We start from the raw sequence: 72,089 nt of genomic DNA on the forward strand, positions 1-72,089 counted from the left end.
ACCTGACACGAAAAGATGAGACTGAACTTATTAGCTAGTCCATCCACATAGTCCAAAATAAAACCATATCCTAACAATGACATCTATAGAACCAAATCCTAACATTGGTCCTCAAGCAAATCCCAACACACACACATATATATATATGTTATGTGTCAAGGTTATAAAATACAGATATGCAATTGATTATAATCATATCATATCATATCATAACAGCATATAACATAATACTATGTTATCAAATTACATGAATGACTTATAATTTATTTAAGCTTCCTACATCATGTATCTCACATAAACTGAATCTTAATGGTGGTGTGATTCGTCGTCGCTACACCACAAGCTTAGAGAGTGTGCATTAAGGCGAGAGCCAAGTTTTACATTTATAAAAGCCACTACTACCTTCGCTAAAAATATAGTTAGGGTGAGTAGGGATCGTCCCAAGGGATTGGAGTCGAATTTGGTTGTGGAATCACTATTAGGGTTAGTAGGTCGAGTGATCAAACAAATAGTTAGTTGGTTGATTAAACTAGAGAGCAAATTAAACTAAATAATTGAATGCAATAACGAGTAAGTAAGAGAGTGAGATCTTGGGGTTTAGAGGTCACCACTAAACAATACTTTTCTACACCCTTAACAAGTGACTAATGAGGGAAATGTGTGTTGCAATATTGATGTGTGTGTGTGTTTGGTTGATTCAACTAGCAAGGATGACCAATTAAGTATATATTATCTAAGCAACATGTGAAAAGCACAATATATCTAACAATTAAGTATATATTGTCTAAATAGCATGTGAAAAGCACAATATATCTAGCAAGTCATTAATCCTTTCATTAAGCTCACAAGCCAAATACACCACAAGGTTAGAGACATATGCTACTTGCATTCAAAAGTATGGAACATCAAACAACAAGCATGGATTGTCCTCCCATCTAACAACTATGCTACCACTACACTACAATTAAGCTAATGACGTGAAATTGAATTAATTAAACTAAGGGAGAGGCACAATCCATCAAGAAATGAGCATGAACCATTAAGAAAATTACAAGAGTATTCCATTAAGCACAATGTTTTCACAATCTCTAGATCTATGGCATTAATACACATAGACATGCATCAATAACACAAGAAATAGAGGCAAACACATGAACATCTGTTCTACCATACATAGATATATGGATATAATGAAATGATCAATTAGAAGATTTAAACCACATAAATCATTGAATAAACAAGATCTATATATATATAAGTGCCAAAACATATATTACAACACTAATACCTCAATAATACACAAAATCAAGATGTAGATAGCATGCTTGGGGCTAACTCTAGCCCCAAGAGGATGTCTAGCCACTCATGGTAGTGCTTCTCCAACCCTCAAGGGCAAACTCCATGGAAGTAATTGACTCCTTGGTTGATGAAGAGCTCCCAAGCTTGTGTCTCTAGCCTTCTCCTCCTTTCTTCCTCCCTAAGAATAGCCTTTATTATGATAAATCAACCTAAGTGTCTCCTAGCATCTCCTCTCAAAAAGTGTATTATATTCTATATATAGGTAGGTCAAGTGACACACAAAATGAGCTAAGTCGTGCACAAAATATTCCCCAATGATTGGATAAGGACAGCTTTCAATGAGCTGGAAATTTAACTTTTTCACACTGGAGGAAGTTCGATCGATCGAACCTTGGACTTAGATCGATCGAACATGGCTGAGATCTATCGAACTGAAGTTGGATTGATCCTCAATGGCGGCGCTTTTTGGATAAAAACAAATCTAAGATATTTCGAAGATATTTTTGGGAAAAGGACAAAAGTGGTTGGTATGGTGGTATAACTAGATAAGATCAATCATTTGGATAAGGACAAGGTAGTTCGATCGATCGAAGAATGATGTTGGATCTGTCGAACTTTTGAGATCTCTGAAAATGTCATCATGGCTCTGATCCATCTTGAAGTGCTGAGATCGGTCCTATTGGATCAATCGAACCTTGATCTGAGATCGATCGAAGATATTGAATTCCACCTTTTTCTTCATTTTGCTTCCACTTGGCTCCTTTCTTTGATTCATCCCAGAATTGCTTCATTTCTGTTCTTATTTGGCTGAGTTAGCTTATTTTCGGGATAAGTGCCTGAAAATGGAAATAACACGAAATCAATCTAAGATGGTAAAATAAGATAGATAAAGGTACTAGAATGCCTAAGCTTAAGGGGTTTAAATACGCACTTTTCAGCGCTCATCACTTAAGCATGCTGATATTTTACATTTACAGCCAAGTAAGCATTCTCAAAACACATCTCATGCTAAATATTTAATCTCCATTGTTAGAACAAATTAATAGATTAAATTCATCAATTCTTTAAATAATTCAAATTGCATGCATCGTTGTGTTTAAGCCTATTTAAAATTCATTTAAAATCAATCCTAGTCCCTATTTAATGTTCGGGACCTTAAACAATCAATTTGGAGTCAAAATGGGCTTTTTCCCAAAAACTTCCTAGAGGGTGCTCAATCACCCTTTCCTAGAAAGGGGTGCTCAATCACCCTCCAAGGGCCGAGAAACTCCATTTTAAGCCCTATTCTCCATTGTTAAGGGTCCTAAAGTATGTTACTAAGTCCCATTAACACACAAGCATGAAAATATATCATTATAACATGTAGAAATCTATTAAAAATCAGATCTAAGCCATGAATTTATCAATTTATACAACAGGAATAACTATGAACATAAACTCATAAAAACCTATGTTCTAGATTTATTTTAACATGGATTCCAATTTTAATAATTTTTTAAACATCCCTAAAATTATAATAGAGACATACAGATCACAGATCTAAGGGAGAACTGTAGAATAGAGAACTTGCCTTAAACTTTCGGATTGAAAGTTAAACTCCTTCTTCCTTGTTCTTCTTCTCTAATGGTCCTTCTTCTTCTTCTTCTTCTTCTTCTTCTTCTTCTTCCTTCACTCTCTTCCTCTTTATCTCTCTAGCTCTCTCTTTTTCTCTTTCTAGATCTACTCTCTACGTATATATATATAGAATAATATATACTACATATTCTAAACCTAACATACGTCTGAAAAACTCTATAACTAATTTAATAAAATATTAATTTTTTTATGAAAATAATAAAGATATATATATACACCTCATTATATATATATATAACTACTAATCCCCATGGGTCATTATTCAACCCATTTAGGTCCCACTCAAATAGTTCAAGATCCATCTAGTTGGTCCATGAGCAACAACCCAAATCCATTGATAAGCGCCGAATACTGTATATTCAAGCGCCCTAAATTACATTAACAAAGTCCATTAATTGATTATTTTACGTAGATTATCTCCATTTGCATGTTTTTGTACATTTTCAGGTTAAATTGCAAAAATGATGCCTTGTGGAATTTTGAACAAAAAGGGTGCCAATTCTGAAATTCTGGCAGCAGTAGAACCTGACTTTTGTTGCCATTTTCGACCTAGTAAACTCAAGAACTGGACTTCCATCATAGCATAAAAGATTTAGAGCTCTGAATCAGCTTTCCAAATCTTTAATCGGTTCATCATTCGGAGTTTGGAGCAGAGAGTTATGATCTTCTTACCAGAGGTGCGCAGAACTGCCTGGCAGCACTGAAGTGCTGCCTTTCTCCCCATTTTTGACCAACCAGACTTGAGAATTGGATCTTCATCAAAACTTTAAGTTTTTAAAGCTCTGAGTCAGCTCTCCAAATATTCAAACAGATCGTCATTCGGAGTTCGGAGCACAAAGTTATAGCCGTTTTACCAAAGTAGGTCAGTGCTAAGCAAGAAGAGCATGTTGCACATTACACTAATTTCGAGTGCTCGAGGCCACCCTTCGAGTGCTCGAAAATTGACCAGAATGCAGCTCGGGACTCCTCATTTTCAGCCACTTGCTTCATTGGTTTCCTCAATTTGAATCTCCCTCTTTTATGAAGTGGTTGGGAATATTTTTGGAGGAGAGAGAGGACTTTGTTGAAGGATATTAGGCAACTAAAGGCCACACATATGCTATCCTTCATTCTACAAGATTAGAGGAAAGAGAAGAGAGCAAAAAAGGTGTTCCTGAAGCCTAAAGAAGGGAGCTCGAAAATGGCTTGTCCATCCATGCTTCTTCCTTCTTCTAGCTCACTCATGGGTAACTAAACTCCATCTAGGGAGGTGATGAAGCCTCCCCTTTTATTCATGTTCTAGATTAGGTTCTATTTTGGGGATTATAATGTATAAACTTTGGTATTTTCATAATTTAAGAGCTTATTACTTCTTGTAATGAATATTCATGTTTAAATGATTGATGTGAGTTCTTTAACTTGTCTTGATGATTCTTACATTAGTCTTATTGCTTTTATTTTCATAGTGACAATGAAGATATTAACTATGAATGGCTTTCAAGGCATGTTGATTTTGAAACTTGATATTCCATTGCTTAGGTACCTCCTTTGATGGACTATGCTTGATTCTTACCTTCATGTGCTTCATCATTTGATTGAATTCTTGATGGTCTTTTGCTTAAGTTAATGTATTTGATACTACACCCTAGTCTAGGTAGTCCAAATGTGTTGTCTTTTGATAGACCATTCTTGTTTTAATCTCATGAACTTTTTCTTGGTTATGAAGCAACTATGTGTTGCTACATAATTCTTGATCATTACTTATATAGTATTTATCCCCAATTTAGTCTTGATTTAGCATGTATTTAGGGCGTAGGTGGATTCACTTCCCTAGTTTCCCCTTTTATTACCTCTAACTCTCATTTACTAGCATTCTTGTTTTATGCACACTTCAATTACTAGCTTAGTGACAAACCAATCAACAACTCCTTATTACACCTTATCATTCTAAAATGACTCTAGATACTTAGGTTGTCTTAAGACTAGCGCAGTCCCAGTGGCTCGACTTACCCGACCAATAGCCCTATTTTACAATGATTCGTGCTATTGCGAAGGTTGATGTATGATTGACCAACCGATCAATTTTTGGCGCCGTTGCCGGGGACTGCAAACGGTTTAGCAACCAAAGTTTAGGGTTAAATTTAGTTTGATTATGCATATTGTGTTTTGTGCATATTTTTCATGTGGTTTAACCATTTTCGTGTTGTAAGATTCTAGGGACTCGAATCTCGCCGTGGGAACGCTAGCAAAGCATAAGTCTAGAGGACCCCAGGTAAGTTTCTTGACCTTTTAGTTTCACATTGTAAGATATCGTGCATGTGTTAAGCTTAGAAGTAGTTAATTTATTTGCAAGCCCTTGTTGAGGCTATATTATTGTTTTAATTCTGTGTATAAGCATCGGTCCTGGTCGTGGCCATTTATTTTCTGTCTTGATAATTGAGGAGAAAGGGAACATCGTATGTGGAGTTGTGGATAATGAATTGCTTTGTGGATTATATGCTGTGCTGTTGATGTTCGGTCGTAGGTCACTCTCTCTACCCACAATCGATTCGCCCATTGATATCAATTCTCTTGAAAGAACTCTTAGAAGAAACCTTAGGGAATGTACTCTTACAAGGGATCTTGAAACTGAATTTAATATAATGGGAGATAATATAGGAAATCCAGGGAATGAAAGGGCTGAAATTCCTAATATCGAGCCAATGACTCTTAGAGATCATTTCATCCCTACCACCTATGCTTCTCCTTCTTGCATAGTAATGCCAAACATCGATGCAGCTCAATATGAGATCAAATCAAGCACCATCCAAATGCTTCCATCATTTCATGGCTTTGATAATAAAGATCCATATAAGCATCTTGATGAGTTCCTTGAAATCTGTTCGACCATCTGGTTGAGAGGATTTCTGGACAATGCACTCCATCTCCATCTTTTCCCATTCTCCCTAAAGGATAGGGCAAAATATTGGTTGAACTCCCTCGCTCCCAATTCCATTACTTCTTGGGCTCAATTGCAACAATAATTCCTTAAGAAGTATTATCCGGTGAGTAAAACCAACCAAATGAGGCGTTCCATTCTAAGCTTTTCTCAAGTTGATGGAGAACAACTCTATGAGACTTGGGAAAGGCTACAAGATCTTCTTCGGAAATGTCCTCATCATTTGATCCCAAAATGGCAATTAGTGCAAGCTTTCTATGCCGGCTTAACCGAAACCCATAGATTCATGGTTGATTCTTCTTGTGGTGGGATGTTTACGTCCAAGAATGCGGATGAGGCTTGGACCCTACTTGAGAATTTAAGCGAAAATTCACTTCAACATAATTCTCGTAGGGTTCTGACCACAACCATTGCAAAGAACACCAACCCTTGTCAACCAAAATCAATATGGGAGGAATCATCTTAAGTGGATGCCATCGCTCATAAATTCTACCAATTGATGGCACCACATCTTCCTCCTTCATTGTCTCAAAATTCGGTAAGTTCAGTTTGTGCTTCATGTACTAGTCCATTCCATCTCTCGGAAGATTGCCCCACACCGGAGCAATTTCCCAATCCCAACCAAGATCAAGCTAATGCCATGTTCTCACGGCCCGGGAACAATCCATATTCCAACACCTACAATCCGGGTTGGAGGGACCATCCGAATTTTTCGTGGAGGCAACAAGCCCCACAAAATTCCCAATTTCAAAATCAAGGGCCTTAAAATCAGCCCTCTTCTCAATATCAAGGTAGGCCTTTCCAAGCCTCTTCAAGCTACCGTCCTCCTTACAATCCAAATGTTTCCAATCAACCTCCTGTGTGTCCAACTGACGAGATAGTAGCTGCAAACAAGCAAATGATGGAATCATTGAACAAGCAAATCATGGATTCCAACAAGTAACTCTTGACATCTTTGCAGCCTACTCTCCAAATGGTTCACTCTCATACTCAATCCATAGCTAAGCTCGAAAATCAAGTGGGCCAAATAGCTAACTCGGTGAATCAATTGCTTCAAAAGGACAAGGGCAAGCTTCCCTCTCAACCTTTTGAAAATCTTAGAGGAATGCATGTGATTGATGAAACCCCTCCTCCGAGTGGGCCGACTCATGAACAAGTTCAAGCTATCACCACCCTTCGGAGTGGTAGAGTGGTTGACAACAAGGTTGATGGAGACACAAGTGAGAAAAACCCTCCTTTGAAAAATCTAAATTCAAGCTCTTTTAATCCAAATTCAAGCTCTTATAATCCAAATTCTTGTCCAAAACCATTCACGGAAATCCCACACATGTCACCCCAAATGTGGAAACTACTTATGAGCCAAAAGCTCCGTTTCCTCAACGTCTTCAAGAGTCAACACATTTTGGGAACAAGAATTGTAAAATTCAAGACATGTGGGAAGTTTTCAAGCAAGTGAAGATTAACTTGCCCCTCTTGGATGCTATCAAGCAAATCCCTCCCTATGTAAAATTTCTCAAAGATTTGTGCACTCAAAAGCGCACTTCTAAAAATCATTTGCCAAAAATGGTGAGGTTGACTGAAAATGTTAGTGCTATCATTCAGCACAGCACTCCTCCGAAGTATAAGGATCCGGGTGCCCCCACAATCTCTTGCGTCATTGGTGACAGAAAAATCGAGAGGGCCCTCCTTGACTTAGGAGCTAGTGTGAATTTAATTCCATATTCAGTCTACCTGTAACTTGGTTTGGGAGATCTTAAGCCGACTTCCGTGGTTTTGCAACTTGCTGATAGATCGGTCAAGTATCCACGAGGCATTCTTGAGGATGTTATCATCAAAGTGGACAAATTCTACTTCCCAGTAAACTTTGTGGTTCTTGATACGGAACCGGTCCATGACCCAAAAAAGCACATTCCCGTGATCCTTGGTAGGCCATTTTTAGCCACGGCTAATGCATCAATTAATTGCCGAACCGAGGTGATGGACATTGCTTTTGGAAACATGCAAGTCAAACTCCACATCTTTCATGCAACTCAACATCCCTCCAATGAGGATGATTGTTTTCTTGTGGATGTCATTGATGAAGTGGTCGAAGAATCTCTCCCCTTCATTCTAAGCAAAGATCCTCTTGAAACTTACATGTCCCATTTTGACTTCTCAAACTTTGATGTTGATCAAGCCATTCAATAAGTCAATTCTTTACTTGATATTAATGCTATCATGGATATACCTCCTTGAAAAATTCCAAAAGAACCACTTCCCCAACTTTCCACTACTCCTCCGGTCCCATTATTGCTATCTCCGCCACAACTTGAGCTTAAGTCGCTCCCGGCCCATCTCAAGTATGTGTTCCTTGGTCTAAAGCAAACCCTTCCGGTCATCATTGCCTCGGACCTTCAAAAAGACCAAGAGACCAACCTTTTAGTGGTGCTCCAAGAGCATAAAGAAGCTATTGGTTGGACAGTGGCAAATTTGAAAGGAATTGACCCCTCCATTTGTATGCACCGCATTCATATGGAGGATGACGCAAAGCCTACTAGAGAGGTCCAGCGCCGGTTAAATCCAAATATGAAGGAAGTGGTCATGAAAGAGGTGATCAAATTGCTAGATGCGGGAATCATCTACCCTATCTCTGATAGCAAGTGGGTGAGCCCCACACAAGTTGTCCCCAAGAAATCCAGTCTCACCGTTGTTGAAAATTTAGCGGGTGAGCTCATGCCACAACGAACCACCACCGGGTGGCGTGTGTGCATTGACTACCGAAAACTCAATTCATCAACTAGAAAGGATCATTTCCCACTCCCATTTATTGATCAAATCCTAGAAAGGTTAGCCGGCCAAAGCTTCTATTGTTTTCTTGATGGTTATTCTGGCTATAACCAAATGGCAATCGCCCCCCAAGATCAAGAGAAAACAACATTCACATGTCCCTTTGGTACTTTTGCCTATCAATGCATGCCTTTTGGTCTATGCAATGCGCCAGCAACATTCCAAAGGTGTATGATGTCTATATTCTCGGATATGGTTGAAAAGTTCTTGGAAGTTTTCATGGACGATTTTTTCGTATTTGGCTCCTCCTTTGACTCGTGTCTCAAAAATTTGTCTCTGGTGCTCCAAAGATGCAAAGAGACGAATCTCATTCTAAGTTGGGAGAAAAGCCACTTCATGGTCCAAGAAGGCATTGTTTTAGGACATGTCATTTCTAAATGGGGAATCGAGGTAGACAAGGCAAAAGTTGAGTTGATCTCTAATCTTCCTCCTCCGAATTCCGTCCGTCAAATCCGTTCTTTTCTTGGCCATGCCGGATTCTATCGTCGCTTCATCAAAGATTTTAGCAAAATCTCACGGCCCTTGTGTAATCTCTTAGCCAAGGATGTTCCGTTCCATTTTGATGACGCTTACATGGAAGCTTTCATTAAACTTCGCACTCTTCTCTCATCCGCCCCAATCATGAAACCGCCTAATTAGTCTTTTCCCTTTGTGATCATGTGTGATGCATCCGACTATGCATTAGGGGCGGTTTTGGGCCAACGTGTGGATAAACTTCTGCATGTCATTTATTATGCCAGCAAGACTCTCTGCGATGCCCAATTGAACTACACCACCACTGAAAAAGAATTGCTAGCTGTGGTGTACGCCTTGGATAAATTTCATTCCTATCTCCTAGATTCCAAGGTCATCGTCTTCTCGGATCATACCGCTCTTAGGCACTTGTTAGCGAAAAAAGAGATAAAACCCCGTTTAATTCGATGGATCCTCTTACTTCAAGAGTTTGACATTGAAATCCGGGACAAAAAAGGGACCGACAATGTTGTCGCCGATCATCTCTCTCGCTTGCTTATTGAAAAATCTTCCGAATTCGCAGCCATCCGTGATTCCTTTCCGGATGAGCAACTTCTTCAAGTTTCACTTTCCAATCTTCCATGGTTTGCGGATATTGTCAACTATCTTGCGGTTGGCAAAATTTTAACTCATTGGTCCAAACAAGAGAAGGACCGGTTTTTCTCCCAAGTCAAGCACTTCTTTAAGGATGATCCAGAATTATTCAAGTATTGCCCGGACCAAATCATCCGGCGATACATTCCTGAAACCGAGACCACAAGCATTCTAAATTTTTGTCATACTCTCGCTTGTGGAGGCCATTTCAGTGCTAGAAAGACCGCTGACAAAATTCTTCAAAGCGGATTCTTTTGGCCTACCTTGTTTCGGGATGCATACAATTTTTGCAAATCGTTTGAACGATGTCAAAAACTTGGATCCATGTCCCGAAGAGACATGATGCCCCTCACCAACATTTTAATTGTTGAAATTTTTTATGTGTGGGGGATTGACTTCATGGGACCATTTCCATCTTCTTATGGCTATGAGTACATCCTTGTAGCGGTGGATTATGTGTCTAAATGGGTTGAAGCCGAGGCTACCAAAACCGATGATCATAAAGTCGTGATCCAATTCATTCAGTCTCACATCTTTAGTCGTTTTGGTACGCCCCGAGCAATCATTAGTGATAGCGGATCTCATTTTTGAAATCATTATCTCAAATACATCCTTGTTAAGTATTCCGTCATTCATAAGGTTGCTACACCTTACCATCCTCAAACGAGTGGTCAATTAGAGATTTTTAACCGGGAAATTAAGCACATTTTGGAAAAAACGGTTAGACCGGACCGCAAAGATTGGTCATTAAGGCTAAACGATGCGCTTTAGGCTTACCGGACAGCTTATAAGACACCCATTGGCATGTCGCCATATCGACTTGTCTTTGGCAAAGCATGTCATCTCTCGGTAGAATTAGAGCACTGTGCTTATTGGGCCATAAAAAGGTTCAATTTTGATCTCAAACAAGCCTGCTCTAATCGTGCGTTGTAATTAAATGAACTTGAGGAATTGCGTAATGACGCGTATGAAAGTGCAAAAATCTACAAGGCAAAGACTAAAGCTTTTCATGACAAACACATCGTCAAGAAGTGTTTTGCCCCTAGACAAAAGGTTTGGCTTTTCAATTCCCGCTTGAAACTCTTTCCCGGTAAACTCCGGTCAAGATGGGATGGTCCATACATTGTCACTACTGTCTTTCCTCATGGAGCAATCGAACTTCATGATCCTGCAAGTGGATCACTCTTCAAGGTTAATGGCCAACGGCTTAAGCCTTGCATTGATGGCACAATCCCAACCCGAAAAGTTGAGGAAGTCCTCTTGACGGACCCAATTTATGAGGATTAGTGCCAACTCTAACTTCGTCTAGCTATCGACATTAAATTTAGCAAAGCAAGGGAAGCAATTCTTCCAATTTCCAAGCTTTCCCCCCCCCCCTCTTCTTAAATTGCTCGTGCCTTGAAATTTTCTGGGAAATGGTTTCGATAAGCCAAAAATTTGATTTTTCTGAAATGGTCTTCAGTTGTGTTTCGCAATTTTAGACTGGCCTCTTAGACCTTCTCAGCTCTAATTTTCATTCCCGGAAATTTCCATCGCTTTCGAGCAATTTCATAGGATCTTTGGCATGCAACTCATGTGCACAACCTCTCCTTTTCAATGCATTGTTGAATCATGGTTCCTCAAAAATTTTTATGCATTGGGGATGAAGTGCAAGGTTTAAAAAAAAAAAAAAAAAAAAAAAATTTCCTACATTCATCCATGCATTTGAAGAGACCAAATCCCATCCATGCATTAAAGAGATGTTCCAAAGCTTGAAAATTTCCGCAAAATCATCCATGCATTATTTCTGGTTGCAAAAGGTTGAAAATTTTCTTAAACTCATCCATGCATTGTGTGAAGTGCAAAGTTTGAAAAATTTTCCAATTTGATCAATGCATTAGCAAGATGTTGCAAAGTTTAACAAATTATCCATCCATGCATTGGATTGGAATAATGTGCCAAGTTTCAAATTTTCCATGCATGGCTTGAATTTAGGACTGACATGCAAATTTTCAAAAATTCTCTATGCTTGAAATATTCATTTTTGAGAATTCCATCCATTTTGCATCATGTTGCAATGTTTTAAGCTTCAAAATTTCTTTTTTGAAAAATTCCATCCATTTTGCATCATGTTGCAATGTATCAAGCTTGAAAAATTTTCCATTGGCATATAAAATAAAAAAAAAATAAAAAAAGGGGGAATTTCATTCATTGAAAATTTTTATTCCATTTTCATGCATAGGAATTTCATTGCAGCCATGAGCTCATAGTTTTTCATGCATGCATGCAGCCATGATAGTTTATCTTTCATTCCATTATCATGCATGCATAAGAATGACAAATTTTAAAATTTTGCTTCCATGCATGCATGCATTCAGCTCTCAAAGAGGCATTCCAATTTGGCTGAAAAATTCACTTCCATAAGCCTACTAGCTTCATTTAGAGCACTCTAGCTCCCATTTGGAGTGCTCTAAATGTGAACCATCAATCCCAAGCTCACTGCCTTCATTTAGAGCACTCTAGCTTCCCATATAGATTGCTCCAAATTTTCAGCCCAACATCTCGCAGCTACTGCCATGATTTCGAGCACTCGAAGACTGGATTTCGAGTGCTCGAAGCTGAAACCCAAAGCTGCTTAGTGTTCGCAACTACCACTCCTCGGCACACCATGAACCTACTCACCTCCAACCTTTCTCTCCCTCCTCTAACCTCAACCTTACACATTTCTCTCGGCATCTTCTCACCAACACATCCATCTCACAACCTTCCCTCATCTTCTTCATCCCTCCATCAACCCACTCTCAATGCAACCCACAACCTTGCAACCCATAAACCATACACCATGAATCAACCCAACCAACCCATAAACCCATAAACCCATGCACATCCATGCAACCACAACCTCATGCATCTCTCACATCTTGACATCAATCCTAAACCCACCAACACCATCACCACCCCCATTTCCACTCAACTCAACCCCATCAACCAAACCAACCCACAACCAACACCATCACCACCCCCATTTCCACCAACTCAACCACAACACCAACCCACTCCCTCTCGGCATCTTGCCTTCACCACCAACAAGCCCCATGTAAACCACACCCCATGCAACCTCCATGCATGCACTCAACCCACCTCACTTTCCCATGCCACCCTCTCGGCACAATCACAACAAACCACCTCTCCCATTCCCCACCACCTTCTCTCACCATCAACCACATCACCCTCACTCCCTCTCAGTTTCACCATCCATCAACCTCTTCACCTCACCACTTCCCTCTTGGCACTACACCATCCCCACCTTCTCTCCATCCAAACCAAACAAAACCAATCCAACTCTCACTCACACAACCCAACCTTCCTCTCTCATCCACCACAAGCCAACCAACATTGCCACCACCCATGCATGTCTGCATTTCCCCATTTCCCATTCTTTCCCAAGGTATGTGAGCTTCCTATTATTCTCATTTCCTTGTCTTTATTTTCATCATAAGGAGGATGGGATTGCATGTTTGCGATTTTGTTGATGCTTGTGTTGCTTGTTGTTGATGATAGCTCTATGCTAGAGCTTGTTTTCTTGCCAAAATTTTTGGGTTTGCTCCTCCATCCCACTCACTTTCACCTTCTCCTTTTTGTGGTGCACGCCAGGTGTTCGCTGAAATTCCTTAACCAAGTCCACCTCTCTAAATGTCTCATGCCGGTCCTTCTCGCCCACCTAGACCCTCTGCGGGTACCCGTGCTGTCAATCGTGAGCGACCACGTGATCCTTGGGATCGCAAACAACTCAACTACGAGCTTTCTTTTCCGCTCACGGATGCCTTTGACATTCTACCCACTACTTCGTGGGCTATAGCCGAATTGACTAACCGGCGTCTGCAGCACATTTGCCCGCCCCTTGCCAGGGTTGCCTACCCCCGTGTAGTGCGCCTCTTCTACCAGAATCACCAATGCCCTGAAGAACCACCCATTTCTCTCACTACATCCATTGATGGCACCACCTATGCTTTCACTATGACTGACATCATTCAGGTTTCTGGGTGCCCCATTGAGTGCCCCGATGACATTGTCAATCGTGAGAATCTCCCTTTATATGAGGAGCCGGATACATTAACTGTGGAGCAGGTTGTCGCTGCCATTGGCAATGTTGACGATCCTAATAGGCCCCGGTCTTTTATCCGCAAAACCAATCTTTCAGAACGCCTCTGGTTCATTGACACTGTTTTCAAGCACAATGTCTGCCCTTTGGTGCATAGCACCGAGCGTAGGGGCCTCCTTTTGCAAGCCTTGTATGCCATGGACCAAGGCCAATGGTTCTCCATCCCGGAGCTCATTTGGACAACATTTATGAAGTTTTGGCATGACGCTCATAATGCACGGGTTCCGCGAGTTAAAAATCGGAAATTGCCTTTGCCATTTTTCATCACTCGGCTCCTAAAGCACAAGGGTTTCATTATTCCTCCCCATGAACCAAAAGGCGAAAAGATTAAAATTTTTACCAAGCGCCGGTGGATCAATGTTCTTAGCCATTCTAGTACCCCTCAGCCTGCTGCCCCCCTGTTCATCCAAGCTCCACCTCCTCCTCCTTCCGAGGATGCTTCCACGGCAGCAGCCGTTGCAAGGGTAGAGCCTCCGGTCGACTCTCAGCAGGACCAGGCTTTCATCCGGGCTAGCATTGCTGGTATTCATGAGCGGATGGATCATTTTGAGAATTCTTTGTCCGCGTACACTTGGACTATGTGTGAGACTTCTTCACGTGCCGAAGAAGATCGTCGTCTTGCTGCTGAAGACCGCCGTGTCGCAGCTGAGGAACGTCGTTTGGCTTCTGCCGAACAGCGTAAGACTCAATCTCTCCTCCATTCCATCCTCGCCCGTTTACCCTCTGGCCCGTAGCTTGTTGCGAGTGTTGGACCTTATCTTTTTGTTTCATATATACATATTTCTCTTATATCTGTTGTTTTACTTTTGCACTGTAAGAATTTGCTATGTATAGGTTGCTCTAGTAGACATGATCTATGTATAGCTCTTTTGTAATCATGTAAACTTCCTTTTGAATGCAAATTCCCTCTTTTCTGTTAACTTTTTGTTCATTATTTTTTTTCTGTATATGTGCTTGTGCTATTAATGCCCTTTGTGGTTGTTTCTTTTTGTTCTTCGTCATACTATCCAGGTGGCGCAGTTCATTTCAAGTTTGGGGGTTTTGTTTCACCATGCCGTTTCCTCCCCCTGGGTATTTTTGTTCCTTTTTATTCTCTGTCATTTTTGTCATCAATTTACTCCATATCCCACATTGAGGACACTGTGTATTTTAAGTTTGGGGGTGCAATATTGCATTTTTGGCATAGTTTTGGTATCACTATTTTGTAAAGCAATGATAGTATAGCTTGAAACTTGTCGGAGACAAAGCATATGTTTAATACCTTGTGTATAGAAGCAATTGAGAATTTTTGAAAATAAAGAAATTTGAATTTGAAGTAATCATGCAAAATACAATGTAGTCTGTATAAATTCCTTAATTAGATTCTTACTGGATTTACACTCTTATAAGCTTCACAATGCACAGATGGACATTGGAAACTTAACTGTGAGGCATGCAACTTGATTGACCTTGACCTTGGCCTAGTTAATCTGATTTGATGAACCTGATAGATGAATATCTTTGGCATGATATAAGTTGTCCAAAAAAAAAAAAAAAAAAAATGAAGATGAGAAAGAAAGAAAATAATGACCAGTTGAAGTTCGTAGCCTTTCCAACTCGAGCTATTAAGCCCTATGGAGTGTCTCTACACTTAACATCCTAAAGCCGTCTGGTTTGGGAGTTGTTGGCCTAACGCTTGCTACATGGGTTGGTTAGAAAGCTTAAAGGACTTAAACATTGCACGGTCATTCAAAAAAATGTGTGTAATAAATATGGTTTGTTGGAATTCGTAGCCTTTCCAACTTGAGCTATTAAGCCCTAGGAGTGTCTTTACACTTAGCACCCTAAAGCCGTCTGGTTTGGGAGTTGTTGGCCTAACGCTCGCTACATAGGTTGGTTAGAAAGCTTAAAGGATTTCAACACTGCACAACCATTTTATGTTTCACTTTTGAGTTATAATAAATTCTTAACAGGCAACAAAAGTTGTCTTGAAAATAAAATCATGCCTTAGGGACTTCATGTAAAGGGGAATTCATTGATTTGAAAACTTGTGCCTTGGAATTGGAAAAGAATGTAAAAGCCGCATGTTGAGAATTCAATTCACTTTCACTGGAGTTTGAGTTATTTCCATTTAAGAGATGACAATTGAGTTATTTATATGGACGATGATGTTGATGCGCGCATGTTGAAATGGTTTTTGTCAATTTTTGTATCAATGCTTCATATATGCATGGTAGTTTTCCCAATGACCCCGTCTCCAGCTCTTTGTCTGTTTCAAGTTGTATTTGAGGTATGTATATATTTATTTTTGTCATGGTGGATATTTTTGTAATAGCATTCCCATGTTTTTCATTCCATTGAGCTTTGCATTTTGGTTTTGCTAAGGGACTAGCAAAATGTAAGTTTGGGGGTGTGATAAGCGCCGAATACTGTATATTCAAGCGCCCTAAATTACATTAACAAAGTCCATTAATTGATTATTTTATGTAGATTATCTCCATTTGCATGTTTTTGTACATTTTCAGGTTAAATTGCAAAAAGAAAGCAAAAATGATGCCTTGTGGAATTTTGAACAAAAAGGGTGCCAATTCTGAAATTCTGGCAGCAGTAGAACCTGACTTTTGTCGCCATTTTCGACCTAGGAAACTCAAGAAATGGACTTCCATCATAACATAAAAGATTTAGAGCTCTGAATCAGCTTTCCAAATCTTCAAGCGGTTCGTCATTCGGAGTTCGGAGCAGAGAGTTCTGATCTTATTACCAGAGGTGCGCAGAACTGCCTGGCAGCACTGAAGTGCTGCCTTTCTCCCCATTTTCGACCAACCAGACTTGAGAATTGGGTCTTCATCAAAACATGAAGTTTTTAAAGCTCTGAATCAGCTCTCCAAATCTTGAAACCGATCGTCATTCAGAGTTCTTAGTACAAAGTTATAGCCATTTTACCAAAGTAGGTCAGTGTTGAGCAAGAAGAGCATGTTGCACATTACACTAATTTTGAGTGCTCAAGGCCACCCTTCGAGTGCTCGAAAATTGACCAGAATGCAGCTCGGGACTCCTCATTTTCAGCCACTTGCTTCATTGGTTTCCTCAATTTGAATCTCCCTCTTTTATGAAGTGGTTGGGAATGTTTTTGGAGGAGAGAGAGGACTTTGTTGAAGGATATTAGGCAACCAATGGCCACACATATGCTATCCTTCATTCTACAAGATTAGAGGAGAGAGAAGAGAGCAAAAAAGGTGTTCTTGAAGCCTAAAGAAGGGAGCTCGAAAATGGCTTGTCCATCCATGCTTCTTCCTTCTTCTAGCTCACTCATGGGTAACTAAACTCCATCTAGGGAGGTGATGAAGCCTCCCCTTTTGTTCATGTTCTACATTAGGTTCTATTTTGGGGATTATAATGTATAAACTTTGGTCTTTTCATAGTTTAAGAGCTTATTACTTCTTGTAATGAATATTCATGTTTAAATGATTGATGTGAGTTCTTTAGCTTGTCTTGATAATTCTTACATTAGGCTTATTGCTTTTATTTTCATAGTGACAATGAAGATATTAACTATGAATGGTTTTCAAGGCATGTTGATTTTGAAACTTGATATTCCATTGCTTAGGTACCTCCTTTGATGGACTATGCTTGACTCTTACCTTCATGTGCTTCATCATTTGATTGAATTCTTGATGGTCTTTTGCTTAAGTTAATGTATTTGATACTACACCCTAGTCTAGGTAGTCCAAATGTGTTGTCTTTTGATAGACCATTCTTGTTTTAATCTCATGAACTTTTTCTTGGTTATGAAGCAACTATGTGTTGCTACATAATTCTTGATCATTACTTATATAGTATTTATCCCCAATTTAGTCTTGATTTAGCATGTATTTAGGGCGTAGGTGGATTCACTTCCCTAGTTTCCCCTTTTATTATCTCTAACTCTCATTTACTAGCATTCTTGTTTTATGCACACTTCAATTACTAGCTTAGTGACAAACCAATCAACAACTCCTTATTACACCTTATCATTCTAAAATGACTCTAGATACTTAGGTTGTCTTAAGACTAGCGCAGTCCCAGTGGTTCGACTTACCCGACCAATAGCCCTACTTTACAATGATTCGTGCTATTGCGAAGGTTGATGTATGATTGACCAACCGATCATCCATCATCCTTTAAATAAAATAAAACTAAAAATCAACAAATCATTTAACTAAATAATTAATCATTTAAAACAATTCAAATTACACAAACACATCACATGACAAACAAATAAAAAAGCATATATAATTGACCAACATAAATTAAATTAAATCAAACCAATTATAAATTAAATAAAGCAAATAATCAAATAAACACACAAACAAATAATCAAATAGTCACATAATTAAATAAAAATGCAATTAAAATAATTAAATCACATATTTAAATAAAAATGCAATCAAAATAATTAAATAAATTTCCAAAAATTAGGGATAAATGACACTAGCTGAGATTTCTTTGGAAAAAGAATTCAATAGCCATGATTTCACCAGATTGTTGTAAATAATTAAATAAATTTTCAAAATTTAGGGGTAAATGACACTAGCTAAGATTTCTTTGGAAAAAGAATTCAATAGCCATGATTTCACTAGATTGTTGCATTGGTCCCATTGTGATAATTCGGAGACTGCGGCTCTGTTTGTTTTCTTGATGGATCCATCAATGAATCCAATTTTGTTCTTGGCAGTTAACGCCATGATCATAGTACGACTCCAAGTGCTGTAGTTATCTTCACTCAGCAGTTGATATACGAGGATCACACCGGGTTGATTTGAGTGATAGAATGGGTGATTGGGGTTTTCATATTTGGTTCCTTTCGACATGTTTGACTGTTTGTCGTCTCCCATGGAAGAATAGCTAGGGTTTTGTGTTTGGGTATAGTTTCTAGCTAGGTCACCAAGAGCTTAAAGCTCTGATACCATGTAAAGAAACCAAATACGTGAATTGCATTTTTGATATATTCCTTAATGAATTGTACAAGCTTTTTATACAAGAAGACAGAATACACGCTAATTACCTAATCTATGTATCACAAATATGGAAAATAAAATCACTAGAGTTAACTATATACGATCCTATAATTGATTACAGAGATTGCTGAAATTAAGTCGTTTGAATTTTGCTTCCTTTAACAACAGGAAAATTGATATTTCCACGTTTTACATTTGCTTACCAATAGAAAATTAGAAATACATAACTGATTTTCGAAGTCTTGTTATTAAATGTAGAGAGTTCATACATCTTTCAATTCTGTACTAAATGTGAAGAGTTCATACATCTTTCAATTATGTATTAAATGTGAAGAGTTTATGTCTCTTATCATGCAGAGCTCTCTTAATGATATTACTCTATTTTAATTGAAAATAAAAAATGCTTTTGTCAAACCAAGATAAGAACATAAACCTTATTCAGAATGATTATTTTGGTACATTGGGTGAATAAGGCAAATTAAATATAGATAATATGGTATATAACTCTTTTGTTGGCAAAGTAATTGCCCTCAAAACTTTTATTGGTAAAGACCCAAAAGACTATGGGACAATTTATTCAAAACTCCAATATGTCCACTTATAAAAACCTATAAACTTTAGCCTATAAACTCATAAAAACCTATGTTCTTGATCAATTTAAATATGGATTACAATTTTAATAATTCTTTAAACATCCTTAAAGTTATACTAGAGACATATAGATCACAGACCTAAGGGAGAAGTGTAGAACAAAAAACTTGCCTTAAACATTCAGATCAAAAGCTAAACCCCTTCTTCCTTGTTCTTCTTCTCTAATGGTCCTTCTTCTTATTCTTTCTTCACTCTCTTCCTTTTTCTCTCTCTAGCTTTCTCCTTTTCTCTTTCTAGATCTACTCTCATTGTATATATATAGATAAATATATACTACATATTCTAAACCTAACATATATCTGACAAACTCTAACTTAGTAACTAATTTAATAAAATATTATTTTTTTATGAAAATAATAAAGATATATATATATATATATATATATATATATATATGTACACCTCATATTATATATATAATTACTAATCAGGGGCGGAGGGAGAGGGGGGCCAGCAGGGGCCATGGCCCCCCAAAAAAAAAAAAAAAAGTTATTAGTATATATAAAAAAATAAAAATATATTAGTTTATTAGTGTACGGCCCCCCCAATTCATTCAGCAATTAGCATATTAGGGCACACTGCACATGCCGATGAGAGGGAGCGCCAATAAACTAACTTCTATATCCAGATGCCGAACATCTCTAAGCGAACGGAATTGATGGTGAGAAGAACCTGCAATCCCAAGGACGGCCAGAGAGGATTTTGACAACGACGCAGCAACAGGGAGTAGCGTGACTGACCTGCGAGCTGCGACCCACGAGCAAGGATTTACAATTCCACCAAGGCGCCAACAATCAGTGATGCGCGACGAAATAGTGTTAATGGTGACCCAATTCCAACGAAGTTGAAGGCACGGTGGTGGCGAAGAGCTATTCCACATTCTGACATTCGGTAACCCTTCTCAATTCTCTCTCTCTTACCCATTAATTTAATTTCCCCTTTTCCATTATTATGTATGTATATTTGCTTGTTTAGTTTATTCTGTGCTATATCTATTCTATAACCCTGCTCTTTTCAGTTTTCTTTTTGCATAGAATCATAGAGATTAGAGTATATATAATATATCTATAGTCTATAGACTATAGCCCTGTTCTTTTCAGTTTACTTTTTCATAGTTGGAATATCAATTATTTTTTTATTAATTTATTCTTGTGTTAGACGCACATATCTATGTACAGTGTTATGTGTGATTGAAAATTTAATTGTAACCGAAATGAATTTCTTCTCTAAACCTAAATCAATGAAATTTTAATACACAATTAATTTTGTATATTTTAAATTAATTGTTTTATATGCAATGAAGGCGTAATATTATTTTTACTCAATTATGCTTATTAGAATTTAGGATCGATAAATTAAATTACAATGTAAAACCCTAGGTTTTAAAAGTTTATATTTGAATTACCTTCTTTAGGTACGGTGTTATACGATGGTGAAGCCAAAAAGAACTATTGACATTTTTTTTAAAAAAAAAGATGTTCCTTCCGCGGCTTCTGCCTCTAATGTTGATGTTTCGGTTCATGATAACCAGTGTCCTCCAAATCTCCAAGAGTTGAACATACAAAAGTTGATCCTACCTTTTTAGAACGTGATCCAGGATTACGTCGTCAAATATGGGATTATCCTGTTGACAAACGTGATGAAGTTCGACGAGCTTACATCAAAGCGAAAGCATACCAAATTCCGCTTTCAGAATATCCACTTTCTGGATCGGAAAAGCATCCTCGTCGGTTTCAATCATCTTGGTTTAAATTATTCCCTACCTGGTTAGAGTATTCTCCTTCAAAGGATGCTGCATTTTGCTTACCTTGCTTTCTTTTTGGAGCAAAACCAACGGGGTGTCCCAGAACCAATGCATTCACTAGTGAAGGATTTCGAAGTTGGAAGAAAGTTAATGATGGCAATAAGTGTGCTTTCTTAAATCATATGGGAGGAAATCCATGTTCTGCTCATAACATTGCTGAGAGAGCATGTAAGGACTTAATGAATCAACCTTGTTATATTGATATAGTGATGGATAGACAAACTTCCGAACAAATTTCAAATAACCGATTGAGATTGAAGGTCACAATTGATGCGGTCCGTTGGCTTACTTATCAAGCTTGTGCTTTTAGAGGGCATGATGAATCCCTTCAATCAAGTAATCGAGGCAATTTCATTGAAATGGTAAAGGCTTTTGCGTCATATAATGATGATGTCGCTAAAATTGTTCTTGAAAATGCTCCAAAGAATGCCAAGTATACCTCACCACAAATTCAAAAGGAGATTTTGCATATTCTTTCTATAAAAGTGAGAAATAAGATTCGTGAAGATATCGGCGATGCCAAGGTTTGTATTCTTGTTGATGAAGCTCGTGATGAATCTAAAAAAGAGCAAATGGCTCTTGTTTTAAGATACGTTGATAAGGATGGTTTTTTACAAGAACGTTTGTTTGATCTTGTGCATGTCAAAGATACAACTTCATTGAATTTAAAAAAGGATCTTTGTGCGGTTCTTTCTCTCTATAATCTTGATGTTCACAATCTCTGAGGTCAAGGTTATGATGGTGCTAGCAATATGCGTGGTGAATGGAATGGTTTGCAAGCATTATTTCTTAATGATTGTCCTTATGCATATGATGTGCATTGCTTAGCTCACCAACTACAACTAGCATTAATTGCCGCATCTAGAGAAGTAATTGTCGTCCAACAATTCTTTTCAAATTTGAACTTCATTATCAATAGTATCGGAGCTTCTTGTAAACGAACTGATGAATTACATTCTGCTCAAGTTATGGAAATTGCCCATTTGATAGATCTTGATGAACTTGAAACCGGCCGAGGAGCTAATCAGATTGGTATCTTGCAACGACCTGGAGATACTCGTTGGAGCTCCCATTTTGAATCTGTTTGTAGTTTGATAAGGTTATTTGGTCCAACATGTTCAGTTCTTGAAAACATCATTGAAGATGGAAGTAATTACAAGAGCCGGGGAGATGCTGATACTGCTTTTAATACTCTTATATCATTTCAGTTTGTGTTTATTTTGCATTTGATAAAGATATCATGGGAATAACTAATATCCTTTGTCAAGCTTTGCAACAAAAATCTCAAGACATCGTAAATGCTATGCAATTGGTTTCGAGTACAAAACAAATCATTCTGAAATTGAGAGAAAATGGTTGGAACAACTTACTTGATATTGTTAAATCATTTTGTGAGCGCCACAACATTGATGTGCCTGATTTGAGTGTTCCTTATACCAAAAAAATTAAGGGCCAGTCACGTCACCCACAAGAGAAAATTACACTTAAGCACCACTATCGGATTGATATATTTTATGGCACAATTGATTCGCAATTGCAGGAGTTGAATAACAGGTTTAGTGAAAAGATAATGAAACTTGGTACCCTCAGCTCAGCTTTGGATCCTAGAGATGGTTACAAGTTGTTTAACGTTGAAGACATTTGCACACTTGTAGATGAATTGTATCCTCAAGATTTCACAGACCAAGAGAGAATTATGTTGACATTCCAATTGCAACATTATAAGGTTGAAGTGGTTGCTCATTCACATTTGAAAAATATGTCGACAATTTCTGAGCTATGTAGAGGATTAGTGGAAACAGAGAAGTCAAAAATCTACTTTTTGATTGATAGGTTGATTCGTCTTGTCTTGACTCATCCCGTTTCCACGGCAACTACAGAAAGGGCATTTTCAACTATGAAACTTGTCAAAACACAACTACGCAACAGGATGGAGGATGAGTTTCTTGCAGATTTCTTGAGCATCAGTATTGAAAAAGAAATTGCTCAGACTTTTAGTACAGATTCAATTATAGATGATTTTTCTTCTCTAAAAGATTGTCGAGCTCAGCTTTTGTAGTAGTTGTTTGGTCTTTCAGGCATTTTTTTTTTTTTTTTTTTTTTTTTTTTTTTTTTTTTTTGTATATATATCTATGTCATATTTGACTAGATATAGGCCAATTATTATTTTATAAATAAATTAGCCAGATTTTGGTTAGATATATTTTTGTATGCATCTAATCGATCATGAAGTACTTTTCACTTAAAATATTATTATATTATATTGGTAAAACTGTTAATACTACGGCCCCCCCATATATTGAATCCTGGCTCTGCCCTTGCTACTAATCTCCATTGGTCACTATCCAACCCATTTAAGATCCCACTCAAATAATTCAAGACTCAACTAGTTAGTCCATGGGCTACAACCCAAATCCATAATTCTTTAAAATAAAATAAAACTAAAAATCAACAAATCATTTAACTAAATAATTAATCATTTAAAATAATTTAAATTACATAAAAAAATCACATAACAAACAAATAAAAATGCACATATAATTAACAAACATAAATTAAATTAAATGAAACCAATTATCAATTAAATAAAACAAATAATCAAATAAATAAACAAACAAATAATCAAATAACCACATAATTAAATAAAAATGCAATGCAATTCAAATAATTAAATAAATCTCCAAAAATTAGGGGTAGATAACACTAGCTGAGATTTCTTCTGAAAAAGAATTCAATAGCCATGATTTCACCAGATTGTTGCATCAGTCCCATTGTGATAATTTGTAGACTGCAGTTCTGTCTGGTTTCTTGATGGATCCATCAATGAATCCAATTTTGTTCTTGGCACTTAACGCCATGATCATAGCATGACTCCAAGTGTTATAGTTGTCTTCACTCAGCGACTGAGATACGGGGATCACACCGGGTTGATCTGGGTGATGTAGATAGAGTGGGTGATTGGGGTTTTCATATTTGGTTCCTTCTGACATGTTTGACTGTTGGTCATCTACCATGGAAGAACAACTAGGGTTTTGTGTTTGGGTATAGTTTCTAGGCCACCAAGAGCTTAAGGCTCTAATACCATAAGAAACCAAATACGTTAATTGTATTTTTACTATATTCCTCAATGAATTGTATAAGCTTTTATACAAGAAGACAAAAAACAAGATCCCATAGTAATGTCTACAATTAAGCTAATTGCCTAATCTACGTATCACAAATATGGAAAATAAAATCACTAAAGTTGACTATATACAATCCTATAATTGATTACAGAGATTGCTGAAATTAAGTTGTTTGAATTTTGTTTCTTTCAACAACAGGAAACTGAAATTTCCATGTTTTTGCATTCACTTATGTAGAGAAAATTAGAAATACATAACTGATTCTATAAGTCTTGTTATTAAATTTAGAGAGTTCATACATCTCTCTTAATGATATTACTCTATTTTAATTGGAAATAAAAAAATAAAAAATAAAAATTGCTTTTCTCAAAGCCAAGATAAGAACATAAACCTTTATTCAGAACGATTGTTTTGGTACATTGGGTGAGTAAGGCAAATTAAATCTAGATAATACGGCATACAACTCTTTTGATAGCAGAGTAATTGCCCTCAAAACTTTCATTCATAAAGACCCAGAAGACTATGGGACAATTTATTCAGAACTTCAATATGTCCACTTAGATTGACGAGGTTTTTCCAACAATTTGTTGAAATGTTGAAAGCTCGCAATCCAAAATAATATAAAAGACATTTATTCGAATTTATGATTACCGCTAAAAACTTCAGCCTATAAATTTTTTTAATTGATTTTGTCAAACAACAGACTAGGTCGTCATGGTACTGAAAAAGTGGACTTCAACTCTCATGTCTGAATGCCAAATGAATTGGTTGTTAAAATGAAGAAAAAGATCTTCAGAAAATTGACATTGACGAAAAATATATGCGTATATAGTTTACTAAGAGAGTTTGGTATTCCAAATAAAATAAGAACTCTTCAATAAGATGTTACAGTACAAACAAGTGGATGATTACAATCTTAGTGAAGTTTTTTCCCGCTTTTTAAAAAGCCAAAGGTAATTTAAGCAAGAAATCGAGAAAGAATAAAACGCCACACATATAAGTAATAATACAAAGGCACACTCATGAAACCATATATTATGCAGTATTTAATTAGTTGTAGGCATTCGGATTTGCCAAGAGGTAGGCCTCAACAGCCTTGAACATTCCCAAGGCCTTCTCTTTGCCACCCTTGATTTGGTCCTCTGTGATCCCAACTTCGCCTGTGGTGTGGTATTTGCTACTGTTCTTGCATACGGATCCTCCATCAGAGGAAGCTTCGATCTTGATCTCGTAGGAGATTTTCTCAAGCACACCCATCAAAGCATCACCTTCAATAATGCTATAACTATAGACAAAGTTCTCTTTGTCAAGCCCGTCAACTTGGTGTTTCACGCTCTTGAATTGGCTGCCTTCGCCGAAAGAGATGACCTTGACAGTTCCAACTCCACCATCTCCTTGGATGATTTCGACACTCTTAATTGCTTGTGGCAAGATCTTGGGGATGAGGTTGTTAGCATCGAGGACAAAGGCCTTGAACATCTTGGCAGCAGAGATTGAGGAGGTAACCTCCATATCAGAACTGATCACAGCCATGATGCCTTAGGAGTTTGAATGTGATTAAAGAGGTGGAAGAAGATGGGGAATGAAAAGGATAGATTTGGTTTGTAAGAATGTTTTGGTGAGGGAAATGTAAGGGCTTGAGGTGGTATTTATAGAGAAAGGATACAGGTTGGGAAGTGTGAAGAGAAACTAAATACACCCACTCGTTCCAAAATGGTGTCCTAGTTAATTTCCACGTTTTACATTGGCTTACCTATAGAAAATTAGGAATACATAACTGATTCTAGAAGTCTTTTAATTAAGTGAGAAAGCCTTGGATGGTACGAATACGTAGAAATACAAAACTGACTCTAGAAGTCTTATTGTTGAGTGAGAAAACGTTGAATGATGGTATGAATTGGCTGGCATTACTTGTAAATAGAAAATTAAAATTCAACAATCTTTGAATTTTCACCCACAAGTCAGCATCAAAAAAACATAACTGTTTTCAGTCTCAACCATTGTCCAAAATTGATTGTGAGATTTTTAAGATTGTAACAAAAAAGTATGTCCTAATATATAAGTAAAATAAATTTAAAAAAAAAAAAAAAAATTCGTAGAGGTCTCAGGCACTCATGACTCTTGATAGATTCATCCGTGACTGTAATCAAACCATATCTCCTATCTTTTTAAAGCAAAATAAAAGAGATGCGTGAAGTTTTGATAAGAGTAAAGATGATGTTATATTTGTCCCCAAAAATAAAACCCACCAAATTAATTGACCCATTAATTAAAAAACTTATATGCCTTTGCCCCAATAATATCTGTATAAATAATTGTATATACATATGATGGCTACTTATTTGTTAGTTAAGCTTGGCTCTGAGCTTAGTAAAAAGCTATCTCAGTAAGTTAATTTGATTGGTTGATTTTAAACCATCACAGGAAAACTGATACTGTTCATGCCATTTCTGAGGTCCCCTAAAACAAATTGACGATAATAATTAATGCTGATTATGTTAATGTGACAGTCCACTAAAACAAATTTCTTTTGCCAAACTACCATAAATTCTCGGCCAACCACTAATATATAACCAGAAATTAATAGGCCAAATATTGTACGGTTTAGATATTAAAATTGGGATGCACCCCATATATGTTGTTAGATGGGAATTATTTATTTGCAAGCCATGTGCTAGCACCCAAGTTTGAAATTTCAACCATCGTTACTCTATAAATACCAGTTTGGGTACTCCCATTTCCTCACACCAAGACCTCTCTGCAAGCTAATAAATCCTTCACTTTTATTTCTTCTTCTTCCTTCCAGCAAATTTCATTATCATGGGTTTGATCAGTTATGAAATGGAGATTACCTCCTCAGTCCCTGCAGCCAAGTTGTTCAAGGCCTTCGTCCTTGATGCCGACAACCTCATCCCCAAGATCTTGCCCCAAGCCATTAAGAGCGTTGAAATCATCCAAGGGGATGGAGGAGTTGGAACCATCAAGGTGATCTCTTTTGGCGAAGGCAGCCAATACAAGAGCGTCAAACACCAAGTTGATGGGCTTGACAAAGACAAATTTGTCTATAATTATAGCATCATCGAAGGTGATGCTTTAATGGGTGTACTTGAAAAAATCTCTTACGAGACCAAGATCGAAGCTTCATCAGATGGAGGATCCATATGCAAGAATAGTAGCATATACCATACCAAAGGTGATGCTGGGATCACAGAGGATCAAATCAAGGGTGGCAAAGAAAAGGCCCTGGGAATGTTCAAGGCTGTTGAGACCTACCTCTTGGCAAATCCTGATGCCTACAACTAAATACGGTTTAATATGTACACTCTAATATGTGGTTTGATGAGTGTGCCTTTCTATTTTTACTTATACGTACTATTAATGCCTTCGTCTTTAATAAGGGGAAAAAACTCCATTAAAATTGTGATCATCCAGTTGTATGTATTGTTTTATATGATTGAAGAGTTCATGTTTACAATTTAAGTTCAAGTAAACAAAGCAGTTATTTGTTAATGATGATTTCAGGTTCTTTCGATTCTAAGTTTCCGTACTCAATTTTCAGATGACTTTTTCTTAATTTACCTGCTAATTCATTTTGCATTCAGACACACCATGGAGAATATTAGATTTGGTAATAAAGAGACTAGTAGTGTGTGAATACTAAAATCATGAACGTGTGGGCCACTTTTTATCAGGACCTAGTCTGAGTCAAAGACAATTTAATTGTTTGATATTTCAATTGACTAACCAGACCGAAAAACATGACTAGTTCGAAAATAACTTGTCGGCCTTACCTCTCTCACATACTCTTTCAAACTAAAATGAAAATAGCAAAAAGGTGAGTTCCCTCTGGCTAAATTCATATTCAGTATCTTGCTAAATTTATATTTTTTGATGATTTGGATCCGTGTCTTGTAAGTTCAATTGAAAGATTACAAAAATCACTACTTTTTTTCTCATGATATTTATCTTAATTCACCACACGGATTCAAATCATCGAAAAATATAAATGTAGCTGGATACTCGATCAATATGAATTTAGCTAGAGGGAACTAACCTTTTTGGTATTTTCATTTTAGTTTGAAAGAATGTGTGAGAGGTAAGGTCGACAAGTTATTTTCTAATTAGTCCAGTTTTTCTCCTCTGGTTGGTCAATTGAAATATCAAACAATTAATTAAATTTTCGTCTATCTCTCATATTGTCTTGGACTAGCTAGGTCCTGATAGAAAGTGGTCCTCGCATTCATGATTTTAATAATCATACAGTAGTCTCATTAGACTCTAATATTCTCCATGGTGTGTCTGAATGCAAAATGAATTAGCAGGTAAATTAAGAAAAAGTCATCTGAAAATTGAGTATGGAAACTCGGAATCGAAAGAACATGAAATCATCATTTACAAAAAATTGCTTTGTTTACTTGAACTTAAACTGTAAACATGAACTCTTCAATCATATAAAACAATACATACAACTGGATGATCACAATTTCAATGGAGTTTTTTCCCCTTATTAAAGACGAAGGCATTAATAGTACCTATAAGTAAAAATAGAAAGGCATACTCATCAAACCACATATTAGAGTGTACATATTAAACCGTATTTAGTTGTAGGCATCAGGATTTGCCAAGAGGTAGGCCTCAACAGCCTTGAACATTCCCAAGGCCTTTTCTTTGCCACCCTTGATTTGATCCTCTGTGATCCCAACATCACCTTTGGTGTGGTATATGCTACTATTCTTGCATATGGATCCTCCATCAGATGAAGCTTCGATCTTGGTCTCGTAAGAGATTTTTTCAAGTACACCCATTAAAGCATCACCTTCGATGATGCTATAATTATAGACAAAGTTGTCTTTGTCAAGCCCATCAACTTGGTGTTTGACGCTCTTGTATTGGCTGCCTTCGCCAAAAGAGATCACCTTGATGGTTCCAACTCCTCCATCCCCTTGGATGATTTCAACGCTCTTAATGGCTTGGGGCAAGATCTTGGGGATGAGGTTGTCGGCATCAAGGACGAAGGCCTTGAACAACTTGGCTGCAGGGACTGAGGAGGTAATCTCCATTTCATAACTGATCAAACCCATGATAATGAAATTTGATGGAAGGAAGAAGAAGAAGAAATAAAATTGAGGGATTTATTAGCTTGTAGAGAGGTTTTGGTGTGAAGAAATGGGAGTACTGAAACTGGTATTTATAGAGTAACAATGGTTGAATTTTCAAACTTGGGTGCTAGCACATGGCTTGGAAATAAAGAATTCCCATCTAACAACATATATGGGGTCCATCCCAATTTTAATATCTAAACCGTACAATATTTGGACTATTAATTTATAAGTCGTTGGCCGAGAAGTTCTAGTAGCTTGGCAAAAGAAATTTGTTTTAGTGGACTGTCACATTAACATAATTAGCATTAATTATTATAGTCAACTAAGCTCAGAGCCAAGCTTGGCCAGCAAAACTGTGATTCATTTACTCAATTACAAGATAATAAAGTCATCCAATCATGGAGTCCAAATAAGTAGCCATATAAACATGTATATACAATTATTTATACAAATATTATGGGGGCAAAGACAACTAAGTTTTTTAATTAATGGGTCAATTAATTTGATGGGTTTTATTTTTGGTGACAAATATAACTGTTTGGCCTTGAAAAAGCTGCAGGTCGGTTCTGATGGAACCGAGTGGGTGTGTCAGGAATTGCACTAGTTCCAAAAAGAGATCCAAACAATATTCCAGAAGAAAGACTGCTGGACCAGGTGATTGTGTTGAGGTCTGGAATGAACACCTCAGGGTTCTTTTTGCCTTTGATAAAAGACTTCGGGATTGGTAACTGGTTAGGAAGAACTGAGAAAGTAATTGGAAAGACTATAAAATTATGTAATGAAAAATAAAGTGCAGGACTGAAACTAATCAGCATTGCAATGAAAAGTGAAGTTATGTTGAAATGCTGTGTTTGGCGTTGAGCAAGCCTATTACATTATACATAATGACCTATTTATAGAATGAAAATATAACAGTTAATAATAGCAGTTTCATTGATGCCACTAAAAGCTGCCAAGTGTCCCAAAACATGTAATTGTACCCTTCTTGATCTTTCTAGAACTTCCACGCCCCAAACAAAGAAACGTGCAAACGTGGTTCTAGAGCTCCAATGTTCCAAACATCCAATCATGTTTGATTTTTCTGGAACTTCCATGTTCTTCTTCCTACATTCTTTTCCCACGTTCTTATCATATCTGGAGCTCCCATGCAATTGTGCAATCATGTGATCGTGTTTTAATGCTTCTAAAGTTCCAACGTTCCAAACATGCCAACAATCATGTGATCGTGGTTTGATTCCTAAATAAATTGCATGACTTCCTCTGTCTGAGCAAATGGCCACCACTCCTATTTTCCCGGATGGGGGTAGTAGTGGCCCCAAACATGCAATTTGGTTATGGCTATAGTTGTTTTTTTTAGGAAAACCGACCTCCATATTTTTAGGAACTCCAATCTCTCCACGTTTAATAATAGACACGTTCCTTTGACCAAGTCATCTTGTTCCTACGTGACTTCTCCTGTATTAGACTTCCATATCAATTTAACTGTCAAATAAATCGATACCCATGCCCCATGTGTCTTATTTCAACTGGAGAAGTTGTTTTAAAACAAAAACCATCAACCACTTCTAATTAAAATTCCTTGAGTTTAGCCTTGACCCAAACTCCTTCATATATCATGAACTAGCTCAGCCCATAACTCCTTCCACGTGTGTATTTTTCATTGGGCGAAAATAAGGGTCCAAACAATAACTAGATCTGTATTCTTATCAAAACTTCATCTCCTTTATTTTGCTTTAAAAAAATAGGAGATATCATTTTATTACAGTCAGATATGAATCTACCAAGAGTCATGGGTGTTTGAGGCCTCCACTGATTTTTTTTATATTTATTTCACTTATATATTAGGACTTATATTTTTTTGTTACAAACTTAAAAATCTCACAATCAATTTTAGACAATGATTCAAATTAAAACCAGTTATGTTTCCTGATGCTGACCTGTGGTTGAAAATTCAAAGATGGTTGAATTTAATTTTCTATTTACAAGTCATGCCAGCAAATTCATACCATCATCTAACATTTTCTCACTCAATAATAAGACTTCTAGAGTCAGTTTTGTATTTCTACGTATTCGTACCATCCAAGGCTTTCTCACTTAATTAAAAGACTTCTAGAATCAGTTATGTATTCCTAATTTTCTATAGGTAAGCGAATGTAAAATGCGGAAATTAACTAGGACACCATTTTGAAACGAGTGGGTGTATTTAGTTTCTCTTCACACTTCCCAACCTGTATCCTTTCTCTATAAATACCACCTCAAGCCCTTACATTTCCCTCACCAAAATATTCTTACAAACCAAATCTATCCTTCTCATTCCCCATCTTCTTCCACCTCTTTAATCACATTCAAACTCCCAAGGCATCATGGCTGTGATCAGTTATGATATGGAGGTTACCTCCTCAATCTCTGCTGCCAAGATGTTCAAGGCCTTTGTCCTTGATGCCGACAACCTCATCCCCAATATCTTGCCACAAGCAATTAAGAGTGTTGAAATCATTCGAGGAGATGGTGGAGTTGGAACTGTCAAGGTCATCTCTTTCGGCGAAGGCAGCCAATTCAAGAGCGTGAAACACTAAGTTGACGGGCTTGACAAAGAGAACTTTGTCTATAGTTATAGCATTATCGAAGGTGATGCTTTGATGGGTGTGCTTGAGAAAATCTCCTACGAGATCAAGATCGAAGCGTCATCTGATGGAGGATCCATATGCAAGAACACTAGCAAATACCTGATAAGCGCCGAATATTGTATATTCAAGCGCCCTAAATTACATTAACAAAGTCCAGTTATTAATTATTTTATGTAGATTAACTCCATTTGCATGTTTTTATGCATTTTCAGGTTAAAGTGCAAAAAGGAAGCAAAAATGATGCCTTGTGGAATTTTGAGCAAAAAGGATGCCATTTCTGAATTTCTGGCAGCAGTGATCCTGACTTTTGTCGCCATTTTCGACCTAGCAAACTCAAGAACTAGACTTCCATCATAACATGAAAGATTTAGATCTCTGAATCAGCTTTCCAAATCTTTAAGTGGTTCATCATTCGGAGTTCGGAGCAGAGAGTTATGATCTTCGTAACAGAGGTGCGTAGAACTGCCTGGCAGCACTGAAGTACTGCCTTTCTCCCCATTTTCGACCAACCAGACTTGAGATTTGGGTCTTCATCAAAACATGAAGTTTTTAAAACACTGAATCGGCTCTCCAAATCTTCAAACAGATCATCATTCGGAGTTTGGGGCACAAAGTTATAGCAGTTTTCCCAAAATAGGTCAGCGCTGAGCAAGAGGAACATGTTGCACATTGCACTAAGTTAGAGTGCTCGAGATCACTTTTCGAGTGCACGAAAATCAGGCAGATTGCACTCAGAAATGGCTCAATTTCAGCCACTTGCATATTGGTTTCCTCAATGCCATCTTCCTTCTTTATGAAGTGGTTGGAGGTGTTCCTAGGAGGAGAGAGAGGGTGTGTTGGAGAATAAAAAGCTACCCAAGGGCCACACATTATCTATCTTTGATCTTTCACAAGATAGAGGAGAGAGAAGAGAGCAAGAAAGGAAGGTGTTCTTGAAGCTAACAAGGGGGAGCTCGAAAATTGGAGATGGAGTTCAAGCTTCTTCTTCATTCTAAGGCTCCAATGGGTAACTAACTCTTCTTCTAGGGAGGTGATGAAACCCCTCCCTTGTAAGCATGTGTTAGTATAGTTTATTTTTGGGGATTACAATGTATTTTTGATAGTCTTTCCATGGTCAAGAGCCTCATTTTTGTTCTAATGAATGTTGAATGTTTATAAATGATTATTGTGAGTTATTCATCTTGTCTTGGATGGTTACTTTTCGTAATCATATTGCTTGCACTTCCATGGTGACAATGGAAGTTAGATCATGGAATGGTTTCAATGGCATGGAGTTGGAGAACCTAGATAGTTCATGGCTTAGGGTTTCCCTTTGATGGTCTATAGTTGATTCTTTGCTTTATGTGCATTCACCATTTAAATTAGGGCTTGATAATCCTTGACTTAGTAAGCATGTTCTAAGCTACATTTTAGTTTAGGTAGTTGATCATGTGAACCTTTGATGGTTTTTTCTTGCCTTCCTATTTAAATGAACTTCTTGAGGATATTATAGCAACCTAGTATTGTTATGTATCATGACTATCATATATGTTGTTTTTCCCTTAAATTATTCTTAACCTAGCATGTGTATAGGGATGGAGGTGGATTCATTTCCCTAGCCTTCTTTACTTGTACTTCACTCCCTTGAATTCTTGCAATTTATTGTTTTATGCACTTTTAATTTCCTAGCTTAAGTGACATCCAACAAACCTCTATAAACCCCTTATCATTCTAAGAACAATTCTAGACACTTAGGTTGCCATAGACTAGCGCAGTCCCAGTGGTTCGACTTACCCGACCAATAGCCCTATTTTACAATGATTCGTGCTATTGCGAAGGTTGATGTATAGTTGATCAACCGATCAATTTTTGGCGCCGTTGCCGGGGACTGCAAATGGTTTAGCGACCAAAGTTCTAAGGTTAAATTTAGTTTGATTGTGCATATTGTGTCTTGTGAATATTCCTTGTGTGTTTTGATCATCTTCGTGTTGTAAGATTCTAGGGACTCGAAGCTCGCCGTGGGATAGCTAGCAAATTGTAAGTCTAGAGGACCCCAGGTAAGTCTCGTGACTTCTAGTTTCAAATTGTGAATATCGTGCATGTGTTAAGCTTAGAAGTAGATAAATTGCAAGCCCTTGTCAAGGCTTTTTCAATTGTGTATTTTCAATTCCAAGCATCGGTCCTTGTTGTGGCCATTTATTTTCTGTCTTGATAATTGAGGAGAAAGGGAACATCGTATGTGGAGTTGATGATAAAGATTTGTTGCGATGATGTTGTTGTGAATTGTTGATGTTTGGCCGTAGGTCACTCTCTCTTCCTACACTTGACTCGCCTATTGATATAAATTCACTTGAAAGAACTCTTAGACGGAACCTTAGGGAACCCACTCTTACAAGGGACCTTGAAACTAAATTCAATATAATGGGGGATAACGTAGGAAATCCGGGGAATGAAAGGGCTGAAATTCCTAATGTAGAACCAATGACTCTTAGAGATCATTTCATTCCTACCACCTATGCTTCTCCTTCTTGTATAGTGATGCCAAACATCGTTGCAGCTCAATATGAGATCAAGTCTAGTACCATTCAAATGCTTCCATCATTTCATGGCTTTGATAATGAAGATCCATATAAGCATCTTGATGAGTTCCTTGAAATCTGTTCGACCATCCGGTTGAGAGGTTTTCCGGACAATGCACTTCATCTCCATCTTTTCCCATTCTCCCTAAAGGATAGGGCAAAATATTGGTTGAACTCCCTCTCTCCCAACTCTATTACTTCTTGGGCTCAATTGCAACAAGAATTTCTTAAGAAGTACTATCCGGTGAGTAAAACCAACCAAATGAGGTGTTCCATTCTAAGCTTTTCTCAAGTTGATGGAAAACAACTCCACGAGACTTGGGAAAGGCTACAAGATCTTCTTCGAAAATGTCCTCATCATTTGATCCCAAAATGGCAATTAGTGCAAGCTTTCTATGTTGGCTTGACCGAAACCCATAGATTCATGGTTGATTCTTCTTGTGGTGGGATGTTCATGTCCAAGAATGCGGATGAGGCTTGGACCTTACTTGAGAATTTGAGTGAAAATTCACTTCAACACAATTCCCGTAGGGCTCCGACCGCAACCACTCCAAACAACACCAACCCTTGTCAACCAAAGTCAATAAGGGAGGAATCATCTCAAGTGGATGCCATCGCTCATAAATTCTACCAATTGATGGCACCACATCTTCCTCCTTCATTGTCTCAAAATTCAGCAAGTTCGGTTTGTGCTTCATGTACTAGTCCATTCCATCTCTCGGAAGATTGCCCCACATCGGAGCAATTTCCCAATCCCAACCAAGAGCAAGCTAATGCCATGTTCTCGCGGCCCGGGAACAATCCATATTCCAACACCTACAATCCGGGTTGGCGAGATCATCCGAATTTCTCGTGGCGGCAACAAGCCCCACAGAATTCCCAATTCCAAAACCAAGGGCGGCAAAATCAGCCCTCTTCTCAATATCAAGGTAGACCTTTCCAAGCCTCTTCAAGCTACCGTCCTCCTTACAATCCAAATGTCTCCAATCAACCTCCTGTGTGTCCAACTGACGAGATAGTAGCTGCAAACAAGCAAATGATGGAATCATTAAATAAGCAAATAATGGATGCCAACAAGCAACTCTTGACATCCTTGCAGCCTACTCTCCAAATGGTTCACTCTCATACTCAATCCATAGCTAATCTCAAAAATCAAGTGGGTCAAATAGCTAACTCGGTGAATCAATTGCTTCAAAAGGACAAGGGCAAGCTTCCCTCTCAACCTTTTGAAAATCCTAGAGGAATGCATGTGATTGACGAAACCCCTCCTCCGAGTGGGCCGACTCATGAACAAGTTCAAGCTATCACCACCCTTCGGAGTGGTAGAGTGGTTGACAACAAGGTCGATGGAGACAAAAGTGAGGAAGTTTCTCCTTTGAAAAATCCAAATTCAAGCTCTTCTAATCCAAATTCTTGTCCAAATACCATTCACGGAAATCCCACACATGTCTCCCCAAATGTGGAAACTACTTATGAGCCAAAAGCTCCGTTTCCTCAATGTCTTCAAGAGTCGACACATTTTGGGAACAAGAATTGTAAAATTCAAGACATGTGGGAAGTTTTCAAGCAAGTGAAGATTAACTTGCCCCTCTTGGATGCTATCAAGCAAATCCCTCCCTATGCAAAATTTCTCAAAGATTTGTGCACTCCAAAGCGCACTTCTAGAAATCATTTGCCAAAAAAAGTGAGGTTGACTGAAAATGTTAGTGCTATCATTCAGCACAGCACTCCCCCGAAGTATAAGGATCCGGGTGCCCCCACAATCTCGTGCGTCATTGGTGACAGCAAAATTGAGAGGGCCATCCTTGACTTAGGAGCTAGTGTGAATTTAATTCCATACTCGGTCTACCTACAACTTGGTTTGGGAGATCTTAAGCCGACTTCCGTGGTTTTGCAACTTGCCGATAGATCGGTCAAGCATCCACGAGGTATTCTCGAGGACGTTATCATCAAAGTGGACAAATTCTACTTCCCGGTAGATTTTGTGGTTCTTGATACGGAACCGGTCCATGACCCAAAAAAGCACATTCCCGTGATCCTTGGTTGGCCATTTTTAGCCACGGCTAATGCATCAATTAATTGCCGAACCGGGGTGATGCACATTGCTTTTGGAAACATGCAAGTCAAACTCCACATCTTTCATGCAACTCAACATCCCTCCAATGAGGATGATTGTTTTCTTGTGGATGTCATCGATGAAGTGGTCGAAGAATCTCTCCCCTTCATCCTAAGCAAAGATCCCCTTGAAACTTGCATGTCCCATTTTGACTTCTCAAACTTTGATGTTGATCAAGCCATTCAAGAAGTCAATTCCTTGCTTGATATTAATGCTATCATGGATGTACCTCCTTGGAAAATTCCAAAAGAACCACTTCCCCAACTTTCCACCACTCCTCCGGTCCCATCATTGTTATCTCCGCCACAACTTGAGCTTAAGCCGCTCCCGGCCCATCTCAAGTATGTGTTCCTTGGTCCAAAGCAAACCCTTCCGGTCATTATTGCCTCGGACCTTCGAAAAGACCAAGAGACCAACCTTTTAGCGGTGCTCCAAGAGCATAAAGAAGCTATTGGTTGGACAGTGGCAGATTTGAAAGGAACTGACCCCTCCATTTGTATGCACCGCATTCATATGGAGGATGACGCAAAGCCTACTAGAGAGGTCCAGCGCCGGTTAAATCCAAACATGAAGGAAGTGGTCATGAAAGAGGTGATCAAATTGCTAGATGTGGGAATCATCTATCCTATCTCTGATAGCAAGTGGGTGAGCCCCACACAAGTTGTCCCCAAGAAATCTGGGCTCACCGTTGTTGAAAATTCAGCGGGCGAGCTCGTGCCACAACGAACCACCACCGGGTGGCGTGTGTGCATTGACTATCGTAAACTCAACTCATCAACTAGGAAGGATCATTTCCCACTCCCATTTATTGATCAAATCCTAGAAAGGTTAGCCGGCCAAAGCTTCTATTGTTTTCTTGATGGTTATTCCGGCTATAACCAAGTGGCCATCGCCCCCCAAGATCAAGAGAAAACAACATTCACATGTCCCTTTGGTACTTTTGCCTATCGACGCATGCCTTTTGGTCTATGCAATGCACCGGCAATGTTCCAAAGGTGCATGATGTCCATATTCTCCGATATGGTTGAAAGGTTCTTGGAAGTTTTCATGGATGATTTTTCCGTATTTGGCTCCTCCTTTGACTCGTGTCTCAAAAATTTATCTCTTGTGCTCCAAAGATGCAAAGAGACGAATCTCATTCTAAGTTGGGAGAAAAGCCACTTTATGGTCCAAGAAGGCATTGTTTTAGGACATGTCATTTCTAAGCGGGGAATCGAGGTAGACAAGGCAAAAGTTGAGTTAATCTCTAATCTTCCTCCTCCAAATTCCGTCCGTCAAATCCGTTCTTTTCTTGGCCATGCCGGATTCTATCGTCGCTTCATCAAAGATTTTAGCAAAATCTCACGGCCCTTGTGTAATCTCTTAGCCAAGGATGTTCCGTTCAATTTTGATGACGCTTGCATGGAAGCTTTCATCAAACTTCGCATTCTCCTCTCCTCTGCCCCGATCATGAAACCCCTAATTGGTCTCTTCCCTTTGAGATCATATGTGATGCATCCGACTATGCATTATGGGCGGTTTTGGGCCAACGTGTGGATAAACTTCCGCATGTCATTTATTATGCTAGCAAAACTCTCTGCGATGCCCAATTGAACTACACCACCACTGAAAAAGAATTGCTAGCTGTGGTGTACGCCTTGGATAAATTTCGCTCTTATCTTCTTGGCTCCAAGGTCATCGTCTTTTCAGATCATGCCGCTCATAGGCATTTGTTAGCGAAAAAAGAGACAAAACCCCGCTTAATTCGATGGATCCTCTTACTTCAAGAGTTTGACATTGACATCCGGGACAAAAAAGGGACCGACAATGTTGTCGCCGATCATCTCTCTCCCTTACTTATTGAGAAATCTTCAGAATTTGCAGCCATCCGTGATTCCTTTCCGGATGAGCAACTTCTTCAAGTTTCACATTCTACTCTTCCATGGTTTGCGGATATTGTCAATTATCTTGCGGTTGGCAAAATTCCAACTCATTGGTCCAAACAAGAGAGGGACCGGTTTTTCTCCCAAGTCAAGCATTTCTTTTGGGAAGATCCGGAACTATTCAAGTATTGCCCGGACCAAATCATCCGGCGATGTATTCCTGAAACCGAGGCCACAAGCATTTTAAATTTTTGCCATACTCTTGCTTGTGGAGGCCATTTCAGTGCTAAAAAGACCGCTAACAAAGTCCTTCAAAACGGATTCTTTTGGCCTACCTTGTTCCGGGATGCATACAATTTTTGCAAATCGTGTGAACGATGTTAAAAACTTGGATTCATGTCCCAAAGAGACATGATGCCCCTCACCAACATTTTAATTGTTGAAATTTTTGATGTGTGGGGGATTGACTTCATGGGATCATTCCCATCTTCTTATGGCTATGAGTACATCCTTGTAGCGGTGGATTATGTGTCTAAATGGGTTGAAGCCGAGGCTACCAAAACCAATGATCATAAAGTCGTGATCCATTTCATTCAGTCTCACATCTTTAGTCGTTTTGGTACGCCCCGAGCAATCATTAATGATGGCGGATCTCATTTCCGAAATCGTTATCTAAAATCCGTCCTTGCTAGGTATTCCGTCATTCATAAGGTTGCTACACCTTACCACCCTCAAACGAGTGGTCAAGTAGAGATTTCTAACCGGGAGATTAAGCACATTTTGGAAAAAACGGTTACACCGGACCGCAAAGATTGGTCCGTAAGGCTAAACGATGCGCTTTGGGCTTACCGGACAGCTTATAAGACACCCATTGGCATGTCACCATATCGACTTGTCTTTGGCAAAGCATGTCATCTCCCGGTAGAATTAGAGCACCGTGCTTATTGGGCCATAAAAAGGTTCAATTTTGATCTCAAACAAGCCGGCTCTAATCGTGCGTTGCAATTAAATGAACTTGAGGAATTGCGTAATGACGCGTATGAAAGCGCAAAAATTTACAAGGCAAAGACTAAAGCTTTTCATGACAAACATATCGTCAAAAAGTCTTTTGCCCTGGGACAAAAGGTCTGGCTTTTCAATTCCCGCTTGAAACTCTTTCCCGGTAAACTCCGGTCAAGATGGGATGGTCCATACATTGTCACTACCGTCTTTCCTCATGGAGCAATCGAACTTCATGATCCTGCAAGTGGATCACTCTTTAAGGTAAATGGCCAAAGGCTTAAGCCTTGCATTGACGGCACAATTCTAACCCGAAAAGTTGAGGAAGTCCTCTTGACGGATCCAATTTATGAGGATTAGTGCCTGCTCTAGCTTGGTCTAGCTGTCGACATTAAATTTAGCAAAGCAAGGGAATAAATTCTTTCGATGTTCCAAGCTTCCTTCTCTTTGAAATTGCTCGTGCCTTAAAAAAATTTTTTGGGAAACGGTTTAGAAAAGCCAAAAATTTGATTTTTCTTAGACCTTCTCAACTCTAATTTTCATTCCCGGAAGTCTCCATCGCTTTCTAGCAATTTCATTAGATTTTTCAAATGCGACTCATGTGCATATTTTCTCATTTTTACTAAAAAGTTTGAAAATTTTCTCAAAATTCTTCATGCATTTGAGATGTTTAAAAAGTTGAAAAATTGCAAGGTTTCAAAACAAAACTTTCAAAATTTCCCATGCATTGGAATGGAATGAATTTGCAACTTTAAAAATTTTCTCCAGAAATTTCATTCATGCATTGTGTGATGTTGCAAAGGTTTAAAAATTTTCTTACATCCACCCATGCTTTGTGTGATGTTCTGAAAGTTGGCAATTTTTCCATGCATTAGAAATTGCAAAGTTTGAAAAAAAAAAAAAAAAAAAAAAGAAAAAAAAAGAAAAAAAAAAGAGAGAGAGATTGTTCTTTTTAAATTTTCCATCCATTTGAATGAGAGGATGTTGCACCGTTTAAATTTTTCCCATACATTGGCTTGAATCCATCAACATTGCATGCATAGGAATTTCATGCTTCTCAAAAATTTTATCATGATCCGCAAAGTTCCTTGCTTGCATGCATTTCTATATTTCATGCATTGTTGCATGCATTTCTCTGATGCATTCATTCCTTCCTATCCGAGCCCACTGCTCAAATTCTTTATGCTTCCATATATTAATGATCTCATTCCTTGAACCATCCATGCAAGCTCATGCATGGCCATGCAACAGCATTCAAGCTCCATGCCGAGTGCTTTAGTTTTCAAGCTTCACTTTAATTTGGCTGCAATTTGGCTGCCTCAATTTAGAGCAATCCAATTTCCATGTGAAGTGCTCGAAATTCCTTGCAGCTGCATTCAAGGTTCAACACCAAAATCACGAGCCTACTGCCTTCATTTAGAGCACTCTAGCTCCCATTTGGAGTGCTCTAAACTTTTTAGCCCAACTTCCGCAGCTACTGCCTCAGAATCGAGCACTCGTAGGCCAAGCTTTGAGTGCTCGAAGCTTCACCATTTGCTTAGCCTGCTCACTGCCTAATTGTCGAGCACTCTAGATCCCCTGTGGAGTGCTCGAAAATTTCCATTCCTCTTATCTCCAACCAAAGCTCCCACAACCAAAACCACCCTCTCATCAACCCAACTTTCTTTCTCATTTCTCTCAACCCAAGCAACCCCACACATCATGCATGCACACCCCATGCATGCATGCCACCCACAACCCACCTAAACCTAACACACAACCACTCTCGGCAAAATAACCCCAACCAGCCACCCCATGCCTATTGCTCGAACCATCCTCATCCCTCCATGCAACCCACAAACCAACAACTATCCAACCACATCACGAGCCAACTTCCCAACATCACCAACCCACACCACCCCACCATTCCAAACCAACCAACCACCCTCCACTCTCACCCCCTCTCCAAACCATCTTCTTCTTTCCCCCACCCCCAAGCTCACCACCCTCTCAGCACTTCCACAAACCCACCACCAACCTTCAATCACCCCCACCTAGCGAGCAACAACCCATGCAACACCAACGCACCACCACACTCTCTCTATCTCTCTCTTCAATTTCACACACCATACACCATCCCCACAATCACCTTCCTGCATGCATCAACCTCAACTCACCCTCAACCCCATCAACCATGCATGCATGCATGCCAGCCACCCACAAACCAACTAACCAACCTCCCAACCTCACCCCACCATGCCACCTCACCTCTCAGCCACCATGGAGATGCATGCATGCATGCAAGCCCCATGCATGCATCCACCACCTTTCTTCCTCCAGCAACCAACCTCCTCTCAACCCCAACCCACGCCAACCCACCTCCTCAATGCACACCCACGAAGCCCTCCCAACTCACCACCTCCCCCACCTCACACACCATGCAAAACACACCCACACACCATGCAGCCTTGTCTGCACCCAAAACCACCACCTTCCTTCCTCCACACTTCACCACCCCACCATGCAACCCACACCAACTACAAAACCCACACCAACCCACACCCAACCCTCTCTGCCAAATTTTTGAGTACTCGAACCCAAGCTTCGAGTGCTCGCTGCTGATTGAGTCCTCTCACCCCTCGGCTCCCAACTCTCTGCCCCATTCTAGAGCACTCGAAGTCCAACTTCGAGTGCTCAAACCAAGCCCCCCTCTTTTAAACACCACCTCTCGCCCCAACCACAAACCAATCCCCACCCCACCACCTTCCCCCTCTCGGCTGCCAGCCAAACCAAGCCCCCACTCTCCTTCCCCACCTCTTCCACCACCCTCAGCCACACAACCCATACCACCTTAACCCACCCTCACCACCACCCCACCCACCTAGGATAGAGTCCTTCTTGCTCTCGGCTACCCTCTCCCTCAAGGTATGCCTCTGCTACCTTTTCTTTTCCCTTTCTTAGTTAAGTTGTTGTGATCATATTGAGGAGTATGGGAAATACTTTTAAGGAGGTTTTGTGGTGCTGTTGATGTTGCTCTGTGCTAGAGCCTTGTTGTGTACAAAAATTTTTGGGTTTCCTCCTCCACCCCACTCATTTTCACCTTCTCCTTTTTCTGGTGCACGCCAGGTGTTCGCTGAAATTCCTCAACCAAGTCCACCTCTCTAAATGTCTCGTGCCGGTCCTTTTCGCCCTCCTCGACCCTCCTCGGGTGCCCGTGCTGTCACTCGTGAGCGACCACGTGATCCTTGGGATCGCAAACAACTCAACTACGAACTCTCATTTCCGCTCACGGATGCCTTTGACATTCTACCCACAACTTCGTGGGCTGTCGCCGAATTGACTAACCGACGTCTGCAGCACATTTGCGCTCCCCTTGCCCGGGTTGCCTACCCCCGTGTAGTGCGCCTCTTCTACCAGAATCTCTAATGCCCTGAAGAGCCACCCATTTCTCTCACTACATCCATTGATGGCACCGCCTATGCTTTCACTATGACCGACATCATTCAGGTTTCTGGTTGCCCCATTGAGTGCCCCGATGACATTGTCAATCGTTAGAATCTCCCTTTATATGAGGAGCCGGATACATTACCTGTGGCGCAGATTGCCGCTGCCATTTGCACTATTGACGATCCTACTAGGCCCCGGTCTTTTATCCGCAAAACCAATCTTCCGGAACGCCTATGGTTCATTGACACTGTCTTCAAGCACAATGTCTGCCCTTTGGTGCATAGCACCGAGCGTCGGGGCCTCCTTCTGCAAGCCTTATATGCCATGGACCAAGGTCAATGGTTCTCCATCCCAGAGCTCATTTGGACCACATTTATGAAGTTTTGGCATGATGCTCATAATACACGGGCTCCGCGAGTTGAAATCGGAAATTGCCTTTGCCGTTTTTCATCACTCGGCTCCTTCAGCACAAGGGTTTCGTTGTTCCTCCCCATGAACCAAAAGGCGACAAAATTAAAATTTTTACCCAGCGCTGGTGGATCAATGTTCTGAGCCATTCTAGTACCCCTCCGCCTCCTGCCCCCCTGTTCATCCACGCTCCACCTCCTCCTCCTTCTAAGGCGGTTTCCACAGCCGCAGCCGCTGCAAGGGTAGAGCCTCCGGTCGACTCTCACCAGGACCAGGCTTTCATCTGGGCTTCCATTGCCGGTATTCATGAGCAACTAGATCGTTTTGAGAATTCTTTGTCCGCGTGCACTCAGACTCTGTGTGAGACTTCTTCACGTGCTGAAGAAGATCGTCGTCTTACTGCTGAAGACCGCCGTGTCGCTGCTGAGGACCGTCGTTTGGCTTCCGCTGAACGGCGTAAGACTCAATCTCTCCTCCATTCCATCCTCGCCCGTTTACCTTCTGGACAGTAGCTTGTTGCGAGTGTGGACCTTCTCTTTTTGTCATCATGTAAACTCTTTTTGCAATGCAAATTCTTTCTGTTCTGTTAACTTTCGCTACATTCTTTTTCTGTATTTATGCTTGTGCTATTAATGCTGTTTGTGGTTGTTTCTTTTTGTTCTTCATGTTGCTCTCCAGGTTGCGCAGTCCAATTCAAGTTTGGGGGTTTTTGTCTCAAAATGCCGTTCCCTCCCCCTGGGTATTGTTGTTCCTTTTATACTCTTTGTCATTTTTGTCTCTAACTTGCATCCATGTCCCACATTGAGGACACTGTGTAGTTTAAGTTTGGGGGTGCATCAAAGCATTCTTGGCATATTTTTGGTTTCATAATTTTTGCTAAGCAATGATAGTATAACTTGACACTTGTCGGAGATGAAACATATGTTTAATACCTTGTGTATAGAAGCAATTGAAATTTTTGAAAATAAAGAAAAATTTGAGTTGAAATGATCATGTAGATTCAAACTAGTCTGTATAAATGTTTCAATTAGATTCTTGCTGGATTTACACTCTTATAAGCTTCACAATGCACAGATGCACATTGGAAACTTAACTGTGAGGCATGCAGCTGATTAACCTTGACCTTGGCCTAGTTAATCTGATTTGATGGACCTGATAGATGAATATCTTTGGCATGATTTAAGTCTTAAAAAAAAAAAAAAATAAAAAATAAAAAAAATAAAAAAATGAATGAAAAATGACCAGTTGACGTTCGTAGCCTTTCCAACTCGAGCTATTAAGCCCTTTGGAGTGTCTCTACACTTAACACCCTAAAGCCGTCTGGTTTGGGAGTTGTTGGCCTAACGCTTGCTACAAGGGTTGGTTAGAAAGCTTAAAGGACTTAAACATTGCACGGTCATTCAAAAAAAAAATTGTAATAAACATGGTTAGCTGAAGTTCGTAGCCTTTCCAACTTGAGCTATTAAGTCCTTTGGAGTGTCTCTACACTTAACACCCTAAAGCCGTCTGGTTTGGGAGTTGTTGGCCTAACGCTTGCTACATAGGTTGGTTAGAAAGCTTAAGGGACTTTAGCATTGCACAACCATTCTATGTTTCGCTTATGTGTTGAAATAAATTGTTAACAAGCAACAAAAGTTGTCTTGAAAATAAAATCATGCCTTAGGGATTTCATGTAAAAGGGAATTCATTGATTTGAAAACTTGTGCCTTGGAATTGGAAAAGAAAGTAAAGCCGCATGTTGAGAATCCAATTCACTTTCACTGGAGTTTGAGTTATTTCCATTTAAGAGATGACAATTGAATTATTTATATGGACTATGATGTTGATGCATGCATGTTGAAATGGTTTTTCCCATTTTTTTGTATCAATGCTTCATATATGCAAGGTAGTTTTCCCAATGACCCCATCTCCAGTTTTTGTCTGTTTCAAGTTGTATTTGAGCTATGTATCTATCTCATTTTACCATGGATGATATTTTTGTAGTAGCATGCCCATGGTTGTCTTTTCATTATGTTTTTCATTGTAGTTTTGCTAAGGGACTAGCAAAATGTAAGTTTGGGGGTGTGATAAGCGCCGAATATTGTATATTCAAGCGCCCTAAATTACATTAACAAAGTCCAGTTATTAATTATTTTATGTAGATTAACTCCATTTGCATGTTTTTATGCATTTTTAGGTTAAAGTGCAAAAAGGAAGCAAAAATGATGCCTTGTGGAATTTTGAGCAAAAAGGATGCCATTTCTGAATTTCTGGCAGCAGTGATCCTGACTTTTGTCGCCATTTTCGACCTAGTAAACTCAAGAACTAGACTTCCATAATAACATGAAAGATTTAGATCTCTGACTCAGCTTTCCAAATCTTCAAGTGGTTCATCATTCGGAGTTCGGAGCAGAGAGTTATGATCTTCGTAACAGAGGTGCGCAGAACTGCCTGGCAGCACTGAAGTACTGCATTTCTCCCCATTTTTGACCAACCAGACTTGAGATTTGGGTCTTCATCAAAACATGAAATTTTTAAAACACTGAATCAGCTCTCCAAATCTTCAAACATATCATCATTCGGAGTTCGGGGCACAAATTTATAGCAGTTTTCCCAAAATAGGTCAGCGCTGAGCAAGAGGAACATGTTGCACATTGCACTAAGTTAGAGTGCTCGAGATCACTTTTCGAGTGCACGAAAATCAGGCAGATTGCACTCGAAAATGGCTCAATTTCAGCCACTTGCACATTGGTTTCCTCAATGCCATCTTCCTTCTTTATGAAGTGGTTTGAGGTGTTCCTAGGAGGAGAGAGAGGGTGTGTTGGAGAATAAAAAGCTACCCAAGGGCCACACATTATCTATCTTTGATCTTTAGCAAGATAGAGGAGAGAGAAGAGAGCAAGAAAGGAAGGTGTTCTTGAAGCTAACAAGGGGGAGCTCGAAAATTGGAGATGGAGTTCAAGCTTCTTCTTCATTCTAAGGCTCTAATGGGTAACTAACTCTTCTTCTAGGGAGGTGATAAAACCCCTCCCTTGTAAGCATGTGTTAGTATAGTTTATTTTTGGGGATTACAATGTATTTTTGATAGTCTTTCCATGGTCAAGAGCCTCATTTTTGTTCTAATGAATGTTGAATGTTTATAAATGATTATTGTGAGTTATTCATCTTGTCTTGGATGGTTGCTTTTCGTAATCATATTGCTTGCACTTCCATGGTGACAATGGAAGTTAGATCATGGAATGGTTTCAATGGCATGGAGTTGGAGAACCTAGATAGTTCATGGCTTAGGGTTTCCCTTTAATGGTCTATACTTGATTCTTTGCTTTATGTGCATTCACCATTTAAATTAGGGCTTGATAATCCTTGACTTAGTAAGCATGTTCTAAACTACATTTTAGTTTAGGTAGTTGATCATGTGAACCTTTGATGGTTTATTCTTGCCTTCCTATTTAAATGAACTTCTTGAGGATATTATAGCAACCTAGTATTGTTATGTATCATGACTATCATATATGTTGTTTTTCCCTTAAATTATTCTTAACCTAGCATGTGTATAGGGATGGAGGTGGATTCATTTCCCTAGCCTTCTTTACTTGTACTTCACTCCCTTGAATTCTTGTAATTTATTGTTTTATGCACTTTTAATTTCCTAGCTTAAGTGACATCCAACAAACCTCTATAAACCCCTTATCATTCTAAGAACAATTCTAGACACTTAGGTTGCCATAGACTAGCGCAGTCCCAATGGTTCGACTTACCCGACCAATAGCCCTATTTTACAATGATTCGTGCTATTGCGAAGGTTGATGTATAGTTGATCAACCGATCAATACCACACCAAAGGCGATGTTGGGATCACAGAGGACCAAATCAAGGGTGGCAAAGAAAAGGCCTTGGGAATGTTCAGGGCTGTTGAGGCCTACCTCTTGGCAAATCCGGATGCCTACAACTAATTAAATACTGCATAATATATGGTTTCATGAGTGTGCCTTTGTTTTATTACTTATATGTGTGGCGTTTTATTCTTTCTCGATTTCTTGCTTAAACTACCTTTAGCTTTTTAAAAAGCGGGAAAAAACTTCACTAAGATTGTAATCATCCACTTGTTTGTACTGTTACATCTTATTGAAGAGTTCTTATTTTAGCGGTAATGATAAATTCGAATTAATGTCTTTTATATTATTTAGGATTGCGAGCTTTCAACATTTCAACAAACTGTTTGAAAAACCTTGTCAATCTAAGTGAACATATTGGAGTTCTGAATAAATTGTCCCATAGTCTTTTGCGTCTTTATCAATGAAAGTTTTGAGGTCAATTACTCTGCCAACAAAAGAGTTATATACCATATTATCTAGATTTAATTTGCCTTACTCACCCAATGTACCAAAACAATCGTTCTAAATAAGGTTTATGTTCTTATCTTGGCTTTGAGAAAAGCAATTTTTATTTTTTATTTTTTTATTTCCAATTAAAATAGAGTAATATCATTAAGAGAGCTCTAGCATGATAAGAGACGTGAACTCTTCATATTTAATACATAATTGAAAGATGTATGAACTCTCTACATTTAATAACAAGACTTCTAGAATCAGTTATGTATTTCTAATTTTCTCTAGATAAGTGAATGGAAAAACATGGAAATTTCAGTTTCCTGTTGTTAAAAGAAACAAAATTCAAACAACTTAATTTCAGCAATCTCTATAATCAATTATAGGATCGTATATAGTCAACTTTAGTGATTTTATTTTCCATATTTGTGATACGTAGATTAGGCGATTAGCTTAATTGTAGACATTACTGTAGGATATTGTTTTTTGTCTTCTTATATAAAAAGCTTGTACAATTCATTGAGGAATATATCAAAAATACAATTAAGGTATTTGGTTTCTTTACATGGTATCAGAGCCTTGAGCTCTTGGTGACCTAGAAACTATACCCAAACACAAAACCCTAGTTGTTCTTCCATGGTAGATGATAAACAGTCAAACATATCGGAAGGAACCAAATATGAAAACCCCAATCACCCACTCTATCTGCATCACCCAGATCAACCTGGTGTGATCCTCGTATCTCAGTCGCTGAGTGAAGACAACTACAGCACTTGGAGTCGTGCTATGATCATAGCGTTAAGTGCCAAGAACAAAATTGGATTCATTGATGGATCCATCAATAAACCAGATAAAACTGCGGTCTACGAATTATCACAATGGGACCGATGCAACAATCTGGTGAAATCATGGCTATTGAATTCTTTTTCAGAAGAAATCTCAGCTAGTGTCATCTACCCCTAATTTTTGGAGATTTATTTAATTATTTGAATTGCATTGCATTTTTATTTAATTATGTGGCTATTTGATTATTTGTTTGGGTATTTATTTGATTATTTGTTTTATTTAATTGATAATTGGTTTCATTTAATTTAATTTATGTTTGTTAATTATATGTGCATTTTTATTTGTTTGTCATGTGATTTGTTTGTGTAATTTAAATTATTTTAAATGATTAATTATTTAGTTAAATGATTTGTTGATTTCTAGTTTTATTTTATTTTAAAGAGTGATGGATTTGGGTTGTAGCCCATGGACTAACTAGATGAGTCTTGAACTATTTGAGTGGGATCTTAAATGGGTTGGATAGTGACCAATGGAGATTAGTAGTTATATATATAATATGAGGTGTACATATATATATATATATCTTTATTATTTTCATAAAAAAATAATATTTTATTAAATTAGTTACCAAGTTAGAGTTTGTCAGACATATGTTAGGTTTAGAATATGTAGTATATATTTATCTATATATATACAATGAGAGTAGATCTAGAAAGAGAAAAGGAGAAAGCTAGAGAGAGAAAAAGGAAGAGAGTGAATGAAGAAGAAGAAGAAGAAGAATCATTAAAGAAGAAGAGCAAAGGAGAAGGAGTTTATCTTTCGATCCGAAAGTTTAAAGCAAGTTCTCTGTTCTACACTTCTTCCTTAGATCTGTGATCTATATGTCTCTAGTATAAATTTAGGGATGTTTAAAGGATTATTAAAATTGTAATCCATATTTAAATTGATCTAGAACATAGGTTTTTATGAGTTTATGTTCATGGTTATTTAAATTGATAAATTCATGGCTTAGATCTGATTTTTAATGGATTTCTATATATTATAATAATGTATTTTCGTGCTTGTGTGTTGATCGGACTTAGTAACATGCTTTAGGACCCTTAACAATGGAGAACAAGGCTTAAAACTGTGACATATATTTTATAATTGGCTAATTTCATTATCAAAATAAGTCAGATCGAATTGTAATTTTTCTATTCAAAATTTCAAAGATTGAAGATCAGATGCGGATTTGAAGAAATTCAAGTGTTCATGGGTTGCTACACTCCAAGATGATGAGAACAATGTTTTAGGAAAGTATGTGAGTGAGTGAGAACACTTAGAGAGTTTAGAAGGGTGAATGAAACAGAGAATATGTTTCTGGGCATTGGGAACCGATAGCATAAACCTTGAATTGGTAGCAAACCTTAGCAAAATAGGTTTTGTCCACTGCCAATGTGAAACCGGTACCACATTTTGGAACCGGTACCAAAATAGCGTTAGATACCATTCTGCCCTTTGTGATCTGGTACCAAGATCTGGGAACCGGTTCCAGGAGTCCTGACAACATCGGATTTTAAGTTACCTTATTCTGTTGGTTTCCTTTTTTATCCCAATTTATTTCCAAGTCCTATACATGAAATTTTTCGTATTTTCAGAGCGACTAGGACATTCTAAACTCTATATAAACCTTGGCATACATATAGGTTTATTCATGACTTTTGGAAAAATCAATTTTATATTTTGAGAAAGCCTTTTAGAGAGAGAAAATTCAGAAAATCAAATCTGATTGTTCTGAATTTATTTATGAGAAAATTGTAATACCCCTAATTTTAAAAGGATAGTCTCGACATTTTAATTAATGGTTTTATTATATTTTTATTTAATTAATTGAATTATTTGCGTATTTATTTTATTTGTTTAATTATTTAATTTATTTATGTGTTTATTTGTGTAATTGCTTTATTTGTTTTTATTATTACATGCTTATGTGGAAATTCATGTAATTGTTGTTGTGATTAAATGTTTTAAATTCGTGTCATTAGTTTTATGTGTATAATTATAGGTTTAGGGTTTTATATTTTTGTTTATGTAAGCACGTGGGTTAAGTTAGCTGACATAATTAGTTTGGTATTAGAATTAGGTTTTCTTAAAAGCCTATATATATATGAGTTATATGTCTGCAAAGGTTTTAGAACCCTATTCACAAACAGTGGAGGTAGAGAGAAAGAACAGAGAGGTTCGAGAGAGAACAGAGAGAGAGAAGTTAGGGTTTGGTTAGGGATAAGGGCTGAACCAAGGAAGAGCAATTGAAGCTTGCTCATGGGTTGAACCAGGAGCAGAAGAAGTCGGTGAAAGCAATTAAGGTCGCTGGAATTACTAGAAAAGACAATTTAAGGTTTCAAAACTGAAACCGAAGGCAAGTTCCTATTCTAACTCCTTCCCTTAGACCTGTGTTCTGTGCATGCCTAGGTAGTCTCCACGGTTTAAATTAAAGTTAAAATATATCTTTTAAGCATGTTTGAATTGAATTTAGCTACGTTGAATTAAACTATTTTATGGTTGATGGTTGTTCTTAATTAAATCTGGTTTTCGTTGGTTATAAACTTGTGTTTAATTCATGCCATTGATGCATGATAAATTCTTATAATTAATTTGGGACAGAGATTGAACCCTAAGCATATTAATAAAAATAATATAGAGGCTCTGAACTTCGCCGAAGGCAAAGAAGATGAACAAAATTAAAGTTACGGCTCTCAGGGAAAGAGAGCTGGCTCTCTAAAGGAGGGAGCCAGCTCCCTCATGGACAGAGCTGGCTCCCACATGGAGGGAGCCAGCTCCCAGCACTATAGATCCGGCTCCCAAGAGAGCAGAGATGGCTCTCAAAGTCCGGGAGCTTGCTCTCGCGCTGGAACATCCAGAAATTTGGTTTTTGGGTTCGGTTTGGCCGTTTGGAGTATTCTGAAGTTGTTTAAAATTGCAATTAATGTTTTAAATTTTTTTTTATACCTATATAAATACTTGGAAAGCATTATTACATTAATATGCTAAGGAATGAAACAATATGAAGTTAAACAGTAAAACCGCATGTTGTGTATTGAATAGTTGATTTAATTGCTTACTGATATTTAGCAAATTTGTTTCTTTACATGATTTAATAGTGTTAATCATGTTTCATCAGTGTATTAAGTGTAGTTGATTATTTGAATATTGCTATGCTTAGTTTGGGTTAATTGATGTTCTACATTATAATTACCGCATCAATTATTTGGACTGTTTGGTATGTATATGCACCGGTATGGGACGGTGGCATATTAGGGATGGATTAGTTTAAAACACTAAGTTCTACCTATTCTGGGAATGAATTAGTTCAAAACACTAAGTTCTACCTATTTTGAAATAAGGTAGATTAACTATAAAAGTTAAATCCTACTTATATATACATATATATATATATATATATATATATGTATATGCACCGGTATGGGACGGTGGCATATTAAGGATGGATTAGTTTAAAACACTAAGTCCTACCTATTCTGGGGATGGATTAGTTCAAAACACTAAGTCTTACCTATTCTGAAATAAGTTGGATTAACTATAAAAGTTAAGTCCTACTTATATATATGTTAGGTCAATAAATAGTTGAATGACATACCTTGTTTTAGATGGATTTTATATATATAATTATGGTATCGTGATATGAGCTTGAGTCTCAGGATCATGGTTAGGATGCGTATATCGCCTAGGATGGATAACTGGACATAGTTGTTATTCCCTGGTAGGTCAGATATACTTACCCACGTGATGTGCGATTTACATGTTACGTTCTATTCAGGCTGAGACAGAACTATAGGCTAGTGAGCGTCTTATAGTGTGTATTTATACATATATGGACTATTTTAGTTATTGTTAAGTTATCTAGGATGTATTTGCGTATCGGGTCTCTGTTTGGATTGTAGTTAGAGTAAAATTTGTTTGTGGGCCTAACCCACTATTATTTTCCAGGTATCGGACGGTTCTAGTCTTAGAGCTTGTTTGTGCTGAGCTAGACGGTTACTCATTCTTCTGACTACGTAGGCCTGCTTTTTATGTTTAGTTTTGGTTCCCTTTGTAGTGAAGTTCTTTATGTTCCAGCTGGGATATTTTTATGGGTCTACTAGGTGGATTCCCGAGTTATAAGAATATTGGAAGTTTTGACTATTTTGTATTTTATAATTTAAGGATTATTATTTAGAATTCTTTTCAGCTTATTTAATTATTTATTTCTTAATTCTTTTTGTATTATGTGTTCATTTATATATTAATTGTCTGGTATCCCTCGGATCTATACTCGAATTTGATCACCAGTGGCTCTAAAATCTAGGGGTATCACAAGAATACACATATATTCACTCACTTCATGAGTGATTTAGTAGTGTTGTTCTCTATCTCATCGGAATTGGAGCTATATTGAAGATTTAGAGATTTCGAATGAAGAGTAGGATTTAATTCTTCTACATTGAGTTCAGATCTTGAAGAATAGAAGTAAAAGTGATCACACTTTGAAAGGGTTGGAGCATTCGAGTAGTGTTGTCTGATCTACCTGCTACTCTTCTACAAATATCAAGCATAAGCCTGAGGTCAAGTTGCTATTGGACGGGGAGTTGCAAAGCCAGAGGATTGTCAGCAATTGGTGTTTGGTAGAACGATAAGGTGTGAGCTAGAGTCAAAGTTTGGTGTACTTTGTTTCAAACATAGTGGATCGATTTACTTTGGACTGAATAGTCCATGAGGTTTTTCCCATACAAACAGTTGATGTATTTTATCAACTGGGGTTTCCTAGCTAAAAATCCTAGTGTAATCTCTCTAAGCTTTTACTTGCTTTACTTTACAGTATTTATATTTGTGGTTGTGGATGTTTAAATTAATCATATTGCTTAAGTAATTTAATCAATCACAAATTGGGCAAGTTGACATAATAATCAGATCTAGGTCATTAAAGGAGTTAATCATAATTAAAATCAACTAACTGTTTCCGCACCCCGCGTAACTCTATTTTCACAATTTGGTATCAGAGCAGGACACTCGATATACAAAGTAGATCATATTTGTTGATTTATTGTTGATTTTTGTATTATGTCTGAAAATTCATCTGCTAATGTATTTCCTTTAACTCCTATTTTTGATTCTGTCACAAGCATGCAAATTGAGTGGTCCAAGTTTAAAAAGGATTTTGAAAAGTTGTTAGAGAAATTGAAACTTATGGAACTTGATAGAGATATTTATAAGTTAGAAGTTTCTATCTCTAATAATAATTTGGAAGAAATTGGCCATAAGAATTTGAATCTTCTTCATAAAATTGATTTTTTAGAAAATGAGCTTAACAAGGTAAATTTGTTTAATAAATCACTACAACTTAAAATTGATAATTTGAGTAGTGAATTTGTTAAATCAAAACAGTCTCTTCAGAAAGTTGATATTGACACTTGCAAAATTGATAAGTTGAAAGGAGTGGTTGAGAATGTTATGAGTAACAAAGATTTGGCATCAACTTCAAAGGATTTGTATTTTAAAAAATCAAAAGATGTTTTCGTCAAAGTTGAAACCAAACCTTGTGTTATCTCTTGTTCTCCCAAACTTATTTCACCATGTTATTTTTGTGGTGAAAAAGGGCATATCAAATATAAGTATCAGAAAAGAAAAAAAGAACTAGGAAAGAAATTGAAAAATCTAGAGAGTTCAAATTTGAGGAAGAAGAAGATTAGGATTGTTGTGCCTTGTGACACTTTGTCTAGAACAATAGGGAAATCATTGCATAATGAATCTAAAATTGTTTGGGTAAAGAATGAGAATTTTAAATGCCTTGCCATGCACACTACACTTAGAGCACTTGATCCATGTGGTTGGTACTTTGATAGTGGTTGCTCTGAGCATATGACAGGGGATAGAACATTGTTTACCATTTTTAAGGAATGCTCAGTTGGTACTGTTACTTTTGGTGATGGTAATGTTTCTACTGTAAGTGGTAAAGGTAAGATCAAATTTTCAGGAATTGGGGAGTTAAATAATGTTCTATATGTTAAAGGTTTAGCTGCTAATCTGTTGAGTATTTAGTCAAATCTGTGATGAAGAGTTTCAAGTCAATTTTACTTAACAAGGGTGTTTTGTAACTAATGAAAAAGGTGAATGTGTTTTGAAAGGTAGATCTTCTGATAATTGCTATGTTGTGTTTTCAGATCCTTCACTGATGTGTTTTTCTACAGTTACTGATAAGGCTGTTTTATAACATAAAAGACTTGGACATGTGAATGTTAATGATTTAGCAAATTTGTCTAACAATGATCTTGTTTAAGGTTTGTCTAAATTGAAGATGCCTAAGAATGAAATATGTGATCCATGTCAATTAGGAAAACAAACTAGAGTGTCACATAAAAGATGTGATACCCCTCGGATCTGAGACACGGGTTGATCAGGCCCAGGCCCAAACTCGAGGGAATATCAAACAATTAAAGTATTTTAAAACGAACATATATGACAAAAATATTTAAGAAATAATTAATAAAGCTGAAAGAATTCTAAAATATATAATTCTCAAATAATAAAGATTAAATAATCCAATCCTTTCAAAACCTCTAAGAGTACAACTCGGGAATCCATCTAGTGGACCCCTACATAAAATCCCAACTAAAACTGAAAAAACCAGAAATAAAAACCAAGTGTAAAACATGGAATGAAATCCTACGTCGTCGGTAAAGTGAATGACCACCTCTGCTCAGCTGAACAAGCCCTAAGATTGGAACCGTCCGTTACCTGAAAAATATAAGAGTGGGTTAGGCCCACGAATAAGTTCTAATCTAATTACAATCCATGCAGTGACCTGATACGCAAATACACACTAGATATCTCAACAATAGCTATTTAGTCCATACATATATATATCCACACTAAGGGACATTCACTGGACTATATAAGGGGTTTCAACCTGAATAGAAGACAACATGCAAAACGCACCTAAGTGGGCATGAGTACCTAAGCCTAACAGGGTATACCTTAACCTATTATAGCCAGCTACACATCCACTGCATATACGCGCCCCAACCATCGACTCTGAGACTCAAGCTTATATCGTGGTACTATAATCATATATATAAAGTCCGTCCAAAACCAGAGTATGTCATTTAATTCTTTGTTGATCTGACATAAGACTCATAATTTGGTTAGCCACTTACCTTACTCAGTCGATCTGACTTAACCGCAAATAACAATAAATTCAGGTAGTCATTCAACTTACTCAGTCGATCTAACTTAACCACAAACCATAATTAGCCCAGATAGTCACTCAACTTACTCAGTTGATCCGACTTAAATAAAATTAGGATTCAATATTTTACAATCATTTCCTTTAATCCAATAAGTTAGGCTTTAGCGTTTTGAGCTAAACCATCCCTAGTATACCACCATCCTATACCGGTGCATGCAATCCTCCATATCCATGTAAATTACAACACATAAATAATAGTTTAGCAATTTACAGTCCAAAACCATTATCCAAATATTTCCAGAAGAATGTCTAATATTTCAGCAATTAAAATCTAGACGGCAATCCATGTAATTGTAGAAAAGAATTTAATATTTCAACAATTAACATCCAAAGTATGCATAGATCAAAACCAACAAATAGATGACCCTATCATGCATTTAAAATATGTTTTATAATCATACTATATCCCATTAAATTGCTAAAATTTAGTTAAACAATTAATTTGTCTTCCATCCGTTAATAGCATAAAAAGTTGTATACTTTTCTGCTGTTCCATCCATTAGCCTATGGGTATATTTTATGCCATATGAGGTTTTAATATTTCATGAAATTATATTTAAAATCCTCAGTACACTTCCAAAATCATTTCAGAATACCAAACTAGTCCCAAAAGTGCCCAAAAGTCCAGATTTTACGAAAATAAGGGAGCCTGCTCTTAAACTTGTAGAGCAGGCTCTAAAAAATGGCGGAGCAGGCTCCAATCTTTATTGGAGCCACCTCTAGATGGGTAGAGCTGGCTCTACACTTGGGGGGAGCCAGCTCCCTCTTCCATGGAGCCGGTTTTCTCCCTCTTTGAGAGCCTAAACCTCCTCCAACCTTCTGCTTCGTCTCCGGCCTCTTCCACCCCTTCTGTTCTTGGTAAAAACTGAACCTAAGGGTCTAAATTTTATCTTATATGTTCCCAGTTATTTATTTAAAATAGGTTCCATTAAAAAGAACCACACAAACTATTACCGATTTAACATGCTTATGATTAAACATTGAGATACAATTTTGCAACAACAGTTCCAATCAAAACTAAACACACATAGGCTAATAATCTAACATATATTAAACATGCAAGATTTATTTAATGTCCAGTTAAAGTCCTAGAGATCATCTAGGTGTGCACAGAACATAAGTCAATGGGAGAGCGGAAGAAAAGAACTTGCCTGTGATTTCAGTTATGAAATCTCGGCGTCACTTCTAAATTTTCTGCAACCACTGAATCCCTTCAAACCTCCTATTGTTCTGGTTTAATCCACAACAACACTCCCTTGGTCCTCTTTGTTCTTCTCCTTGACAGCCCTTATGGTGCCTCTGTTCTCAACCCTCTGTGTTATGAACTAACTCTCTGATTTTCTAAAACCCTAAACCAACGTGATATTATATTTATAGGCTCAACACTAAAACCCTAATCCTTTTATAAATAGAGATAGAGCCCTAATGTAAATCTTAGTCGGCCCATAAAACAACCTATGTTATATATACGTCGGCTACATAAACGTGAATTTTACTGTAAAGCTATAACCGTAACTTAATTTAACACAAATTTAACATTATAATTATTACATTTAATTACATTAAAACATTTAATTAAACCAATTTACCCATTAAAAGGAATAAAACTAAATTACTAAATTAACCCAAACAAAGAAAATCAATATAACAATTAAATACACAATTCAATTACAGAAAACAAGAAATCAATTAACGCAATTAAATCACAATTAAATCAAATAAATAATGAAAATAATTAAACACTTAAACAAAAAAGCAAATAGTCACACAAAACTGCAAGAAAACAATAATTAAAATGCCAAGACTATCCTTTTAAAATTAGGGATATTACAAAAGACTTATTCATAAAGTCACTTCTCGACCTTTAGAATTGATTCATATGGATTTGATAGGTCGCATAACACCTGATAGCATTGGAAGAAGAAGATATATGCTTATTATGGTTGATGATTTTTCTAGATTTACTTTTATTGCATATTTGGGAGAAAAATATGATACTTCTGTGAATTTCAGGTCTATTTGCCAACTTATTCAAAATGAGAAGGGATATCAAATTAATCAGATTAGAAGCGATAATGGAGGTGAATTCGAACCTAAGCAGTTTATTGAATATTGTGATAAGAATGACATTAAGCATGAGTTTTCAGCACCTAAAACACCACAACAGAATGTTGTAGTGGAAAGGAAAAATAGGACAATTGTAGGAATGACACATACTATGCTTCATGAGAATAAAATTGCAATTCACTTTTAGGCCGAATCAGTATATACTGCTTGTCATATCCTAAATAGATTTTATCTTAGACCTAGAACTAAAAAGACTTCATATGAATTGTGGTATGATAGAAAGCCCACTGTTAAATACTTCAGAGTCTTTGGAAGTAAATGTTATATCCTTAGAGATAGGAACACTTGGGAAAATTTGACTCTAGAAGTGATGAATGTAATACCCCTAATTTCAAAAGGATAGTCCTGGTATTTAATTTATTGTTTAAATTACATTTTATTTGTTTAATTGATTTAATTGCATTTTTATTTAATTAATTGTTTGTGTGTGTGTATTATTTGTTTTATTTTCATTAGTTGATTTATTTGAAATTATTTGAATTATTTGAATTTATTTGAATTATTTGAGTTAAATGAATTCCTTGATTATTTTTATTTAGTTGTTTTGTTTAATTAAATTGTTATGTTTATTTTAATTGAATGTTTTAATTAACGTGGATTTATTAGTAGTAGGAAGCTTGACAGCGTTCAGAATTGCCGAAAAACTTGGAGACGACGCCGGGATTTCATAACTGAAATCACAGGCAAGTTCTTTTCTTCCTCCTTCCCTCTGGCTTGTGTTTAGTGCACCTAGACAGCCTCTAGGAGATTAATTGGCCATTAACTGAACCATGCATGATTTGTATATGTCTATTTGATCATCTTTTAACTGTGAAAACTTATCTGCAAAACCCTTCTGGGCTGTATGTTGTGTTAGTCTCTATTTTGGCTTAAAATGTCTCACTGTTTTAATTTTGTTTTGAATCCTACTGAAACCAACCAAGGGTTGAATGGATAATAAATGTAACTTAAGACCTGTAAGTTTAAATTAGAGGAAGAATAGTAGGGTTTGAATGGCCGAGGATAGAGCAGATAGGCTGAAACGGAGTAAACGGAGGCTGAAAGCTCTCATAGGGGTTGAGAGCCGGTTCCATGGAAGTGGGAGCTGGCTCCCACATATGTAGAGCCGGCTCTAAGACTTCTAGAGCCGGCTCCAGGCTCAAAAGAGCCTGCTCTTTAAAATTTAGAGCAGGCTCTCTTCAATAGTGCACTCTCTGATTTTCTTTTTACGTATTGTTTGGTACTGTTAAGCATGGACACTGTACTAATGGGTCTGGGTCTTCACAGAGGGACTAAGAGGCTTTTTTAGGATGTTATTAGGACCCTAAATTAATTAAAGTTTAATTCTAGGTGGTCGGGATTAACAGTATACAGTTAATGAATTTTCTATGCTATTAACGGATGGAAGACAAAATAATTGCTTAATTAAATTTCAGCAATTTAAATGGATTTAATGTGGTTATAAAACTTGTTTTAAATGTATGGTGAAGTCTTTTATTTAACAAACTAGACTTGTAGCATAGTGTGGCCCTGTGCTAAAAGATTAAATGGAATTTAAGTATACAACTAAGTACGCTGTTGCCGGATGGAAAGAAATAATTTGCTTAAATTAATGTAAAAATTTATTGGCCTATAATATGATTATAGGTTTTATTTTAAGTGCATGATAGAGTCATTGATATATTAGATTTGATTTGCGCATGCTCTCAATGATAGTTGTTAAATTATTAAATCGGTTCCTACAACCATATGATTTAATTCTTGGATTTAAATTGTTGAAACTTTAAGCACTTTTCTGCAATTATTTGGATAGTGGTTTTGGACTGTAAATTATTAAAATATTATATATATGTGGTAATTTACATGGATATGGAGGATTGTATGCACCGGTATGGGACGGTGTCATACTAGGGACGGTTTAGCTCAAAACGCATAAACCTAACCTAATGGATTAAAGGAATGGATTGGAAAATATTGAATCCTAACTGTGACTAAGTCAAATCAACTGTGAATAAGTTGAATGGCTTCCTGGATTAATGGATGGTAGTTAAGTCATATCAACTGAATAAGTTGAGTGACTAACTAATTGATTTATTGTATGTCAGTTTAATAAATATTTGAACTACCTACCCTGGTTTTGGACGGACTTTATATATATGTTTATGATACCATGAGATGAGCTTGAGTCTCAGACTCGTTGGTTAGGGTGCGTATATGCAGTGGATGCGTAGCTGGTTATAATAGGTTGAGGTGTACCCTGTTAGGTCTAGGTACTCATGCCCACCTTTGGGTGCATATTCGTATGTTGCCTTCTATTAAGGTTGAGACCCCTATTATAGACCAGTGAATGTCCCTTAGTGTGGATATATTTATATGTATGGACTAGATAGATATTGTGAGGTGTCTACGGTGTATCTGCGTATCGGGTCACTGTATGGATTGCAGTTAGATTAGAACTTGCTTGTGGGTCTGACCTACTCCTTTATTATTCTTTTCAGGTATTGGACGGTTCCAGTCTCAAGCTTGATCGTGCTAAGAAGAGACTCTCATTCATTCCACCAGCAACATAGGATTTCATTTCATGCTTTAGTCTTGGATTATTTTTATTTTCAATTATTCAGTTTCAGTTGAAGGTTTATTTCGGGGTCCATTAGTTGGATTCCCAAGTTGTAACCTTGGAGGTTTTGGAAAGATTGGATTATTAATATTTTCAGTTTGGAGGATTTTATATTTCTTTTGGTTCTTTATTTAAATTCTTAAATTTATATTCTGTGTTCACTTTAAAATACTTTAATTGTTTGATATCCCTCGGGTTTGGGTCTGGGCCTGATCAACCCATATCTTAGATCCGAGGGGTATCACAATGAAGGTGTGCTTTTGGGTTATTCACAAACAAGTCGGGCTTATAGGGTTTTTAATCTTAGAACCAAAGTGGTCATGGAGTCTGTAAATATGGTATTTGATGATACAAAATCCAAGATAACCTCTTCTCAACTTAATGAAGAAGAAACTAATTTTGAAATTCTAGGAGAAATGATAGAACCTACAATTCAAGAAGAAGAAAAAGTTAGGAATTTAGGTGGAGAAGATGAAGAGGTTAAAGAAGATGAGGATTAGGAATTAGAGGTCACCCTTGATAAACCTATAGGAATTCCGGCACCATCTCTAGATATTCCCACATCTAGCAGTTCTAGAGTTAGATCAAGTCATCCAGTTGACAATGTTATAGGCCATGGGATAAGCCGGGTACTAGGAGTATAGTCCGTGATAATGTAGGACACTCGTTCATTGTAGATGACATAGGACACTCATGTCACATGGCTTAGTTTGAACCTAAGAATGTTGATGAAGCTTTTCAAAATTCTGATTGGCTTATGGCTATACAAGAAGAATTGCTTCAATTTGTGAAGAATGTTGTTTAGGAATTAGTGCCTCAACCTAGTGATGTTAATATCATAGGGACCAAATGGATCTTTAAAAATAAACTTGATGAACATGGTCTTGTGATGAGAAATAAAGTTAGATTAGTTGCACAAGGGTACATTCAAGTTGAATGAATTGATTTTGAAGAAACTTTTGCACCTGTTGCTAGACTTGAGTCTATTCGACTTTTTTTTGCTCTTGCATGTCACTTTAAATTCAAATTGTTTCAAATGAATATGAAAAGTGCTTTTCTAAATGGAATTTTGCAGGAAGAAGTTTATGTAGCACAACCAAAAGGTTTTATTGTTCCACATAATCCTGATTTTGTGTTTCATCTTAAAAAGGCTCTTTATGGTTTAAAGCAAGCACCTAGAGCATGGTATAAGAAGTTGACCTCTTATTTAATGCACAAGGGCTTCAGAAGAGGGAGGAGCTGATAAAACACTATTTATTTTCAAGAAAGGAAAAGATTTTCTTGTTGCTCAAATATATGTAGATGATATTATTTTTGGTGCTACATGTGATAACCTTGTTTATAATTTTTCTAAAGATATGAGTAATACTTTTAAAATGAGCATGGTTGATGAACTGACTTTATTTCTAAGTCTCCAAGTGAAACAACTTGATGATGGGGTTTTCATATCTCAATCAAAATATGCAAAGGAGCTAGTTAAGAAATTTCGTATGAAAGATTCAAAGCATGTTTAAACTCCTATGAGTACTTCATCCAAATTGGATAGAAACTTTGATCCAAACAAGGTTGATCATTTCTTGTATAGGAGTATGATTGGTAGCTTGTTGCATTTCGCAGCAACTAGGACGAATATTTCATTTCATGTAGGTGTCTGTGCTAGGTATCAAGCTAATCCTAGAGAACAACACATTCTTGCAGTAAATCGCATTATTCGTTATGTTAATAGTATATTGAATTATGGATTGCATTATTCTTCTAAGTCTAACTCTGAGATTGCAAGCTATACTGATGCTGATTAGGCGGGTAACAAGGATGATAGAAAGAGTACTTCAGGTGGTTGTTTCTATGTTAGTACTAATCTTGTTTTATGGTACAACAAGAAGTAAAACTGCATATCATTATCATCTTGTGAGGCTAAATACTGTAACGACCCGGGTTTTGATTCAACCCGGTGGATCAGTGATGAACCGAAGATTGACCCGATAATGGATCCAGATGCGGAAGCAAGAAGCAAAACGATGGTCTTCCAAGGCACGAAACACCTCTAAGACCCTAAGATGACCCTCCATGAGGTCACAGAACTCAAAGAAAGTATGTGCGGAAGCAAAAGATAAACCAAAGCCTTACAAGATATAGATCATCTCTCAGACACAATGTGACCTTCCATGAAGTCACGGAACCCAAGGAAATATCCAGAAGCGGAGACTAGGATAAAAAGGTTAAATGACACCCTATGGTACTAATGACAACCAACGGAACAAAGTTTAGTTCAATCTAGACCATGTACGCCATTAAATAGCTTGAGCAAGATCAACGAGATCAAGTGGGAATGAATGAAACACAGTTAACCTGTCTAGGCAACAAACCAAACAAACTCACAAGGCAGCTCCACTTCGGTTGACCGAAATGGAGCATCCGTCTGCCAAAATGAGCCAAGAGAAAAGAGAAGAAAGAGCTCCCAGTTTGGTCGATCGAAGTGACAAACAGGTCAACCGGTTTAAGGCTCGAGATAAAAAAAATGAGTTTCGGTCGAACGATGTAGAAAATCGGTTGACCAAAATGGGCTTCGATAGTGAAAATGGCTACTAGAATTGGAGTGTTTGCTGAACAACAATCGAAATCAAAAGAGAATCGGTCGACCGAACTAGCATTTCGGTCGACTGAAATGGCTCAAGAATGTGCATATGAACCTATTATGCACATAAATTAAAGAAAAGACTCTAAGTCTTATTTGAAACCCCCATGGCATGATCAAACTTAATTATATGCTAATGTGTAATAAAGTGAACATACACGCAAGTGTAATATGACATTTTAAACATGTTACAATGGCTTATGGCCTCATTACATTCCATTTACAAGATTTGACATGCCAAACCTCCAAAGTTGATAAATATACATTTCAAAACAAAATGTGTCTCCAAATGGGTACAAGTGCAAATAAGAACATGCTTGGCCCTTGGCCTCATGTTATACATGTCGAATACAATGAAAAGAGTGTACTTATGTACATATTACACAAATGGAATCAAAGAATACAAGTTTGATACAAAAGGCTACAACAATGGCACTTCATGCTAACATTTGCATGAAATGGGAACTTGAAGCTACAAGCCATCCCAATGAACGATAAGCATCACGAACCAAGTCTTCATACCTGAACAAATCCCCCAGTAACTTCGGGGTGAGTAAACAAGTTTACTCGTAGAGAATGAGCATGCATCGACTCGATTTCTTTCAGATTTTTAGGCTTACTTAATACAGTTCAAAAGGGACCATGTCACCCAGCTTCTATGTCAAAGTGAGACTCAGGGATCATCCTAAGCTACCCTAGAGTACAAACAACAAGAATCATGATACATATACTGTAACGACCCATGTTTTTCAACCCGGTGCGTCAGTGATGACCCATAAGTTAACCCGATAACGGATTCAAAATACGGAAGCAAAAGAAGAAACTAAAGTACCTTGAGATATAAATCATCTCTAAGACACCAACGTGACATTCCATGAAGCCACGAAAGTTAAAGAGAGCAAAAAAGGGAACTATGAGTCAAAACGGGCAAAATTCGTCAATCAAGGGCAAAATGGTCAATTTACAATTGAGAAGGGAAATTTGACTCTAAATAAGTCAAACAAGGTTAATACAACCTAATCTAATCATTTCACAACATTCCAAGAGGTTCCAAGAACTTTGGACGAAAATCCCACAAAACGCCCTTTCCTAGTTTAAGCGAAAACTGACACTATCCCACTAAAACATTAATAACTCCCATTGTGATTTGAATCTGAGAATGGGATTGGTATAATTGGAAATCTGACTCACAATTCTTAAGTTTAGGCTCAAGAATCACCCCATTTGGGTTAGAAACGAAGAAGTTGTGGCCTTTCGAAGTTGGACCATCAGTGTTGGAACAAAATCTCGAAGTCAGACGCGTGGGGGGAGTTTCAGTTGACCGAAATAGAGGTGGTGTGAGTTTCGGTCAACCGAAACTCATAGAATACTTTATGAACAGTGATTTTTAAGGGTTGCTTGGTTCAGTAGGCCGTTTTGGGCCATCGGTCGACCGAACTGGAGTTTCGGTCAACCGAAACTCCTCAAAAAGCTGTTGTAAGGCCTGTTGGAAACTAGTAACCCATTGGTACCTTTCCCCTAGTGTGCACTATAATGTAGGAGGACAATCCCCCATACTAGAACCAAGTCCTAGCCTAGTCAAGTTCTTGATAATATCCCAAGTTTCCAAAATCAACAAGTTGAGCAACAAGTCATAACATGTGATACAAACACAATAAAGCTTCATGAATTATGACTAAATCATTAGATCAATAAAGTAGAAATTAAGTAGACTAACTAGTTAATTTCTCTATATTTCAAGAGTTGTCCAAATGATTCCAATTTAATATATAACAAGAAGTAAATTATGGCCATGCCATATATCAAGTCCAAATTGGAATACAAGCATGATACAAATAAGTAGAATTTAAATCAACTTAAATTAATTAATTCTCTAGATTTAAAAGCTCATTTAAATCCTATCAAATTAATACACAATAAGATTTAAGTCATGTCCATGATATATATCAAGTTCAAAGTGAATTATAAGCAAGCTACCATTAGTCATTTATTTCTTAATTTAACATAGGTCATGCATACAACTTGTATATCATTACAAGAACAATATATTCACTTAGAAAAAATAAAGTAGAACACCCCTTACCTCAATAGAAAATTGAATCTCTATAATCCAATGGAACAAGGCTCAAAATGGAAAACCAAGCTAGGGTTTTATAGAGGAGAGTGAGAGGAAAATAAAGTATTCCAAGTTCAAAGCTCTTAGGTGAGTGAAAGGGCTCCAAAATGAAGCTTAAAGCTTCAAACCAAGCTTAGCTTCAATGGTGGTTTTCTTAGGGTTCTTGAGAGGAAAGTGGTGAATGAATTAAAGTAGAATGGAAGCATTAAGTTAAAAGTGGTGGGGATCTCCACTCACTAGGTGTTCTTGCACTACCTCTCATACACACTAATGCAAAACCAATTGTTAAGCCTACACTTGTCATATATCTAAGTAAGCTTCCAAGATTAAATATCAAACCTACACTTGTCAACCATCCATGCCAACAAGTGCACCTATCCTAGGACAACAAATGGGTGAATCTCCACCCTCCATGTGTCAAAAGATTAAGCCCCCAAGTGGTTCCCCCATAAAACCAACAAGTGCTACCTTAGGAATGTGACACTTGTCACATTTTCTGAAAATTGCAAACAAGTCCTTTTTGAAAATATCTTCCAAATTAAATTAAAAAATGGTCTCTAAGACGAAAAATAATTACTTTATTTAATTACACAAAAACCCCTCAAGTTTAGGATAATTACCAAAAAGTCATGCTTTCATGCACTTTACAAGAAAAGTAAACATTTAACATGCTTTTCTATAAAAGTGAAAATGTAGATATCATGAAATTTAAATATCATGGATATATGCAAAGCCGGAATCAAATCCGAACACAAAAAATGAGGTTATGCAAGGAAAAATGAAAAACGACTAAAGGATGAAATAGGAAAAAAGACGAAAAAGAAATTTCTGAAAAATGAAAAGAAGGAAAATGACTGGATCATTACATATACACGTATGAAACAAATTAAGATTGGGATAATCCAAAGAACACGGCAAGAAGGATGCTTGAATATAAGTTAACATGAATTGCATTATCAATACAATTAAGCAAGGTTTAGAACACTCTATACAACATGACAAGAAAGGATACTTGAATACGGGCTAACAGGGATTACATTATCGATGCAATTGACATGATTGGGATATTTCAATTGACAAGACGAGAGAAATGTGTGAAATCAAGATCATGGCATAATATCTATGCAAGTAAACAAGATTGGAACATTCCAATTAGTAAGACAAGAGTAACACATGAAATCAAGAATAATGCATAATATCTATGCAATTTAACATGATTGGAGCATTCCAATTTAACAAGACAAGAAGTATACATGGACATGAGTTAACTAGAATTACATTATCAATGCAATTAACATGATTGGAGCATTTCAATTAACACAATAGGTGTAACACATAAAATCAAGAACAAGGCATAATATCTATGCAATTAAACAAGATTGGAGCATTTCACATACACAACAAGTTTAAATCTTCAAGGAATAGCAACTTAAAATTTAAAGAGTGAAATCAACCAATGTGAAAAACTCAGATATCGCTCGGATGAAAACCGTACTCTTGAGATCACTTTAGGGTTACTAACCCATGGGTACCTTTCCCCCAGTGCGCACTATAGTGTAGGAGGACATTCCCCCGTACTAGAACATTCCCCCGTACTAAAACCAAGTCCTAACCATATCAATTCTTGATTGATATTCCAAGTCCCAAAATCAACAAGTTGTGCAAACCATGATAGTATCAAAATACAAGAAATGCATTAACCACGTTTCATGCACAACCAAGATTTTGGAACACACAAGTCATGCCCTAAGTTCATCAACTATCATGGCATGTGAAATGTCAAGAAATCATAGTGTGCATCTATATAGATTACAACCAATATATATATATATAGCACAAGAAATCCATTAAAGTAAACATATCACAAGCATAAGATACATGATTCAATTACTTACTAAACAATACATGAGTAATTAAATCATTCCAGGACAATTGTGCAAATTCATTAAGTACATTAATGAAGTCAAGATACAAGAAGTCACGATGCTTGATAAAAAGATAAAAACCTATGAAATACAAGTCCGATTCATAAGTTAACACGAGTTCAATATCAAAGCATGATTAACGCGATGGAAGCATATAAGGAAATTTAATCTACGTAAGGGATTATATTGTCAAGATTACAAGACAAGTCAAGGATCATGTCAAGGATAAGTTCAATATCAAGTTACATGTTCATTTCATACAAGACACGACCATGTGAATCAAGTTCCATACAAAGGAAATAATTAAATATAAGTTTCAAAACTTATCCGATTATTCTCAAATTTATACATGTGAGGGACCTTGTCAAGGAAGGCATGAATGCTAAGTTAGAAACTTAATCAAGACAAAGGAGCCATTGAATGGATTTTAATTAATCCTTTTAATTAAAATCTCTAGGTTTTGAAATTTATCCAAATGATCTCAATTTAATATATGTTATACAACATGTCAAGAGTTGATTCAAAAACATGACATAAGTGAATCCTAAGCAAGACACGGCCATGAGTATTAAACTTTAATACTAGAAAAATAATAAATGAGAAGTTTCAAAACTTGATCAAATATTTTAGATTTAATATATGTAAAACTATATGACATGCATATCAAGTATATCAAGTCAGAATTCAAATGGAGTGAATAGTACGCATGGAATAAATTAATTAATCAATTAATTAAATATTCTCTAGATTTTAAAACACCTCCGATTAGTCACAAATTCACCTATGTTAAAGAGCATGCTAGGGCCTAATATAATATGCTAACACACATTGATTTTAAGCTAGTTAAGGCCACATGAATTAAATTTTCACTTAAGATAAATAATAAATAAAAACTTCATTACTTATCCAAAAGCTCTCAATTTAATATATGTCAATGATCATATCAAGGGGTAAGATCCTATCATGCCACATGTTTAAAACAAACTATGGACAACCAGGAAAATCAAATCTCATTCAAGAAAATTAAATAATAAAATCTCTAGATTTTATATTTAAGCATGAAAACAAGTAGTTTAAGCATCAAAATCATGTTATATAACAAGAATATAAATTATAACACCCCCTACCTCAATTTGGGAAAACCTCAAAGGCCCACCGAAATAAAAGTGCTCCGAATCCAACGATACCGAAGGGTTTTGTCAGGGACAACACGATGAACAAGAATCCCCAAGAAGCTCCATGAAAATCACAACTTGACTTCAAACCCAAACTCAAAATTCGGTCAGAAATGGGTTCTAATAAGGGTGAAAGGTAGAGCACGATGAGGCAAACAACAAACGTTAAGGCCAAAGACTTTTCACTTAGGAAATCAAGTGGAGGAGAAGAAGAAAAGGTAGCAGCCCCATGGGCATCCATGGCTGCCGGCCAAGAGAGGAAGAAGAAGAAGAAAATCTGATTTTTCTTTTTTAAGTCCCCTATTTATAGAAAATCTCAAAAAGTGCCTCAAAGGGCCCCGCCGGGTCTGGAAAAGTGGATTTTGAGCAAACGTGCTCAAACGAAAAAACTCCATGAACAAAAAAGACTCAAAATAAGAAAATATGAATAACGGAAGAAACGGCGTCAAGTCCCGAGCAGAGAGATATGCCCCAAACAAGTTTGGCGACAACTAGGGCAAGAAACTCTAAAACTGGAGAAAAATGACCAGAACGGAATTCTAAGAGTATACGACTTGACAAAATGTGAAAATGAATCCCGTACGAGGATCCAGGCTTCCGGACGAAGTATTTTTGCAATAACTTTCGTTAATTGCACAATGACCCATACAAAAAGGGTTAACTGTACTAATGACCCAAAATGAAAATATCTTCCAAAAATATTTTCTTAGATACCCCTAAAATAAAATATCTTCAAAAGATATTTAAGAAAAACAACCCAAGAAAAGAAAATAATTTCAAAGAACTATATATCCATGCCCCTATGGACATTGGGAGCAACTAGAGTACTTTCTTGCAAAAGTAAAGATACGTATTTCGAGGAAACCACTGAAGATGAAGACACGTGAAGTCAAAAGCCAACTCCGAGCATGAAAAGTGAGATTGTACCAAAAACTAACAAACAGGGAAAAGACATAATAGGAAAAGGACAAAAAGTGAATAATGTCCGAAAAGTGAAAATGCAAAAATGACTCGGTCCTCAAAGGAAGTTGTCAATCCGCACGAAAGAGTCTTAGAAACCAATTCCAAGAACTCGAGACGACACTATATGATAAGAAACAGAACTTAAAAAAGAAAATTAAACGAAAAAAATTTATCCGTAAAATTGTAGGAAAAAGGAAAGGGAGGAAAATGACCAGGTCATGACAAATAAATTGTTGTTGGAACTTGTTGCACACAATTGCTTTAGATGAAATAGATGCTTCTGGATTATGAAGTTGATCAAGATACTATTGCTATCTTTTGTGATAATAGTAGTACAATTAATATTTCAAACAATCCAGTTTTGCATTCTAGAACTAAGCACATTGACATTCAACATCATTTTCTTAGGGAACTTGTTGAACAAAATTGTTGGCCTAAGGATTTTATCTAAAGGTCAATCTTATGTTTTGATGATTACAAATCATTAATGATGTTTAAGTACTAATATTTTCATTGAGTGATGTATAGTTGATCAATACTCAATCCTTAATGATGAGCTAGAAGATCCATTCCAAGCACTTAAGCAATGGATTCAAGGAAACCTCAAAGTTGCAAGAAATCAAAGAAAAACTCGGACTTCAAATATCACATAAAGCATTTCAAAGAAACAAAGTAAGTCTTCATCAAGCCTAAATGATCATGGTCAAAGAATGAAGAAAATGGTATATAGGATGGTAAGAGCTTAAGATTTAATGTCAAAGTATTTACGAATTCATTTGAAGCTCATCTCTATAGGACCATGCATATCATACATCATTTATATGCTCCTACATCATTAGCAATAGACTATGAACTTCAATACATGTATATTTAACATATGAAGTCTTTGCTAAGAATGAGTTAGTTTAAGCTTGTATAAGCATTGAAAGAACTCACAACTTAAGTTAGAAATGCTAGGACCATGCACATTAATCATAATATTTATTTTGGTCTCTAGAAAGAAAAGGAAAAGGCAATGAACTTAATATTTCATCTTTAAAGCATTTATTGCCATAATTTGATAAATGACTCTAGGACACAATGCACTTAAAATTTATCATCTTCATATGTCCCTAGACTCTTAGAAATAGGCCTTGAACTAAATTGAACCATTCATCAGAGTCCTAGGTTCTAGAAAGATGGATATCTCATAAGAAGCAATTTTTAGCCCAGAAAAAGTTCAGACCAGCCTGTACTAAAAATGCTATAACTATTTGTGTAGTTGGAATATTTATGTAAGGCCAGTGGCATTAGAAAGTTGACTTCGAGCCCTTGAGTTTAGACTCAAATTTCACCTAAAAAGGATTTGAATTGAGTGAGATATAACCATCACAAGATGCTTGATTCTGCTCTGCTATATCTGTGGTTAGAAATTTTGAGCAAGGCTGGTGGTATTAGAAAGTTGACTTCAAGACAATAAATTTAGACTTAAATTTCATCTCATTTGGAGTTTCATGGACTGAGTTATGTCCTTTTGAAGTCATGTACTTTTTCTGTCCAATCCAATTTAGTAGCAGCCTTCATGAAGCAAGAGCCGCCTCTATAAGAAATAGAGCCAGCTCTCACAAGGCCAATGGAGCAGGCTCTATGAAAGATAGAGAAGGCTCCATGAAATGGAGAAGGCTCTATAAAAAAAATGGAAAAGGCTCCATGAATTAGAGAAGGCTCCATGCAAATGGAGAAAGCTCCATAAGGATAGGGCAGGCTCTTAAAGAATAGAGCCGGCTCTGTAAAAGACAGAGCATGCTTTCACAACTCTAGTAGCTATTTTCAACAAAAAATGAATCTTCCAACCAAGGAGCAGGCTCCCAAAATAGGGAGCAGGCTCTCAGAGGCTGGGAGCCGGCTCCATGCAATGGAAAGCCGGCTCTCAAGGCTAGGGAACCACCTCCTCTTATTTTACAAGAGCCGGCTCCTTCTGGGGTTTTGAACAGTAACGGAAACTTTTTCATTTATTGATCCCCAACCACTTCTAACAGTTATATTGAGCTACAAACTTCTATATATATATAAAGAGGGCTTGTCTACTAAAAAACACCATTTTGAGAGACATTATATTACATTGCAAAGAGAGCTTTTGTTCTTATCTTCTCTTCATCTCTCTCATTCACTCTTATTCCATTTTGAGAGATTCTAGTCAAGATTAAAAGGGCTTTTGCTCTTGTTTTAATCTTCATAGAGTTTTTGCTCTATTATACACTTGAGAGATTCTATTGAATTCATAAGAGCTTATTTTCTTCACATATTTCATCTTCTCTCATTCATTTCATTCATAGAGTTTGAGCTTCATTTATATTCATCAATACTCTAGTTGTGAGCTAAAAAAAATTGTACTACTATCTTTGAGAGATTCATTGTACACTTCATTTCTATTACAAGTTATTGTAAAGGGTTGGTGTGACCCAAAAGGAAGCCTAGGAGAATGGTGTTCTCCTAGCAAGAAAAAGAAGCAAGGTCTTGCTTCAATTGAAGGTTTACTCTCCACCATTAAGGAAAAGCTCTAAGGAATTTGGGAAGTCTCAAGAGGGATCTTGAGCCGAGGAGTAGGAGTTTCTGAAC

The 72,089-nt window shown here is 37.3% G+C and overlaps 5 protein-coding genes and 1 pseudogene across 5 annotated transcripts; 4 read left to right on the forward strand and 2 right to left on the reverse strand.

The window, feature by feature from the left end:
* The first annotated feature begins 20,722 nt into the window (after positions 1–20,722).
* Positions 20,723–22,081, forward strand: LOC132269904 (uncharacterized). The gene is made up of 2 exons (XM_059771127.1): positions 20,723–20,738; positions 21,084–22,081. Exons 1-2 carry the CDS (start codon positions 20,723–20,725, stop codon positions 22,079–22,081), a joined length of 1,014 nt encoding a protein of 337 aa, XP_059627110.1.
* A 27-nt stretch (positions 22,082–22,108) lies between these two features.
* LOC132269910 (uncharacterized) lies at positions 22,109–23,415 on the forward strand. Its single transcript, XM_059771131.1, has 2 exons — positions 22,109–22,505; positions 22,565–23,415. The coding sequence occupies exons 1-2, from the start codon at positions 22,109–22,111 to the stop codon at positions 23,413–23,415; spliced, it is 1,248 nt and encodes a 415-aa protein (XP_059627114.1).
* Positions 23,416–25,326: 1,911 nt separating this feature from the next.
* On the reverse strand, positions 25,327–26,113 carry LOC132315880 (major strawberry allergen Fra a 1.06-like). Its single transcript, XM_059814675.1, has one exon. The coding sequence runs from the start codon at positions 26,012–26,014 to the stop codon at positions 25,532–25,534; it is 483 nt and encodes a 160-aa protein (XP_059670658.1). The 5' UTR covers positions 26,015–26,113; the 3' UTR covers positions 25,327–25,531.
* A 1,096-nt stretch (positions 26,114–27,209) lies between these two features.
* Positions 27,210–27,991, forward strand: LOC132293670 (major allergen Pru ar 1-like). The gene has a single exon (XM_059791232.1). It carries the CDS (start codon positions 27,302–27,304, stop codon positions 27,782–27,784), a length of 483 nt encoding a protein of 160 aa, XP_059647215.1. The 5' UTR covers positions 27,210–27,301; the 3' UTR covers positions 27,785–27,991.
* An 881-nt stretch (positions 27,992–28,872) lies between these two features.
* Positions 28,873–29,652, reverse strand: LOC132293663 (major allergen Pru ar 1-like). Its single transcript, XM_059791218.1, has one exon. The coding sequence runs from the start codon at positions 29,560–29,562 to the stop codon at positions 29,080–29,082; it is 483 nt and encodes a 160-aa protein (XP_059647201.1). The 5' UTR covers positions 29,563–29,652; the 3' UTR covers positions 28,873–29,079.
* A 2,226-nt stretch (positions 29,653–31,878) lies between these two features.
* Positions 31,879–47,702, forward strand: LOC132266201 (major allergen Pru ar 1-like; annotated as a pseudogene).
* The last annotated feature ends 24,387 nt before the right edge of the window (positions 47,703–72,089 follow it).

Source organism: Cornus florida, unplaced genomic scaffold, assembly GCF_030987335.1.
Source record: "Cornus florida cultivar Cherokee Brave unplaced genomic scaffold, ASM3098733v1 CherokeeBrave_3.0.0_Hap2_Chr01, whole genome shotgun sequence".
NCBI lineage: Eukaryota > Viridiplantae > Streptophyta > Magnoliopsida > Cornales > Cornaceae > Cornus > Cornus florida.

What these genes read in the sequence shown, in the direction of transcription:
- LOC132293670 (XM_059791232.1), top strand. Translation starts at nt 27,302, where the DNA reads ATGGGTTTGATCAGTTATGAAATGGAGATTACCTCCTCAGTCCCTGCA.
- LOC132269910 (XM_059771131.1), top strand. Translation starts at nt 22,109, where the DNA reads ATGCGTGGTGAATGGAATGGTTTGCAAGCATTATTTCTTAATGATTGT. An exon ending in AAACATCATTGAAGATGGAA is followed by an intron (nt 22,506 to 22,564) that starts GTAATTACAAGA and finishes ATATCATTTCAG; the next exon opens with TTTGTGTTTATTTTGCATTT.
- LOC132315880 (XM_059814675.1), bottom strand. Translation starts at nt 26,014, where the DNA reads ATGGCTGTGATCAGTTCTGATATGGAGGTTACCTCCTCAATCTCTGCT.
- LOC132293663 (XM_059791218.1), bottom strand. Translation starts at nt 29,562, where the DNA reads ATGGGTTTGATCAGTTATGAAATGGAGATTACCTCCTCAGTCCCTGCA.